Source organism: Fistularia commersonii, chromosome 25 (assembly GCF_037954325.1).
Source record: "Fistularia commersonii isolate RoL2024-O1a breed Wild chromosome 25, RoL_Fcom_v1.0, whole genome shotgun sequence".
NCBI lineage: Eukaryota > Metazoa > Chordata > Actinopteri > Syngnathiformes > Fistulariidae > Fistularia > Fistularia commersonii.
This window is the reverse complement of record NC_141308.1, coordinates 12,680,280-12,749,062: the sequence shown is the minus strand read 5'-3', so window position 1 is coordinate 12,749,062 and position 68,783 is coordinate 12,680,280. Positions and strand designations below refer to the sequence as shown.

Below are 68,783 nucleotides of genomic sequence, written 5' to 3'. Positions count from 1 at the left end.
TGCCATGCAGCACCTTGGTGTGTCCAAACTTGTACTGGTTGTGATCGATGTCCAGAGACCCGAGGAGTTTCTCAGCTCCCTTCCTGCTGTCAATGAACTGTCCCTCTGGGATGGCAGAGGGATTCAAGATGCGATACCTGCAGCATCAACCATCGTATCAAGTCAAGGCAAATCAATTTCCTCGTTCACAATAACACAATGTCTTTCTTGGGGAGGCAGTGTCGGCAGAAAGCTTTTTGGGCAGTCTTCAAAACTTGTTCAAGTCATATGACCAAACTAGTTTCTAGTTACACGGCGCTTCGGTTGTACCTCTGTTTGAAATCTCCGTAGAGGATCCTGTTGGGGAAGCCCTTCCTGCAGATCCTGATGCCCTCCAGCACACCGTTACAGCGCAGCTGGTGCATCACCAGAGGGTTCTCCATGGCCCCGGGAGTCTTGGTCTCGTTGGGGATGATGCAGCGTACGAAGTGAGGGTGAGTAGACCTCAAGTTGGTCATCAGCTTGTTGAGATTCTCCTTCAGTGTGGAAAAAGTAATCATGAATAGATGCTACTGGTTCCTGTAGTTCTATTTGAAATATCACATTTGAGGACAAAAAGGATGAGGTACCCTGTGAAGGGCAGACACAGTTTGAAAGGATGATCCCTTCCTCTTCTTCTCTTTTTTGCCTTCAGCAGCTTCAGCCATGGCTGTTCAAGACAAATTATGTCATCGCCTCGTTTTAGAAGTAGACTATAGCATCCACCTGAGTCAGTGTCACGGCAGTACCTGAGTCAGCTCCAGCGTAGTTTGCGAATAAAAGAGCCAACAGCTTGAGATTGGACTTCTGGTAGAGCGCGACAACCGTCTCATTCAGAGGGTCCTTGTTCTTCACCAGCCAGTTGACGATATTGTAATCGACAATGCCGGCGTAATGAGCCAGGGCGAAGTGGGCCTCTGGTTTCCCTTTCACGATTCTTGGCTTCTGGAAGTTGGCCGACTTTCCCAGGTGGTTGTCATAGAGCTTAGCTTTAAAAGTGGAGTCGCTGGCTTTGGGGAACATGCACTCCTCTTCAAGGATGGACATGATACCCATGGGCTGCAAGGACAAAGGCAACTTAGCCCTGGTGTACAGATCCCATATAGGACAGAGAAATTGCTCACCTTTTCAATGAGGTCAATGCAGGCCTGCAGGTCCATGCCGAAATCGATGAAAGTCCATTCGATGCCCTCCTTCTTGTACTCTTCCTGCTCCAGCACAAACATGTGGTGGTTGAAGAACTGTTGCAGTTTTTCGTTGGTGAAGTTGATGCACAGCTGCTCGAAGGTGTTGAACTGCAACGAAGGATATAGATGTCAGATGTGTTTTTAGCATCATCCAGCACTTTGTTTTTTTTTATTTTTAAAGCATTACTCACGTCAAAGATCTCAAATCCGGCGATGTCCAAGACACCAATGAAGTACTGACGAGGCTGCTTGGTCTCCAGCGAGTGGTTGATTCTCACCACCATCCACAGGAACATCTTTTCGTAAACGGCCTTGGACAGAGCTCCGACAGCGTAGTTCACCTACAAGACCACCGAGGCGTTTGACTCCTCGCCTTCTGCTTTTCGTTGAATAATTTTTCTTCTAGTTTCTCACCTGAGCGACATTCTGTCCCTTGGTGACCCACTCGTTCCCCACTTTGACCCTGGGGTGGCAGAGACCCTTGATGAGGTCGGCTGAGTTCAGGCCCATCAGATAAGCTGCTTTGTCAGCGTCTGGAAAAGAAACACCACTTGGACTTTACCGGTACCTTTATTTGTAAACTTTTAGAAAATGTCAAGCTTGTAGATCGGCAAAGCAGAAACCAGAAAGCCCCGGACCAGCAGCCGAAATCAGACTGCTTGGTTTGAAATCAGCAGGTAACTGACGATCTGCTTGAGCATTTGTTCTAGGAGGTACCGTTGGAAAAACAGTCAAACAAAAGTAAATAAGAGCATTCCAGTAACGTAAACAAAGACTCTGCAGCAAAGGTAGTCAACTGAGGAATGTATGAGGAACGTAATAAACCCAGAATCATAGTAATACAGAAATATAAGCTAAGATAATACTTTAATTAGAGTTTTGCTTGTCAAAGCAGTGCAAAAAATAACAATAAATATTAATATAAATATAGATAGAGGAGAGAATTAAAATGACAAAGACAACAGCAAGGATAAAAATAGACAACCGAATGACAACAACAATATCAGCAAATGTCTGACTAAGTTATTCAGAAGATGTCTGCATTTATTTGTTTGTTCTGTTTTTTTAATATATTGGGATGCATGATTTATGTGATTTATTTCTTTTAAATTCGGCAGCCCGTTGAAATCAGCGGCGTGGCTGCTTGGAATGTGACGTCATGCGTTTGGCACTCAGGGAATGAGCGTCGCTGTTTCCCAGAAGAGAAACAAAGCGGGAAATATGTCATAATGACATTACAGACAGAGAAGATTGGCCCGTGAAGTATTTATACAGTCATTATAAATAATATTTAAAAGAATAAAAATAAATAAATAAATAAATGTAATAATAATAATAATTGCTATATTTATATTATTATTTTTATATTATAATATATCTAAATAAAAAATAAATAAAAAATAAAAAAAGAACCCGAGGTGACAACAAAAAGAGTTGCTGCCAAAAAGTCAACAACAGTGACCCTTAAAACGCAAACTGACGGTGATGATGTTTGTGTTTTTTACCCTCGGTGCCGTCAGCCTCCGCCTGCTCCTCTCGCGGCCTCTGCTTGAACTTCATGTTGCCGTAGTGCATGATGGCGCCGGTCAGCTTGTACGCGGAATTCTTTTCCTCTTGGGTAAAACCCAACACGTCAAACGCGCTCTGTTAAGACAAGGTCGGATATTCTTATCGCGCCACGATCTGGACGGATTAGCTCATACGCTAAATCATAGCTTTGTCAAACAAGGAACTCGGCGAGATCCTGACATCTGTCGCCATCAGCTCGTCGGCATCGTCGATGGAGGCCACTTGGGTTTCCCCCTGAGAGATGAAGCAGTAGTCGTAGGGATTATTGGTGATCAACAGCATCTCTGGAGGGGAGAGCGAGGACACCGGGTCAAACGCATCAGACAGGCGGCAGGGTTTTTAATCCTCCTGTTTGGGCTTCTTATCCGGCGGACTTATTGGGAGTCCGAGCGAACGGCGCTCACCCAGGATCTCAGGCTTCTTGTTGGACAGAATCTGGTAGAAGATGTGATAATCTCTCTCAGCCTTGAGCTGGAAGGTCACACGCGACTTCTCCAGAAGGTCTGGTAGCGTCCAAGAGGAGACGGGTGGCGTGTTACCACCGTGTTGTTTCGACTATCATGCTTGTTTAGATCGGTGGGTTTTTCGGACTTACATGTTTCGATGTCGGCGGAGGCCAGTTTTCCTCTGGTGTCGAAGTGAATTCGGATGAATTTACCCTGGAAGGGTTGAAGTGCGAACAGAGAGGTTAGCATCAGGTAGCCTAGCGTGGACTCTCCGTTCAGTAACTTCAAAAAGACGCTCACAAATCTGGAGGAGTTGTCGTTCCTGATGGTCTTGGCGTTGCCGAAGGCCTCCAGAGCCGGGTTGGCCTGGATGATCTGATCCTCCAGGGTGCCCTGAGACGGAAACCCAGATTTTTAGCGCCTCCCGATGGCGTCTCACCGTATTCTCAGCGAATTGTTAGAAAAGATAAGATGAGCTTTATCGATTCTCCCATAGGGGGAGTTATGGTTTCAATAAATATGAATATTAATAGAGATGATAGCAAAAGACATCCAACAAAAACAACATCAAGGATAAGGATGGGAAAAAAAAAAAGAAGAAAAACGGCAAGGGTGAAAATAGACAACCAAAACGACAGCAACGAGGATAGGATACCGGAAACAGAGGAGCAACAGCAATGACGAAAAGAAATAAAAATAAGTAGAGTGGGCTGAGACTAACAAGGATAAAAATAGATATCGGAGTCTTTTATTTCTTATTTAATTTTTATGCGCGGGCCAACCAGGTATCATGTAAATTGAACAAAATGCAGAATTTCAATTTGAATATTTAACATTTTCGGGCATTTTATTTCAGCTTTAAAATCATATGAATGTACTGACATTATTTTGTATGTAATTAAAATTAAAGAAAAGGAAAAAGATAAGGAGTTTCTCAATTCAATATGGATTGAAAATATGTAAATATTCAAAATATTCCAAGAAATTGAACAAAATGAAAAATTTCAATTTAAATATTTAAAATTTTGGGGCATTTTATTTCATCTCTAAAATCATTCATGATCATGTAAATGCACTGACATTATTTTGTATGTAATCATCCATACAAAATTAAACAAAAGGAAAAAAGGAGTTTTTCAATTAAATATTGATGGAAAATATTTAAATATTTAAAATATTTTTAAAAAAAAATGAGCAAATGAAAGATTTCAATTTAAATATTTAACATTTTGGGCCATTTTATTTCAACTTTAAAATCGTTCATGATCATATAAATGTGCTGACATTATTTTGTATGTAATTAAAATTAAACAAAAGGAAAAAATAAGGAGTTTCTCAATTCAATATTAATTAAAAATATTTAAATATTTAAAATATTCAAAGAAAATAATTTGACAGGACAGATAAAAAGCAAAACGTGCCGGTTGTGGTTGTAAAATGCCACCAAGGAGCTCCACTGAACGCCACAGGAGGTCTTTCCCACCCGAGGCTATCAGACTTTTTAATTCCTCCTCCTTCACCCGCAGGGAATCTTAAAAGCTTAAAAGCTTAAAAACAAAAATCTCACCCACTTACTGTAAATTGTAATAATTTACCTGTATATATGTTCAAAACGGTGCAATATTTCATAATAGCTACATGTACAATATTTTTTTCATACTCTTGTGCACTCCTTATCTTTCACTTGTTACTTAAGACACTTTAGGGTTATTTGTATTTCTTATTCTCCCTTTTTTTTTTTTTATATAAAATTTTCTACTATTGTTATATTTTTCTTGTAACTCTGGCACAACAATTTCCTTCGGTATAAATAAAGTTATTATTCTTATTCTTAACCGGCCCTTTTATGGCATTTAAGTTACCTTATCTTTGGCGCCGGCGTCTTTTTTAATACCTCCAGCCGCAATACTTGCAAAGTACTGAATGACCCTCTTGGTGTTGACCGTCTTTCCTGCACCAGATTCTCCGCTGTGGTTGTAAATAATGGCCAGATGTCAGATGTTTGTTCAGCGACCTTCATGCTTTGGAAGTATTCTACGTACGTGATCAGGATGGACTGGTTCTCACGATCTAAATTTAAAAAAAAAAAAAAAAAACAGTTTCGTTAGCTTCGCTTCAATTAGCATGTAGTAAAAGAGCATCCGATACGGCGCCGCTCACCCGACAGCATGTACTGGTAAGCGTTGTCAGAGATGGAGAAGATGTGAGGAGGAGCTTCACTCCTCTTCTTCCCTCTGTAGGCGACAACCACCTCCTGGTTGTAGACGGGAAGCCACTTGTAGGGGTTGACCGTCACACAGAACAGCCCGGAGTAGGTCTGAGGGACACGTAAATACAACGTTACGGTCTAACTTCATCATATTTGTCCTTCCTCTGACCTTGGAATGAGGCCGTAAATTCGAAAAGTCGGATTGATATCAAAGTTTCACGTCAAAACGGAGAAAACGATCCGATAAATCGACAATTTTGCTTCCGCGTCGATTTAAACGACTTTGTCCGAATGCCGATCGACGACAAGCATGTAAACGCGTCGAGTTTCTTGTAATATTTTATCTGGTGTGTGTGTGTGTGTGTGTGTGTGTGTCCACTCACATAGATCATCCAAGCTGCGTAACGCTCTTTGAGGTTAAACAGCACGGCGGGCTCGTGGAGGAAGGTCAGCATGGCCATGTCCTCGATCTTGTCGAATTTGGGCGGATTCTGTTGCAGAATCTGGGAGTCTTTGACGGTCACGGTCTGCGGCGGGAAAAAGCCACGTCGGAACGGTCACGCGTTTCAAGTCGCTCTCTGAACGTTAATCTCGTAACATAATAACGCATCGGCGCTGCCAGATGGCGGCGATGCCTCGCTCAGCCCGGAGACGCGGCAGCGGGACTCTCGTTTGGACTTGAATTCACACTCACTTAAGGACAGATACATGGAGATCAGCCGGATTAACGCCTGCGGCCCGACAAGGTCTCAAACTCTGTCGCAATGTGCACATCGCTAAATGGATTTAATTGTTTTTCTGGGTGGGAATGACTCCGTCCGGTAAGACGTAGAAGGTATTCTGCCTCGCGGGTTCTGGTTAAGGGAATATTTTAATGTAGCTCAAGTGATAAGTGTTTTAATGACCGAAATTCAACCTTCTTTGTAAAACAGATAAGAAAAAAAAAAAATAACAGTATTACGCTGAAAATGAAAAAAAAGGCAAAATCTACCCGTTAGTAAGACTTTTTCACTGTTTTTTTTTTCATATTTAGCTAAATATTACATGCAATATGGAATAACAATTACAGTGATCCCTCGCTAGAACGCGATTTATTTTTCGCAGTTTCGCGACTTGACGGATTTTCATGGTGCATTGTGTTCTGCATTCTGATTGGCTAAAAAGTCACTCCGCTTCTTCTCTACCTGTGCGTCAATAACGTTGCAGTTTAATATGTACACGTATGTAAAACAGCTTGCCGAATTTACATTACATACGTGCAAATTCTCTTGCAATTTCCAGTTTCTCTAAGTATTTAATTGTATAGTAATTGTAAAAAAAAAAAAGGTTTCTAGGTTTCTGCCTATCACGGGTTCTTTTTGTGAAAAACAAGGGAATGCTGTACTTGTTTTTTTTTATTCTTCCAAATCCTACTCATGTTGTATTTGAAAGGGGTTATTTTAATAAATATTAATTCAACTTTAAAAAGGACACCTACTGCTTTTTTCTGCCTTATCTATAGAGATCCAAAAGTTTTATCCTTAATTCCTGCGGCTCCTTCCTCGTTCGTCCACTGACCTTCCCGTTCTTTGTATCCACAGTGACCTTATCTCCATCCCTGCTCGTGATGACTCCCTTCACAAACTCCTCCACGGGGTCGGGGACGAAGCACTCCTTCTTGATGTCGAACGGACGGGTCGAGGCCTCCATGCGCTCCTTGTCCGACTTCCTCAGGTACGGGGCAGCCACCCCGAACACCGCCATTTCTGCGTCCCCCATAGCGGCACCGCTTCTGTGCAGAGACAACGGTCTCTAGTCTTTGCTTTGAATTATCATTATTAATATTATTATCAATTATAATTATTATATAATTATTAAATAATATAATTATTTTGTATGATTATATATTTTATGTATTTATATAGAATATATTGTATATATGTAATTATTATTTCATATTATTATTATGAATTATAGGTATATTATAGTATAATTATTTTATATTTTATATGATTATATATTCTATGTATTTATATAGAATATATTGTATATATGTAATTATTATTTCATATTATTATCATTATTATTATTATGAATTATAATTATATTATAGCATAATTATTTTATATTTTATATGATTATACATATTTAATTATTATTTGATATTATTATTATTACCATCATAATTATGAATCATAAGTATATTATATTATCATTATTATATATTCAATGTATTATATAACGAATATATTATAAATGTATATTTAATTATTATTTGATATTATTATTATTATTATTATTATTATTATTATTCAACGGTCATTTCCCTGATCAACAACAGGTTGGACTCCCCTTGCTAGCTACGTTACCGGCAGGTTCAGGTCAGGAGTCTTGGACGCTGGAGTAGCAATCAGTGATTCCACCTGAAAATAAGGAAGAAAAGGGTTAATGAGGTGAAATTTTGCCGAGGAAAAAGATATTTGGAGAAAATTAGCAGTTGTGCCGACTCACAAATGCCAGGTGAGGAGGAAGCAGCGGGTAGACCTGCAGGGATCAAATATATAACCCTAGATAACCCTGCCTTACAAGGCCACCACCCCGACATGCACACACACACACACACACACACACACACACACACACACATCCCTTATGACAGGGCTCTCATGATGTCTGGCTGCCCTCTCTCCTGTTGGTCTCTACCTTTCACGTCCAAATAATGTGATTTTTCGGGAGCAGTGCCAGGAAGCTTCTACTGCATAACTCCTCTGTGACTCACCGGAGCCCCGGACGCTCTATCTCTGCTTTGGCCACACTTTTTAGTTTTTTTCCTGTCTTTTCTCGCGCCGAATTATCTCACCAGCCTACAGACAACACACACCGGAATGACTTTCGTTCCCGGGAATGAGCCTAAATAGTAAAATCTCATTTATGTTTCTGCCAACTTGTGTATAATCAATTCGATTCCTTGTTTTCTAACTTAGAGGAAATATTTCAGATTTCTCAAAAAATCTGCCTTTCATTTGTCATTCTTTCTTAAAACCGCCTGACCCGGCGGCTGCCGCTCGCCGAAGTCTGGAGTTATTATCGCCGACTTGTTATCGTCAAAGTACTTGAACGTCTCGCCGGCGGCCAGATGGCTTGTAGAATAAGGAAGGAGAGCCTGAGTGGGATCTCAGAAGAAAATCCATCCTGGTCACACTGTCCGTTACAATTAGCATCATCCAGATCGGATACTTAATGAGTTCCGTCAAGAAAATTAAAAAACAGATCATTTTTGTGGCAACCTTTTAGAAAATTAGCATTTACAGTCAAAGTGTCCTTTTCTCAACTGGAGAAAGTAGCTTAAGTGTTATGGTCATGATTTTGTGGGGAAGCATATTCACATTTATATTATTTGTTGTCTGAGTGTGCGGTGTTTCAGGGAAGAAATACTCATACATATGCAATCATGGAAAAAGTGCACAATGCAATGGCCAAACATTAATTCCTGTCAAAATCCTCTTGGACTTGACTTTCTTCGCTTGAAGAGTGAAGCCCCAAGTTGCGCTGGGTGGCTTGTTAGCATCCTGCATGGCAGCTCCTACGGCGTCCCTGGCTGCATGAAACTGTAAGCAGTAGAACCTGGGCTTACCAACGGCCCTAATCACCGACAATTCGGCCTACGAACAGTTTTCAATCAAATTTTGAATCGAGCCGCCAACAAGCCTCGACGTACGAACACGCAAACAAACGAACTTGCAGGCTTCCTGCCTTTAGCATTGTAGCGTAGCAGCAGCCGTGCGTGCTACTCCACGTTGTTTACATCGTTCATTGTTGTGTTCTGCCGTTGTGATGCTTTTTGTGCTTTTTCAGTAAGCTAGCCCTCAGTTTGGCTCCCAGAAAGTTTAGTGCCGGTGATAGCGGTGAATGACAGTGGATCCGAAGAAGGAAATAATAGCTAAATGTGAGAGCGGCGTTGGTGTTACGGATCTCGCCAAGCACTGTGACACGGCTGAGTCAACCATCTGTACCGTCCTGAGAAAGATGGGCTAAAGACAGCTAATGTGGCTAAAGAGGCGGCTACGTTAACGAAGGAAAGTGATTGTTAGTTCGGATGAATGAAAGACAGCTAGCAGGTGATAGCGTTAGCGATAGCAGGGGTCTCATCTGCGATAAGCTGATTCGGTGAAGGAAATGCCGAGTACAAATGTTGGCAAGAAGAGAAAGAACACCGAAAACACAGCGGTAATTCCGGTTATCTTTAATTCCTTTCTGTATTTTTGCCACAAATAAATCAATAACAAGGTTTTAAAAGATTCCAGGAGGTTTTGGGATCACTTGGGTTTCCATCGATTTAAATCGGGAAACATTGATTTGGTTTTTGGACAGACTCACATTCATGGTTCACATCAGCACTGGAGAGCTTAGGTGACACCCAATGACCCAAAAATAGTCAAACCTGGATTCGTGTTCCGATCGTATTTTAGAGAAAAGGTTGCACAAATCTGCGGGAATCCAGACGCAACTAGAACACAAAATTTGTGACCAACAAGACGTGAATCTGTCACCAAGTGGGTCGCAGACAAAGGGCTACTGTTCCCTTCTGTGGAAAGTCTATGCCAATTATCTGGCATGGTGGCGCTCAACTCCCCCGGCTGTTTGAGGTGGAACAACAGGACGCTAATCCTGGAAATGGACATGGCATTAAAAGTTTTTTCCATGTTGTGATGCATTTGGACTTTGAGGTGCGCCGACCATCGATACCAACGCCCGGGCAGAGGTTTTTCACGTGCAATCATTTTGTCGGTCGCCCCGATCGCCAACGAGCCTGGCCGTCCGCCGCTGTGTTTTCCACCTGTGGTTTTGACACCAGCCTTGGATGCTAACTTCTGCCTTCTCAACATGGTGTCCTAAGCAGGGCTGGCTCTCCGCCACGCATGAAGCAGCCCACGCTATGACTTCACCCGCCTACACTGGGCGAGGCCCAACATTGTGTGGCATCTTTCCACACCAAACAAGTGTCGACCCTTCCACCTTCATCACACGTGACACGGCAGATGGGGAGTCAAATGGTTCAAATCGCCGAAGAAGCTAACAATACAGAAGCCGAAGGATTTTTTCATCGATAGATTCGGTGCTTCAAGTTCAGTGAAATTGTTATTTTGAAGTGAAGCCGGACGCGTAGCGAACCTTAAACAGTGAACAGTGCAAGGAAATGTAAACTGTATTAACAGGATGTGCAAATGTAAACAGCTAAGGTGCAAGAAAGTGGACAGCTTACAACACACGTGTCCAACTCAAGGACATCTTAAAAGGTCTGATTGTCTTAAAATAAATAAGTCAAACACGTACATTGGACATAAACAACTTCATACCGATCATGTTACCTACGAAGTGACGGCATCTCGCCTTAAGGTCGTAGTGTATCCACATCAGTCCCATTTTCAACAAGTGGAATTGAGAAATACCAATAATCCCTTCATTTATTTTACATTACATTTGGTTTCCTTTATTTTGTTACCGTTCCATGTGGCCCTTTGAGGGCGACCATAGTGAGGATGTGGCCCTCTGTGAACATGAGTTCGACACCCCTGTCTTAAAAGTTGTGCAAGGTTGTATGCTGACAGATAGATGACCTGCGAAGGTCAATGAACCACTGAGTTCACCATTGGCCGGTTCAGTGATTCACAATGCCAAGGTTGGCCACAAAAATGGTTTTCCAACCTTGTGGAACTCGGTTGTTACTGACTGGGGACGAGACCGTCTCACCCTGCAGTTTTGTTCTGCTGCGTTAAAATCTTCTTGTCGTAGCGACCGGACTTGAATTTCTTCACTTGAAGGTGTTTCAGCCCTCGTCCAAGAGGCTTGTTCTTTTCTAATGGCCTGTGGGGAGGAAGGAAGGAACTGAAAGAGCGTCTCGGCCGAGGGTGAAATGTCTTCAAGTGAATACAATTTAGACAAGAATTAACCTATGGGGAGTTTCCCAATATGCCATAATTTCCGGACTATTGATCGCACCTCAATATAAGCCGCACCGGCTAGCCAATCGCTATCTCGGGCTTCCTCCTGCGCACTAAAACCATCAAAATCGTCTTCTTCGGTTGAACGGACTCAGAATTTAACAGTCATTTCATCGGTCCGATGTGAAGAGGATAAATGTTTTAGCGGCGTGAAGCTCTTTAGCCTCCCCCCCCAAAAAAGTCCATTTATTAGCCACATCGTTGTTTATGTGAAAAAAGTCGCGGTAACTTCCAGGGTTTTGGGCGGGTCCAGGTTACAATGGCTTGTTATGTAAGTGGGAGAGTTGATGGGCAGAAACTAGGGGTTGCTATGCTAACGGGGGATGTCGTTCATTCGGGACAAAAGAACAACTTTTGGGGATTCCATCTCTGTGGAAGTTCTTGGTCACTCAGGTCATGTGGAAAGCTTCTTGTCTCGGCAACTGGACTTGAATTTCTTCACTTTTCACCCCTCAGGCCTGAAGAAGCCTCTCGGCTGAGCGGTGAAACGCCTTCAACTGAAGAAATTCAAGTCCAGTTGCCAAGACAAGAATTCACCGTGACCTGGATTGGAATGTGAAAAGGCAAAGCTAAACAAAGGAGTGCAACCAGTTGGACCACATGATCCGAGACTGATGTGGAAGTTCTCGGGGGCTGCTTCTGGTGGTGGATCCTTCCTGGTTGTTTGGAGGCTGCAGAAGAGCCTGGTCCATGTGTGCAAATCCATCCTGGAACGTTGTCTTACATTAACAGGAATCCATTCCCAGCTTTTATCCATTGACACCTACTCTGATATATTAAATTTAAAAATCTCCTGTTATGATGTCCTGACTGCAGATGAGGGAAGAAGCGGCGTGGAGGTCCGTCTTCCCCATGATAGCGCAGTTAAGTGTCACTGTTATAGTTGTGAGATAACGCGCCTCTTTATTGCAAGCCAGGCTTTGTGTACATTGGTTGGTGGAGTGCGGGCCTCTCCTGGCACTCCGGTGGCAGCTCTGTCAGCGGCGCCACGGCCCTTCTGACCGATGATATACACATGATGTTCAGAGAAAGCGATACTGACTGATAGACATTTTAATTTGGCCGCCGACAGATTCTATGACATACGCCTCAGCTGTTCAAGAGCGCTTGTTTAAAACATTAACACTCGAGCGTAACGCCTGTCGGACAGCCTACAGAAGGGTGATGTTTTATTGCCTGTGGACAAAGCTGGACGTATCTCTTGTTTATAACATCTAGTCAACGGTCAAGAAAACAGCACGAAACCCTGAATACCGTATTTTCCGTACCATCGAACGCACCTGAATAGAAGCCACACCAGCTAAAAATAAAGAAATAGACATATGTGTACATATACAGACCACAAATGTCCTATATGTCAGTGGTCCCCAACCCCCGGGCCAGTTGGTACCGGGCCGCACAATCAAAAAATCAATTCTTTCTGTTGGATTTATGATCTGAGTCTGAACAATCTTTATTTTGAAAAATCTTTTATTTTGAAAAATGACCAGAACCTTTGGAATTCAAAAGGGTAAAGGTGGATCCTCACAGTGGATTCACATGTATTATTATAGTCGCAATATAAATAATCTACTGTACATGTACCGCACATACCCCCAAAAACCTGTATGTTGACTGCCACCGAAAACAAGAAGTGGATATCAGTAAACACTCCCTGGCACTTTTTTGGTGTTGTTTGCACCTGTGACATGCGGTGAGGTTCGTGGCTGGTGAGGCAGGAGACCTGCGTGCCTCACTTAGTGGCTCCTGGCAGACAATCGCTCAGCACAAAAAACTAGTAACACACATACAGCAGTTGACAAAAAAAACACTGTACAATGTACCCTCACTTTTCGTGGGAGTTACGTTGCAAGTGAATTTCCACTGAGTTGAGACGTGACCATTTTGATAGTATTTCCAAATATATTAGAGTTTTACAACTCTTTTGATGGCGGCTCTGGCGCCGGTTCATCGGATGGTACAGTATCTTGGAATAATGGTGGATCTTCTGCTGAAGGCACAGGTGTATGCTTTACTGGTGTTTTATTTTCTTCAGACATATCGTTATTGGCAGAAGCTGCCTCCTTTTTTTCTGGTTGAAAATGGTTTTATAAACTGCCACGGCCCCGTCCATCAATTTAAAAAGTGGTCCGACCCGACCGTATCGTCGTCCCAAACTTGTGACATATTTTGTAGGGCTTTTGCGGCGTTTATCACAGCTGCAAGTTCATCTTCTTCTAGCTTAATTTTACTATTTTTTTCTGATTAGGCTAGAATATGTTTTTTTCATCCTGAAATTATTAAAAAAAAAAAAACACTAAAGAACAATAAATTGTGAGGAACCAAATTACAAAAAAAATTAGCAAAGAAGCGAGGGCTCGAAAGCTGAACCGCGAAGTAGCGAGGGTCCACTGTACATTGCAAATGTAGTTCATCTAGCAAAAGTGTTTAAATATTTTAATAGTGACATACAGAGAGACAGCTATCTGGTCTTTGTGCAGAGCATGCCAGCAGTCAGCTCTCATTGCGCAATCTACGTTGAGGCGCAACAGTCTGTAGCCTCACCGCACGTCTCTTCGCAGTATTTGAACCCTAAATGTGAAAAACCAGCCTTTATAAACAATCTAAAACTGGGGATATTACATGAAAAGTACCTTTATAGTGCAAATCACTGATAAATATAACCATTTAATTCTTTTTTTCATTTTAGATTTCTTTTCTTTCCAAGATTGGCATGGGAGGCACGGTTTCTCGTGCCTCACCTGGCTGCACCTCACTGGTTTGTACACATATTTAGTCAACTCTACTTATCTACTTCAAATTGCAAAAGGGATATCAGCCAATTTATTAACATTTACTCCCAAATACCCGAGTCCGTGCCAGACATCCCCTAATGGTTGAGATTTATTTCCAGCCGGTGTTATCCACTGTTTCCGATTCCAATATGCCCCAAGAAAATAAAAATAAACCCCTCAACAGAGAGTCCTCTATTAGGCCGCAGTTCTCTCATCGTGTTGGTATTGACCATTTGTGCTGTTTATTAATACAGTGGGTGTGATGGGTATTTATAAACCTTTTGTTTGATATCTCGCCTGACCCGGCCTCCTTCCGCTGCACCTCGCAAACCACACAAACCATGTTTGAGCCTGTTTACCGGCTACGCTATCAGCGGCATTTTGCAGCACCAGGGCTGCCAGGGAGATAAGGCTTCACTTTTAACTAGAACCCAGTAGAACCATGAAGTCATGGGACACACTAAAACCAGGAACCTTCACTGAGTACAGTTATTTTGGTTCCCTCTACCCCTCCCTGATCATTGGATGAGCTATATTTAGATGTGAGGTTCAACAAGTCAGAAGTTCCCGCACACTAAGCGGTAACTAGCAATGAAAAGGTTTATCATGTACCCTAATTAACGCTAATATTTTCACGTGGCTTAAACAATGTTACGGCTAATTTAGCCTCGTCACATCGGACAAGAAACGAGAGGCTAAGAAGTCAAAGAGACGTTAGGTGGGTGCAGGACATGTATGCCATCTGTGAGACAGTGGTGAGGTGAGCTGTGAGACAAAGGAATTCTGAGACTGTTTAATTCCGACACTGAAGATGACGACTTCAGTGGTTTTAGTTCACAGGATAAAGATAAAGATAACCATCAATGATTTTTTCCCGTCAGGCTACTGTTTTTTTTTTTTTTTAACCAGACGTGTTGTGGGCACTGATAGGAAAAAAGGATGTACGGTACGTATTTAATTAAAAGTAAAGACATATCATGTTAAAAAAAGGACAAATGGGCAGCTTTTCTTTTAAAATTCAGCTTGTGCTGCTTATATTCAGGTGCGCTCAATAGTCCGCAAATGACGGCAGTCATTGTGATCGTGAATATTTGCACCCGTAGTTTGTGGTGCAGGCAGAAATCATCAGGCATTAAAACCACAGACGGCAGGAAAGGTGGAGTCGTGCCCTTCTGAGGAAGCGTTGCCGTTCACAGTTCGACTGTTTTCGGATCTGTTGAGTTTTTCCTAATCAGGGGGTGTTTCGGTGCGTGTAATGAGAGTCTCCACAAGTTTGCACCGCTGCTCAATGGCCTTTGCTGCATTAGACCCACCGCAGCGTGGGTAATTAACATTTCTCAGGGGCGCCAAGAGAATCTGTCCGGGTACTGTTTGTACACCAACCTTCAGCACCCTGTTACAGAGGTTCCGTTCACAGAAAGATGGGTCTCTAAATTGGTTTCAAGTGAGGGCTCAGCAGATATGAAACTGTTTACAAAGATGTTGAGGGGGCCTTGTTGCGTAAAACCGGACAAGTAATGGAAAATGTGTCTCAACAGAGTCAACTCTTCAGTGGACGGTGTCAGGAGATGGGCTTTTAATCTGAAAAATAAAAAGATGCCGGACCGTTTTGTCTTGTTTTTGCGTCTTTCTCTTCGATTTCTTACTTGACATAGTTTTTCAGCACGGATTTACAAATTCACTTGCGGAGTCTTCATGTTCTCCTCGCGTGTGCGTGGAGTTCCTCCGGGCTCTCCGGGTTCCTCCCACAGTCCAAAAACATGCAGGAGGTTCACAGGACACCCTACGCTGTCCAGAGGTAAATGAGAGGGTGAATGGTTGTTTGTCTCTATATGTGAATCAGGGAACGAACGTTGTATGCCCTTATATGTGGCGTAAATGAGAGGGTGAGCGGTTGTTTGACTCTAAATGTGAATCAGGGAGCGAATGTTGTATGCCCGTATGTGACATGTAAAGGAGACAGTGAGCGGTCGTTTGTCTCTACATGTGAATCAGGGAGCGAATGTTGTATGCCCTTATATGTTGCGTAAATGAGAGGGTGAACGGTTGTTTGACTATATGTGAATCAGGGAGCGAATGTTGTATGCCCGTATGTGACATGTAAAGGAGACAGTGAACGGTCGTTTGTCTCTACATGTGAATCAGGGAGCGAATGTTGTATGCCCTTATATGTGGCGTAAATGAGAGGGTGAGCGGTTGTTTGACTCTATATGTGAATCAGGGAGCGAATGTTGTATGCCCGTATGTGACATGTAAAGGAGACAGTGAGCGGTCGTTTGTCTCTACATGTGAATCAGGGAGCGAATGTTGTATGCCCATATATGTTGCGTAAATGAGAGGGTGAACGGTCGTTTGTCTCTACATGTGATCAGGGAGCGAATGTTGTATGCCCTTATATGTTGCGTAAATGAGAGGGTGAACGGTTGTTTGTCTCTACTTGTGAATTAGGGAGCGAATGTTGTATGCCCATATATGACACGTAAATGAGAGCGGTTTCTGTCTCTATGTGGCCCTGTGATTGGTCCAGGGGGAAGCCTGCCTCTCGCCCAATGACAACAGAAATAGACTCCAGCACCCCGGATTAGCGGTATAGAGAATGATTGATTGAATTGTGTTATTACTTAATGATCTGAAAGACAAGAGCTTACACAAGCAGCATCTGTGAAATCCCAGGACACTTCCTGGGGTTTGTTTGAGGACGTAAACCAGTGTTTCCCTGTGCCGGCCCTCTGCTCCGCTTTTACCTCTGCTTGGTTTATTTAATTTTTATTACAAGGGGATCTGAGAGTCAGCTGGACATGAATGAACGGAATTCAGACTTTGAAAACGACCGGCTTGTGGAAAATCAGCGTGAATGAGTCCCGTTCATCTTTTAAGTCTCCCGGGTTTTAACTTGTGGCCGACTCATTTGACGTCTTCATTTCAGTTGCTGTACACTTCTTTTATTGGATGTTTCTGAAAGCCGTTTTTTATCACGTTCTTGGCTCCCTTGCGAGTCCGACTTTGTCTCCGAAGTGGAAGGTTTCCAGCCGCGGAGGGCGGGAGGGCGGGAGGGCGGGAGGGCCGGTCCGACCAGCAGCTGTTTGTGCCGTCAGTCAGTGCCGGGCAGAGGATTAGCGCCGGGATCCGGCAGCTGACAGGTCGTCACCACACAGGCCCCGGCTTTATTTGATTAGATGACAGTATACGCGCCAAAACAGCAACAGGACAGGGAACACAGCGGACAAAGGGCAGGTTTACTTTGTGGACCAAATTTAGATCGGTAACCAACGAAATTGCGCGACGAAATGTTTTAAAATATCCAGACTGAGTTGGATGTAGAGTGACAACGGCCAGGATGGCCGAGCCAAGAACTTGTTGTCATCGGTCAGCTGACCCTCCTGGCCTCTCGTAGATATCAGAACTTTACGTTTTTTCTGTCGTGCCTTTGCGAGGCGTTGAACCAAATTGCTCGTTTGAAGGTTCGAAGGACCTCCAGTATAGCGACAGATAAATGCTGCTTTGGATTTGAACCACAGCAGGGACACGTAGGGACAGACTTTATCAGTCGGTGAATTCCACATGAAGCATTTGCCAAAGGTGCCGTCAGCAACTCGGAATGACTCCTGGTGATACGCAGACGTGAAGGCCGCTTTCTAGGAACAGACTTTCAGCTCATCCCTGCAGGATAACTGATAGCTGGTGGTACTAACATGTCACCAGAGTGGTCTTGGGTCTCTTGGGTCGGGTTGGTTCCTCCTGAAACTCCAGGTGTTTGACTCGACCTGTATATCAGGCGATCCCTTGTATGTCCGATGTCACTCCACCTCATACCGACTCGACGCGTTCAGCTGAGCATCTGCCTTGAGACGAGCCTCGCTGTCAGTCCCATGTGTGAGTCCGGTCTTGTGAAAAATATATGGAGAAGAAAGCAACTAATGAGTTTCTTCAGGGAATCAGCCTCCTTCCATCTGACCCGATTCTCTGTAACTTCTTCCCTCACACAGCCAACTACATGTCTTCTTTCACTACCTCCAAATCCTCTCTTTGGTCTTCCTCTAGACCTCCTGCCTGCCAGTTCCAACCCCAGCATCCTTCCACCAATGTATTCACCATCCCTCCTCTGTACATGACCCAACCATCTCAGTCTGGCCTCTCTGACCTGATCTTGAAAAAACCTTACATCTGCTGTCCGTCTGATGGACTCATCCCTGATGCCTTCCACCCCGGTCACTCCCAAAGAGAACCTCAGCATCTTCACCTCTGGTATTGAGGACAAGACAGGAAGCAGAGATGGAGGTACCACTGCCTCGAAACCAAACACCATCTGGTCTCACCACTGTCTCATCCGCCTTTCCTTTTCCTGTCTTTTCCTGACGAACCTTCATTCCTCTCCTTTCCAGAGCATACTTCCCCCTCTCTAGATGTTCCTCAACCTGTTCCCTGCTCTCACTACAGATCACAGTGTCATCTGCAAACATGGAGATTCCTGTCAGCCTGTCCATCGCCATTGCTCAGAGCTTCTCCCCGATGCAGTCCCACCTCCAACTTGAACTTCTCTGTCACACATACAGCACACCTCGCCAGTGTATCGCATATTGCATACATGTCCTGCACCCACCTAACGTACTTCTCTGCCACTCCAGACTTCCTCATACAATATCAAACTAATGAGACTTTCCACCTGTCGGGTGTGATTCTCAGTCGCAGTTCACGAACAGAACATGGACAAAAGTGAGATAACCTCGAAAAAATAACCATCAGGACTCCATGTGGCGATGGAAAGGTCCTGTGCTGTTCTTCGAAAGGTGAAGGTAGCTGAAGGTGGAGGACGCCCACACGTAATCCATATGAAAGGAACTAAGGAGACTGGGGATTCAGGCGAGCTAGCGTTAGCTTCTGGAGAATGAACATTTTGCTAACCATGTCACGTGACCACGTGGGGAAACAGCCGAAACACCAACGAACAGTCGGCTTAAGTCACACAAGTTTCTCAAGAGACATCTGCGATGAAAAGGCTAAACTTATCCGTGTACCAATCCGTTGTAAATTAAGGACCTCCTACACAGTTGCCAGCTTTTGTATATATATATATTTTTTTTATATATTTATATATATACATTTTTCTATTATATCTGTTTTTGATATTTTGGGGGTTGGTCTTTGAATTTTTGATGTTTCAGCGTTTTTGATTGTAATTTTAAGTTTTTAACATTTGTACTTTCAATATCATTACATTTTTATGTACTTTTGTGTTTTTTTATATATTTGTATTTTTGATACGTTTCATGTTTGAATTCTTGATTCATGTTTTTATATATTAGTATTTTTCATTTTGTGCTGTAATTTCTTGAATTTTTGTTGCTTGATTTTTTTTATATTATTCACATATTTGTATTTTATTACTTTTTTATAATTGGATATTTTTGAATTTCAATTTCATTTGTTTTTTTTGTTTTGTTTTTTTTTTTTAGAATTTTCATATGTTTGATTTTGTTATATGTTTTCAAGGCCGTTCTGGATGAAGAAATGAACGTTATTAAAGAAAGGTTTGGAACCGGAATGATACCAAATAACACAATAACAAAAAAAAAAAAAAATCACATAAATCAATTTATTTGTAGCTCCGATGGGGAAAATATAATTCTATCAGCAGGTAAATGAATCCACATGATCCTTCCAGCTCATCACAAACTACACAAACGTGCAATATTTTAACAAAATACTCATATCTTAGAGGCAGCAGCTACTTATTGATGGCATTTTGATGATTAATTTCTCTCATCTGCCCACGCAGGCGTCTGTTCCGAGTGATTTAGTGAGTCCTTCCAACTCTCCACCAGTTCAGAAGGTGGTTCAGAGGGGAAATGCTTTCCGGAAATAGGACCGAGTTCCTCCTAAACCAGCAGGTTGGGATCTTCGGGCGTTTGGTGAATTCAGGCTCCCGCTGATCAACCCGACACTCCGGCAGCCGCCGGTCACGACGTCGGGGACATGGTGACCCCACAGAAAGAGTTCTGGAGGTGGTTTCATCCCGAGCGCCTGACTCCAAATAAATAATACCTTCCTGAAAAATTGCTGTGATATAAGTAATATCCAGATACATTTTTTTTTGTATTTTTAGGATTATTGGGTATAATTAATCGTTGATTTTTAGTTGTTTTTTTTCCCACATTTTATTGTTTTTTTTTTTTTTTTGTGGATTTTCAAGTCCGAATAAATTTTACGGCGAGTCGAATTCGAATGATTGTGGATGATTTTTATTTGTTCATTTTAATTCGGCTCATTGCTTGATCGTTTTTTTGTGAAATTGCTAAAATTATATTTAGATTCTTTTTCTGTTTTTATATCCTTTTTTTTTTCCTTTTTTTCAAGATTATTGAGATATTATTTCTCGATTTCTAATTGATTATCAAAAACAAGGAAAGAATAAAATAGAGTAAATCATTTCTTTGAATAAAAATGAATACAATTTCTTAAAATAAAATAGAATTCTTAAAATGTTGGGGTTCCTCCTGGACTGGTCGCCAGTCAATCATACAGACAGAAAACCATTCAATCACTCATTCATCTTCTGCCTTTTTTCAGCCGCCAGGCGGAAACCCAACATGCAAGCTGTCCACATTTCAAACGAGTTATAAAAAACTCTTGAGCTTTTTGACACTTTATATATATATATATATATTTATTTATGCTTGGATTTTTGATTATGCCTATATTTTTACGTTTGTTTTTTTATTTTTTTTTGACTTGGATTTTCTTTTTTTGGGTTGTAATAAATTTGTATTTTGTATTTTTCATATTTTCCCATTTATGTTTCTATTTTTGATCCTTTTATTTTTTTGTATTCCTGTTTTTGATATTTTCACATTTTTGAAGTGTTTTTTTTTAATGTTTCCATATTTCTTGTTTGAATTTGGATATTTTATATATTTACTTTTTATTTTTCCTTTTTGATACTTTGTATATGTATGTATTCATATATTTGTGGTCAATTTTTGAACATTTTAGGTTTTTTATGTTTTATTTTAAAGTTTATTTTTTCCATTTTTTTATTTAAACATTTATATTTTTTTATATTTTCTATTGTAAAATTTCCTTTTTTTTATTTTTTTATTTTTTATAGGTTCATACTTTCACATTTTTTATTTCTGATATATTTGTATTTTTATATGTTTGTATTTTGGTATTGGTATAATGTTTTGCTTCTATTTTGGATTTTCTTATACTTTTATTTTATATTTTTTTATTTCTAAGGAAAAGATTTTTAATTTTTTATTTTGTACATTTTTTCTTTTAGTATTTTTAAATAAATTTTGGATATCTTTCTATTTTTGATTCTTTTATATTTTAAGCTTTCATTTTTTTATTTTCTCATTTTTATTGATCTGTTCTTGATTATTTTTTTTCACATTTCATGTTTGTTTTTTGAATAATTTTACATGTTTATGTTTCTACTTTTATTTTCTACATTTTTTTGGTTGTGTCTATTTTTGATATTTTCATGTTGTTTCTGTTTGAATTTTTTCACATTTTGTATGTTGGTATTTTTGATATTTTATTGTTTAGACATTTCTATTTGTCTTTTTAAACACATTTTTTATGTTTATTTTTCATATATTTGTGGTAAATTTCCAATTTTTTAAGTTTCATGTATTGTTTGTATTTTGGATATTTCTATATTATTGAGTTTGTATTTTTCACTGTTTATTATTTAAAGTTTTATGTTTTGAATTTCTATATTTTCGGATTTTTGTGCTTTAGATTTTTAAATGTTTATTTTTGTACATTTTTAAATTGTCATAATTTTTACAATTGTATTTTGATATTTGTATCATTTTTATATTTGATTCATTTTTGATTTTCTTACATTTATGCTTAAAATTTTAAATTTTTTCATTTCTATTTATTTTTGATTATATTCATGTTAAATGTATGTTGGTATATTCTTATGTTTGTATTTTAAATTTTTGAATTGTTCATATGTTTGTATTTTTTATATTTTCATGTTGTTTATATTTCTGTTTTTGATATTTTTATGTTTGTATTTGTTGTATTCCTATTATTGATCTTTCTGTTATTAGGTGTTTTCATGTTTGTTTATTTTTCATGTATGGGTGATATATGTTTGAATATTTGATATTTCATACTGTTTCATAGTGTTTTTAAGTTTCCATTTTTCATTTTTTATCTTATTTGAAAGTTTATATCGGTTTGTTTTTTGTAGTTTTGTTAATGTTTTATACTTTCATTGTAAGGTACATATTTTTTTATTTTTTAGGTTGGATTTCTTGATTTTTGAATTTTTGATTTTTTTATGTAAGTATTTTTTAATACATTTTGGATATGTTTGTATTTTCAAAGTTTGAGGTGTACTTTGGATTCTTTTAAATGTTTTTTATTTTTATATTTTTGATTCTTTTATAGTTTAATGTTCCCATTTTTTATATTTCTATGTATCTTCTATGTATATTTTTTCTGTGCATGTATAGTTCATTTTTTTTTTACTTTCATTTTTTTATGTTTCTATATCTTATTTGTTCATATTTTCTTTTTTTTGCAATTTTTTTATGTTTGTATTTTGGATTTTTTAAACCTTAGGTTGTATTTTCGATTTTAAACGTATTTTTACATATTTCATTTTTCTTTTTTTTTTTTCATTTTTTTCTTTTTTTTCCTAGTTCCTACGTTTGTATTTTTGACACTTTTGAAGTTAAGATGGGTTATGTGTTTATATTTTTGAAAATTTTATATTTTCTAATTTCTATTTTAATATTTTGTATTGCTCAAATGTCATTGTTTCATTTTCACGTTTGTTAATTTTTCGTTTTTTGATGTGTTCATCTTTCTTAAATGTTTGATTTTTCACATACAGTACATTGAATATTTGATGTGTTTTTTTATATGTTTTATATGTATTTTGGAAATTTTCCTTGTTTTCTTAATTTCATTTTCTTTTTTGATATATTGTATATGTTTGTATTCTTCATATATTTGTGGTACATTTGAAAAGAAATGTTTCTTTTTTTATATTTTCATATTTTATTACTCTTAAAATGTTTTTCTTGATTTGAATTTTGATATATTTTCACCTTTCAATTTTTGAGTTTTATTAAACATTTTGTAATGTTTGTATATTTGATGTTTTCATAAATTTTAATGTTCCAATTTTGTTCAGCATATTTACATACTTTTGTTTTCTATTTATGTATTTTTGACCTTTTAGTCGATTTATTTGTTCCTTTTTCATATATTTTGGATACATTCTTATATCCTTATCATATTTTTTGATGTTTGTATTAATGTTTTTATATTTCTAAATATTTTAAAAGATTGAGGTAAATATATTGTATATTTTCACATTATAATATCCTTGTGTTTGTGGTATTTAAATATAGGGAACTTCTAGCTTTTGATGTTTCACTCAACTTATGCTTGTATTTTTGACCTTTTATTTTATTGTTATTTTTCTATGCTTGTATAATTGATATTTTAAAATTTGGTTGTATTTTTGAATGTTTCTTTTATTTTCTATATGTTTGTATTTTTGATATTGTCACATTTTTCATGATATTTTTAGATTTTTACGTTTGTATTCTTTAGTTTTATAGTTTACATTTTTTCATAAAGTGAATTTTTGATGTTTGTATTTAGATATTTTAATCAGTTAAATATTTTTAAATTTATGTTTTTGACATTTTTATAAAATGTATATATGTGGATTTTGGATCAATGTTTTTGATGTTTTTCATAATTTTTTTATATTTTCTAATTATAGTTAGAATAAGTCATTTTTAATATTTTCAGATTTTATGTTATACTTTTGATTTATTAACACATTTACATATATTTATATTTTATGTTTTTTGTTTGTATTCTCAATTATATTTTTTAAATGTTTTATGTTTGTATTTTTCATCAATTGCGCTAAATTCAAATTTTTGAACTGACATCTTCAATTTTGGTGTTTAATATTTTTGTATACATTTTTAGTACTTTTTGTGTTTTTTTTACATTATTGTTGTGTTTAAATTTCATTTTTTTTAAATTGTTTTCATATTTTTTGATTCCCTAGTATTTTTAGATGAACTCTTATATTTTGTACTCATATTTTTTATTTTTGTGTTTCTGATACTTTTCTGTTTGTATTATTGATTTCTCCATATTTTTTTGATTTCTGCTTCTTTTTTTATTTGACATATTTTCATATTTATGTTTATATTTTTTTCCATATTTTTAATTTGTATTTATTTTTTGTGTTTTAATATAGATTGTGTTTCTATGTTTTTTTACATTTACACTTTTATTTTTCAACATTTTTCATTTTACATATTTTTATGTTTGTATTTTTCTTATATATTATTTTGTTTGTTTTTTTGAATATTTTTTGTTTGTCCTTTTTTATATTTCATTATTTGTAACGTTTGCTTATTTTTTTCTATCATTTTAATTCAATTGTATTTTGAATATTTTGGATAAATTCGGGTAAATGCTTGAATTTGTTATTTATTGTGTCCGATTAATTTTTATTAATATTACTATTATTATGTTATTCTTTTATCATTATTATTATTTTCACTTCCACTTGGTCTGCTGAGCATCGGCCTGTCATGTCGCTCTGCAGCCAGCAGGGGGCAGTAAAGTCACAAAAATGTTCCATGGCTACTGAAAGTGGACAGTGTGTGTGTGTGTGTGTGTTTGTGTGTGTGTGTGTGTGTGTGTGTGTGTGTGTCGGTTGTCTAATAAAGCTACACCATTTGTGGCAGATTTATTCATTCATTCATTCTCCATCCCGCTTATCCTGCACTAGCCTATCCCAGCTGTGATTGGAAGGAGGCGGGGTTTGCCCTGGACCAATCACAGGGCTACATATAGAGACATCCAAACATACACTCATTCATTCATTCATTCATACCTCGTGTAGCCATAAAGACGTGGATATATGTCGGATTTTTTTCCAAATTGGGTTTTGGAAACTGGAAAGAGGAAACTGGAAGATGCTGATACGATGATACGGGAACGGTTGGTCTCCAAGCCCTGGAAGAAGCACCTCCTCACCTGCGCCATCTTCATAACCTGATGTCCAGGCTGGAGCAGAAGAACTTGAGATGGGGATTACGTGAACCTACCGCCGTTCCTCCGGCGACCAGAAGGGGGCGCTAGATGTCTCCCCGGAAGACCAACTGCCATCAAGGAGGCCGAAGAGCAGAGTCACAAGTTTGGCGGTTGAAGGCATCTCCGGCGTCCAGCTTTAATCTCGGAATTTCCGCTCCCGCTTTGAGAACGTCGCCTTTCAATTCGCCGTCGCTTCTTTGAAATTAAAGCCGGAATTTAAGATTAAAGAAGCGGAAAGGCAAACCCTTCGAGCGTCACGTCCGCAGGACCTCGCTGGAGAAGGAGGGGATGGTCTGGACCTTGTTTGGTAAGAAGCACTTCACACACACACACACACACACACACACACAAATAAGGCCTTCGACTTGTTTATTCTAAAGTCAGATGTTTGGGGTCGGAGGTCACAGCTAGTCCTCTACAGCGGAGCTGCGCCTGTGTGTGTGTGTGTGTGTGTGTGTGATTGACAGGTGGACCACAGCAACAGCTGACTTTCGGCCTACATACAGCACAAAGGTTGCTGCTAATAATACACACACTGGAACACACACACACACACACACACATGCGTTTTGTCATGTTTTGCGTGATTGTTGGAAGTTTCGGAACGTCGTGAATCGAAGTCAAAATGTCCGGCGACCTGCAGAGAAAGACCTTGGTCTCCTCGCCGACCATCTCAGGAGGAGCGACGTGACCTCGGAAGCCTCGGGCGTGCGGGGAAGATCTCGGCCGAAAGGAATTCGGAAGCAAACGCTTCTTTTTCTTCCCTTTTTCTTCTCGGAGGCCGGGCCGGATCCGCGAGGAGGTCTGCAAGACAAGGTCGGGAACCGGAGGAGCGGCTCAGGAGGACACCATCAGAGGAGACCAGGAGTCGGGGTTCAGCGGGAGCGTCGGACACACCGGGAGTGTGAAATGCCAGACGGCAGCTGTCACTTCATTCTTCCTCCTCGGCCCTCCTTTGCAGGAGAAGCAGCTCGCGGCGTCGGAGTCCACGGACCTTCAGTAAACAGGGAGACGTCTCCTTCCGAAGTCCTCTTCTCGGCGACGGCGTGAAGGACCCGCGTGGTTCCCTATGGAACTGGACTAATCCGGAGGCGCTCGTCGGCATTCTGGGCAGGATTAAGACCTTATCGCATGAAACCGTGGGCCGGCGGCTCACCGAAGGGGCGCACCTTCGCTCAAGCCGTCGCTAGAGTCCTGCAGGCGCTCCTGCTCCGGGTCCAAATGATCTTCAACACGGTGCTGGTGGTCCTGACGGACCTGGCCGCCCGCCTCCTGGGCAGCACCTACTTCCGGCAGCACTTCCACCTGCTGCTGTCGGGCGCGCTGGTGTTCGGCCCCGCCCTCAGCCTCTGGGTCTCCCAGCACAGCGTCTTCGCCAAGAGGAGCCACTTCCTCTACAGGTGAGACCTCCGAGACTCCGGGGATGGATTCGGATGTAGAAAAGGGAACATCTGGTCGTCGTGCGGGGGTTAGCTTGCGGCGCGGTTAGCCACTGCTAGTTACAGAATGGGGACTTTACAGTGGACCCTGAAACGAGTTCCCCAAAGATGAGATGAGAACAACTTTATTTATACCGAAGGGAATTGTTGTTGCTGAGTTTCAAGCAAAAACATGACAATAATAGATAATGGTAGGAAGGAGGGAGAATAACAAATACAATAAAATATAAATTGTCAATGTTAAGGCCATCAAGTGTTCTAAGGTCTTCAGTACAAAGATTTGAAGATTCCCTGCGGCTGAGGGAAGAGGAATTAAAAAGTCTGATAGCCTCAGGTAGGAAAGACCTCCTGTGGCGTTCAGTGGAGCTCCTTGGTGGAGATAAGCTGCTAGCCGCCGCTAATGCTAGCAGGGGCTTCATTAGCAGTAACTACATGTCCAGAGTTGGATCGTATTCTTTATGAGTAAAGCAAAAGGAGTTGGTGCTCCAGAAGAGTGTAACAAGAGGAAGGGTATCAACCTTCTGGGTGAACGTTAGTAAAATAATCAGTTACATCGGGTCTGTTGAGATCTTTATCACTGAATTGTAGGTTTTCAAAGGTCTATGGAGGTTCTCAGTCACGTAGGTCAGGGTGAATTCTTGTCAAAATCTTTTCCTGGCCACTGGAATTGAATGTCTTCCCTTGAAGACTTTTCACCTTTCATCCCAGAGGCTTCTTCGATGCCAGTGGACTGCGGGGAGTTTCCCCTCCAGAGCTGCCAGGGTTGGGAGCTGCTTTAAGTTGCGATGGCTTGTTGTGTTAACGGGAGAGTTGTTTTGCAGACACCAACTTGAATCGGGTTGTTGAGTTCATGGGGATGTTGTTACGGGCAACAAAAGGTACAACTCCTTACCGGAGTAAGATTTACTCCCCAGAAGTTGTACCTTTGCCCTCCTCCTACCTGAATAAGTCTTACTCGGGTAAGGGGGGTAACCCTTTATGAGAGTAATTAAGTCGGAGTACCTGAGCAGGACTTTCTCTGGTAAAAGTTGCACCTTTGTTACCCCCTAGTAAGACCGAGTACCCGAGTAAACTCACTCAGGTAAGTATGTCTCCAGAAGTTGCACTTCTGTGCTCCCTTAGCTGAGTAACACTTAGTCAGCAAAGTCCCCAGAAGTTGTACCTTTGTTACTCCCTTGTAAGTCCAAGTAGGTAAGTATGTCCCCAGAAGTTGTACCTCTGTGCTCCCTTAACCGAGTAACACTCATTAAGCAAAGTCCCCAGAAGTTGTACCTTTGTTACCCCTTAGAAGACTGCTTACCTGAGTCAAGTCACTTGGGTCAGTCTCCAGATGTAGTACCTTTGTTCCCCCTTTCCTGCATAAGACTTACGCAGTTAAGTCCCAAGGAGTTGTGCCATTTTTCTTCCCGTTAATGGTGTTATCATTGGGAGGAACAAAGGTACAACTTCTGGGGTCTGACCTGATTGAAGTCCCCGGAAGTTAAGTAACTGTCAATTGATGTAAGAAACCTGTTAGATACCTCAACATGTTCCACTCCTTTGTTTCACACAACCTGAGTTTTAGACGTATAAGTTCCATTCCATTTGCCAAAACTAAGGTTTTTAAAAATCAAAATTACACGAGCAGATATATGCGGATGTTTACCTTGCCTGAGCTTTGGGGTCGGGGTTCAGACCGCCTACGAACCGCCAGGGTGACTTAAGACAGTTCTGACCGGAGTCCCGCTTTTCTCCTTCGTCCAGGATGTTCCTGCGCTCTGGCTGGGGCTGGACCTGCATCTTCGTGGGCTCGTTCGTCTTCCTCTTGTCCTTCTCCATCCGCCGCTCGGTGACCCTCTCCCTTCGCCACCTCTCCCGGCTGGCGTTCGCCGGCTGCCTTTGGCTGGGCTTCTGCCGGCTCCTGCACGTCCTGGAGAACGCCACGGGGAACTGCTACGAGACCATAGCCGGCGTCTCGGACGTCTCCGGCGGCCAGCCGCTGCTGGTGCTGCGGGAAGGGGAGCTCAAGTCCGACTGCCTGAAAGCCGGGATGCTGTGGAGGGGATACGAGGTTTCCGAGGACGTCTTCCTCCTCTGCCTGTGCTGCCTGCTCCTCGCCGAGGAGATGGCCGTCTTCGGCCCGTATCTCAGCCTGGGCGGCTTTTCGGACGCCCCCCTCCGGATCCTCTTCCTGCTCTGCGTCTTCCTCCTCAGCCTCTGGGTCTTCCTGCTGCTCTGCCTCCTGGCCTACTTCCCTCAGTTCCCCACGCAGCTCATCGGAGGCGCCCTGGGCTGCCTGAGCTGGAGGGGGTTGTACCAAGGCTGGTACCGTATGGGTCCGAGCTGGTACTGCCCCGGGAGGCCCGGCACCGGCCTGCTCAACACCAAGACGGAGGCGGAGGAGGGACTCCTCGCCCACGGATACATGGACGGAAAGAGGAATTAACGGGGTCACACGTCCCCGAGTAACCGCTTTGATTAAATTTGTTCTTCCCGGTGCCAAATCAGCCTTCTGATTGTCTTGGAATTCTCTTCAGATTTGATTGTGATGGGTTTTTTTTCTTTTTAGAATAGCAAAGTGAGACATCATCGTGACGGTTCCAGGGAGATGGTTGCCCCAGCAGCTCAGGTGCTTTTGTTAGTTTGCGGTGAAACGCTAGAATCCCGGGGATTTGCGAAGCCCCTCCTCGCTCTTGGAGCTTCTCCTGGAGCGTCTCGACATTTCAGGCTCGGTGGGGTTGAAGCACCTCGGCGAGGACCAGATCAGACCGGGTGACATTTCCATCTCACGGTGACGATTCCCCGGACTTTCCCTCCAGCGAGCGTTGGGACTCTATTCTGATTCGACGACCGGCACCCTCAGCAGCCGGTTTCTGGATCGCCATCGTCAGGCCCGTCGCCGTCCGCCTCCCGAACTCCTCCGCAACGTTCCAGGCGGAACTGACACCGCCGGTTTCCATAGCAACGGCAAATAAAACACTTCACCACATTGAGGTTAATCCATTTCTGAGGCTTCCTGGAAGCGAATGGCTCTGGTACTTAAAATATTCAAACGTTATCAAGGCAATTGCTTCTTTTTTTGATAGATATTAACACTATATACATAATAATAAATTAACACTGCTGCTTTTTATTTTACTGATTTCCGGCTGAAAATCTTTTTTATGTCATCTTATTTGATGGAAATGTTATTATTGAAATTAAAGCCTCGTAAGAAGAACAGGAATCCTTTAACTTTCTGTTATAAAACTAACAAAACACCAAAGTTCCTCCTAAATTTGATTTATTGATAAAACATCTCCAGAAAGAAGATATATATATACAAAATAGCGATTCTTAAAACAGCAGTAAATAAACGCTGCTTTGACATCAGACACAGCGAACCGACCGCCACCTGGGTGAAACCGCCGTGTCGACGTGACAACCAGATCAACCAATCATCTCGGGAGCATTTAAAAAAAAAAAAAAAAAAAAAGGCAGACATCGTTTGTGTACAAACAAAAAAACTGCATACCGTTTCATCGCCCGACAGGAAGTCGCGCCCTCTTGGCTCCTCCTAGAGGCCGGAGGGGGGAAGCGCCGCTGCAACAGGGCGCCGCGGCCTCGCAACCACAGCGGAGGCTGTTGTCGGCGCCGCCGCCGCCGCCGCGCAGACGAGCAATGCTACTGTTAGCGGCCTGCAGACCTGCAGCTGCTGCTCCTCAACGCACTCAAGTCTTACCAACATGGTAAACGTTAAAATCCTCTTGTGTGTGCGTGTGTGTGTGTGTGTGCGCGGTCGGAAAAAGTCCTTGTTGTTTGCGATGAGGCTTGAAACGATAGACATGAGGTGAGACAGTTTGTGTCGCGGCGACGGGCCATCAGGAGAGGGACGGCACCGGCGAGTCCGGCGAGTCCAGCGGCTCCCAGTGGCTGTTCATCATGGCGTCGTAGAGCTCCTCGCTGCGCTGCATGAAGTCCTTGTTCCACTGGTCCACGTCGCACTCTGGGATGGGCTCTGAAACACACCACACGCTACTTTACTCCAAGTCAACGCCGGCTTTGTTGCCAGTTTCTCACAATTCCACCTTGACATGAAAGTAGCGTACTGTATTTTCACGACTATAAGGCGCACATAACAGTCTTAGATTTTCTTCAAAATGTGCGGCGCGCCCCATAGTGCAGTGCATCATGTGTGTGTGTTGTTGTTGTAAGGCAGACGTAGTAGAGAACACCATGAGAACGTTAAAGGGGAAAGTGCGGGCGTGGATTGTATATAAACCCCGCGCCTTATAATCAGGTGCGCCTTATGTGTGAGTTAAATACAATAGAGGTATCAAGTATACAGACTGATATTTGACGGCATGAGGTTGCTTTTTTTTCGTAGTTTAGTGCAAAGGTCAGTAAAACAAAAGCTAGATTTTTTACATTTTTTACAGGCCGGTTTTAAAGGGTCGGATTCACGACGCAAACAGCCAATGGAAAATGCGGAGGCGGGAAGTCTGACGAGAGATCAGCCATTTATACTTTGGAGTCAGACGTCTCATGAACTTGGAGCGTCAAAAGATGTTTCCTCAGAATCACATGGTCACTATTTTTGAACTGTTTAAAAATACACTGCTAGCTTTTTCATGCTTATTTCAAAGGATTGATTAAATATAAATGTGATTTCCTGCCAAACTTCATTATGTAGAGGCGGTTTTCTGAAGTTTCCTTCTTTTCCCAGAGGTTTAAAAATACGCCGTTAAGTTTTTCATACTGATTTCAAAGTATTTGTATTTTTAAATGTCATTTCTTTCCTATTTAGACGCAGCGCCCTGATAGCAACAAACGGAGTGATGAGCATATGAAAAAAGAAAAGCAAGACATTTGAAGGCCTCACACCTTCTACATTGTCCTCCTCGGCATCTTCAGGCTCCTCCTGACTCTGCAGAGAAGAAAAAAAGAAGAAAAAAAAACGTGACCAAAAGCAAGGAATCTGATCCCTGGTGTGATGCTAAGCTAGGCTAACAGTCCGCTCTTCACCGTCACTGACCTCTACGGCTCCGGTCATGTCGGCCGGCATGGGGGGCATCCCCATGGGGGGCGGCGGCATCATGTGACCCGGCGGCGGGTAGCCGTACGGCCCGTAGTTGTAGTTGTAGCCGCTGTTGTAGCCGCTGTTGTAGCCGCCGCCGTAGCCGCTGTTGTTGTAGCCGCCGTACTGGTCATAGCCGCCCCACTGGGAGTAGTAGCCGTGGCCGCCGCCGCCTTGGTTGCCGTAGTAACTGGACTGAGAGGGATTGTAGCTGCTGTAGTTCTGGCCCTGGCTGCCGTGGTAGCTGCTCATCTTCTGGCTGGGAAAGAGGCGAGAGAGAAAAAGGCGGACGCTTGACTTCCCGGTTTTCGCCCGATGACGATCGGGCGCTTTCCGTCCGGTCGCCGCGGTTACCTCTTGGCCACGGCGATGCTGAGTCTCAGCGGCTTCCCCCCGAGCATCGTCCCCTGACACTCCTCGATGGCCTTCTTCTGCTCGCTCTCCTCGCCGAACTTGACGAAGCCGTAGCCTCTGCAAGCCAAAGCAGAGTCAGAGCTCCGGCCCCCCGGCGGCACACACACCATACTGGGCATTTAATGGCCACTTATAAATGAGAAACAGAATATAATGGGTATTATTATGGTAGAACTGAAACTTGTTGTTTTACTTTTAACATGAGGTAGCATCACTTGAATTGTGAGTTGCTCTTGCTTAGCCTATATGGGGAAAACAATAGTTTTAGCAAAAAGACGGCAAGAAAACATTCCTTCAGCCTTCTGTCGAAGACAGATGATTTACTGGAGGTCAAAGGTCAAACCAGCTTTTTAAACATTAACACTTTTTATTGTAAACTTTTAAACATATAATGCAGTAATATTCAAAGTGACAGCACATTCAAAAAAAATATGAAATAGGAAAACATTAATATATCTTGTTAAAGACAGGCGGTGGGTCCGCCTGCGGCCCGGCGTACCTGGAGTATCCGTACTGGTCCGTCACCACTTTGGCTCCCTTGCAAGAGGGGAACTTCTTGAAAACCTGGTGCAGCTGGTAGTCGTCCACCTCTGAGGCCAGGTCGCCCACAAACACTGAGAACTCGGGCCTGAGGGAACCACGGACATCGGGTTATCCTTACCGACACCGCACACACACGCACACGCGCTGTCGACGTTCCTCAGCTAATTTGCTAAAAACATTAGCGACCTCTTGAAAACGTAAAAAGAATAGATGGATTTTCGCTCGGATCGCACTCACCCCGCCTCTGGACGTTTCCCGTAGGTGGCATAATTTAGCTTAAACTTGCGTGGCTGCGAGGGGAGAGAGAACACACACACGCTGAGCGGAGGTCGCACAACCGCGCCGTGTAGAAAAACACTTGATATTTGCTGCGAGCAGGGAGTGGAGTCGTTGTGGTTGCTGTTATTGGGTGTTTACATACCTCCTCCACCCAGACCGGCCTTTAGCCCCTTCCTCAGTTAGTTCCCACCAGAGATTCTATTCGCCGCCGTCAAACAAAGTGCATTTATGTACAAACGGCGGCGGCGGCGGGCCGGCGTTAGCAAGACGCTAACGCCCAACCCGACACGGACATGCGTTCACGTGGAAGGGGCCAGCAGGAGCTTTTTTTCGAAGCCACGTTTTTAAACGTGTTTTGGTGACATGGGGGTGGGAAAGCGGCAGCAAAAGCAAGGAAAAGGAACCGGGGTGTTAACTTTAACTCCGGGTGTCACGATTCAACAGCTCCAATTATATCTCAGCACAGACGGCTGCCGGTCGCCGAGGGGCTCCGGTTTCGCCCGAAGGCTCATGCCGGACTGGAAGGTGCGTCACCGCGCTCGAAACTCAGTGAGATCGACAGGCGGCGACTGCTTTTTTAGTTTTAAATTAAATTTTAAAAGTCACCCCGGCCGCCACCTCAGGACAGTCAATGCGAAAACAAACGGCTTGAAAAACTTTTTACCGCGGAGCGGCCATCGCAATAAATTCGGCACAACCCTGAACACTTGAACCTTACATACAGTGCAGTGCAATTAACCCTTTTATTCCATTTTTCACGTTTTCTTACAAAATATTTAGCTATTTATTCTTCTTGATATCTTGAATCCTTAAGTTCTAACAGAAATTCATTTCTTTTCTCACATATTGGTCAACTTCTTATTTTGTGAGTGACAGCGTTTGGAGTGAATCTTGATCAAAAAGTCACAAAAAAAAAAAACAAACAAAACGCTGTTTAGATGGTGTGGAAACATAATAAACATTTGGCTCACAGTCACCAGGAGGGGCAGAGTGAGGCTGGAGGAGTGAATCGATAATCGATCACAGAAATCGTGACACCCCGAGAATTTAACTAGAGAATTAGGTACGTTTTTTCACTCGACAAAAGCATTAATCACACAGTGTTTGTTTGGTAACCCCAGCTAGTTGCGCTCCACTATCACTACCCAACCCCACAATTAATAACTGCGTGATAACAAAGTCTAATAATAAAGGGGAAAAGCAATGAAAGTAAGAAAGAATTAAGTATTCAGACAGTATTTGAATAAAGGGGAGATATTTGGCTGCTACATGGCAGGACTGACCGGGTTGGATCCGGGGACCAGCTTCCCGTTGAGTCTTTGGACGCAGCGGTCGACGCTCGCTTCGTCTGCAAGCTCCACGAAGCAGTAACCTGCCGAACCCCTGGGGGAGGAAGCGGGAAGTGAGGAATTTGTCTCACGAGAACATGTTGGATTTTCTGCAAATGTGCAAATCACAATGTTTGTTATGTTTGCAAAAAAGTATTTTCAGAAATATGGGGAATTCAATAAGTAATTGTATAATTAGTCACCTCAAAACAAAAGGAAGACAGAAATCTGCAAAACACCAGCGGCAAAACATCAAGGAATTATTTAAAGTCAGCCAAAAAAATGTCTAAAATATTTTGCAAGAAATGAATGATAAATAAGATATGATTTAAGAGAAAAACAACATTTAAAATGACGCAATTACCCTGTTATCCTGTGAGTAATGATCTTCACTCCAAATGGGGATTCTCCCATAGCACTGAAGGCCTGTTTGATGAAGTTCTCGTCCATGTACGGGTCCAACTAGAGGCCAGCCAGAAGACGTTTACATGGATCACGTTTAATAAACACCAAAAGCCATTGTTTGTGACAGTGCATGATGAGAATTTACACAGCTCTCTTTGGCTCGGAATGCAATAGAGGACCACCAAACACAGATGCTAAAATAGAAATGCCTACATTGGCGCCTGTAGACTGACTTCCCCTCCTGAGCCACAGTTTTAAGGGTTTAAATAAAATGCTTTGCAGGGAGCAAAGTCAAAAACTCAATGATTCAGCATGTGCATTGGTGTGGTCAGTCTGACACTGATGGCATCAAATGGATCAATATACCTCTGGAGCATTTCTGATAATTTGGTATTCATATGTTACTGTATATGTTGTCATATATGCATATGTTATCTGTGTCTTCTGTCTTTCACTTGTAAAGCGTCTTTGACTACCATGAAAAGTGCAATACAAATCCGATGCATTATTATTATTTATTATTTATTATTGTACTTCAAGATCAGGGTGTGATGTCAGACGATGAATTACCATTTATTGAAAATTGTGATACCTACTTAAATTGTTTACGTAAACATCACTAGCACAGAAGTGCAGGTTTTAATACATCTTTTCATACATATGTGCTAAGTTGCTCAGCTTGAGAATTAAAAATTTCAAATGAATAAGTTGTGACTAAATCAGAAATATGAAAAAATAAAAGCTACTTTAATAAAACCAACTACTTTACTGTTGTGATTTTTCCCTTAAATCCATGAGAAAAGTATCATAATAAAGAAGAAATTCAAATCCAGTTACCACGAAAAACACTTTGACAAGGATCAGAATAAAATACAACAAAAACCCTTAATAAAGTGTTTTGAGTTTCAAGAGCATACGGCTAAATGCTAACTATTTTAAAAGGTTGTTTACAAACCATTTTTCTTGATAACAGTTGGTTTGTTTCTGAAAATCAGGAGTTAAAGAAAACAACATGTACCCTAAACTGGATAGCTATTTTCTGTGTTTACGGACTGTTTATTTTTGTTTTGCACCTCCTGCAGAGGATCATGAAAGGAGCAGTCAACAGGGAGGGTAAACAAACACAAGCTAATTACTGAGGATTAACGTTCAACATCAACATCGGACTAAATTCTATGACACTAAAATCTACTCAAGAGTCGAAAGGATGAAATATTACAAGCCGTTCATTCTCGTCGTGTTTAACCTTTGCTAAGCACATCATGTTACACAGCTACTACACGCGAATTAACTTTTATTGTTAGCTACGGTGGAGCCTTTGGGTTATCCTCCTCTTGACGTTATGTTAAAATGAGAGGGAAGATTCCGGTAAAGATTGAAAATCTGGGTATTTAAAAACACAATGACGTCGGTTAGTGAAAGTGGTCGTATCTGAACAACACATGACAACTCACTAACCTTTTACTACAGGAGGGGTCACGCACGGTCGCTAGCAGCGAGCTAGCTAAGCTAAACGCTAAGCTACCGTAGGCATAGTGACAGAAGGATTTCAAACATACGTCACCCATCCACAAGCTCGTTTGTCGATTGAACATCTTGATGTTGTGTATCTGTGGAGATGGACAAGGGGGCCCGGTGGCGATTTTCGGTGATTCAGAGCCCCAAATTGTTGTAATTGTCAAAGTTTCTCCAACGTCCAAGCGACACAAATCCGACTGCAGGTCCACTTCCGGTCTCAAGCTCGTATGACACTTCCGGTCGATTACCCTGCAAAGGTAATTTTTTCAAAATAAAAGACCAATCAAAACTGCAGTGATTAATGTAGTCGGATTAATGTAGAAATAAATTACACGTCATGAAAGAAGACACCTTATACAGAAATGATAAAATTTCTGTGAAATACCGAACGAGCGTAACGGTATTTGGTGGTTGCAGTCAGAAACCTGCACCTATTAAACGTAACGTCACGTCACTTTCATTAAATCTAATTTCAATATTACCCCATTGGTTTGATCCCCGTTGTTACCGGCTACTATCAGACTTGCCATAAGGAAGGTCCCACCGAGATTTGAACTCGGATCGCTGGATTCAGAGTCCAGAGTGCTAACCATTACACCATGGAACCGCTAAGGATTGTGCTAAGTTTAGCAGAAAGTATTGGCAAAGAACCGCGCTACATACCGCAACGCTTTGTCTCGCGAGATTTACTTGATCTCGCGAGCTCCCACTGTTTAACTGTCAGGTTTATCGTAAAAACAATTGACCTTACATCCCATACTTATCGATTCAGACAATATTTATTATTATTATTATTTATTATTGTAACCGGAGAGTTTTTTTTAACAGAAACAGAATAAACAAATATACAGATGTACGAATAAACATGGCAAGGTTGAATCTAATGTCAATGAAACAACCGGTGATGAGGGAGCAAAAGGACATACGGACATTCGTTCCGTATGTAATCAGAAGATAACAGTGTTAAAGGTTTGTGAGAAATATTTAATGCTAGACTAAAAGAGAAAGTAAAAGAAAATATTTAAATAAATTGATAGATAAATTTTAATTCCTCTTCCTTCAGCTGCAGGGAATCTTCAAATCTTTGCACTTAATACCTTAAAACACTTTATAGCCTTGACTTGACACTTTATAGTTTTATTTGTATTTCTTATTCCCCCTCCCCCTTTATTTTTATTTTTTATTTTTTTTTACTGTTTATACAATTCACTAATATTATTTATTACTGTTATGTTTTACTTGAAACTCTGGCACAACAATTTCCTTTGGGATGAATAAAGTTGTTCTTATTGTTATTGTTATTGTTATCGTTATTCTTATTCTTATTCTTATTCTTATTCTTATTCTTATTTTAGAGATGAGATGAGAACAACTTTATTTATGCCGAAGGAAATTGTTGCAGACATCGAACTGTACATTTTTTGGTTCTTGGATTTTTTCATAAGCTTTAAGGATTTTTTTTTATATAATTCAAAATCGTTAGAAAGAACATAAAATTGGGGGAGCACTTTCGCATTCTGTTTTTGTGAATGAAGAACTTTGCCGTCATTCCACTTCCGGTTAGAAAATCAACATTCCAAAATAAAACACGGTAAACAGTCTTTAAAAGTCGATCAAACGTTTAGTTGAGTGAACTAACAAATTTGTTTAAAATATTATTTATTGTTTTGACGTCCTTCTGTAAAACATTTCCGAATAAAGGAGTTGCTGCCACGTGACGTACTTTCAGCTCGTTCTTAAATAAAGGAAGTACGTCATTCCACTTCCTGTTAGAACATCAACATTCCAAAATAAAACACGGTAAATACACTTTAAAAGTCGATAAAAGTTATAATTGAGTGAACTATATTAATCCTCGGCAAATATGTGTGAGAGATACTCTTTGATACGAAAAAAAAAAGTGATATTACGACTTGCCGACGTGTGGTACGGCTTCCGTCTGTTGACAGTAACCATGGCAACAGTTCCCGGCGCCGCTGCAGCCTGCAGACATGGACGTCGTTAAGTCGCAGTCGGACGTGGACAGCGCCCCGGAGGTGCTGCTGGAGATGGGCGCCTTCGAGAGGAAGGATGAAGTGGGCAGGAACGCACTGCTGACGGCCAGCATGCTGGGCAGGAGCGCCACCGTGCGGGAGATGGTCAACCACGGGGCGCAGGTCAACGACCAGACGGTCAGGGGTGAGGAGGGGCAGGGGGGGGGGTCGGGGTGCATCCAGAGTCCCTTGGAAGCCTCCAGAAAGTAGCATTGTATTTTTGCACGTTGTTTATGTTTTGGATTTTTCCAGTAGGAAATTAGTGGAGATGAAGATGATGAGGTTCTCTTTGGTGACTAGGGTTGATCCATCATATCGTGCTAGATGTTCTGCAGATAAAGTGGTTTGGACGTGTGCAGAGGACGGATGGTGAAGGTCCGGGTATGTTGAGGACCAGAGAGGAGGTTTATGGATGGGAAGTTAGTTGGTAGAGAAGACCATGCAGAGGAGAAGGTTAGGTGGAGATGATGGCTTTGGGTATGATGGAGGCCAAAGGAAGAATATTACATTAAAAAGCTGCACAAATACATAGGCGCTTGTCGGTTTGAACATTGTATTCCTGATTTGAAGGCACATTCCTGCTGTCAGTTCATAAACCTAAATTGTTCATTTAAATATATCACTTTTAATTGTGTAAATTGTTCCGTTGCTCTTATAGGTCTTCATTTTTCATATTTTTTTATTGAAGTTAGACCACTTTGCCTTTAAATGCAATGATAATATGCAAAATATTAAAAAGAAAAAATCCGTTTAACGCAGCACCGGGCGCGTTTTCAAAGTGTCGCACACGATCCTTGCTCAGGTTACTCAGCGCTTCACCTGGCCGCCTGCTGGGGTCACCTGGAGACGGTGAGGACGCTGCTGGAACTGGGCGCCGACACCCACGCCAGGACGTTCAAGGGCGAGAGGCCGGTGAACATCGCCAAGAAGTACTCCAGGACGGCCTGCGTCGACTGCCTCATCCTGGGAGGTGGGAGAGCTCCGTCGCTATTCGCAGAATCGCCGTGGCAACAGAGATAACATCAAGAAAGCGACGCAACGATCTCAAATGAGATCTTGAAATTTGCTTTGGCATTTTTTTTTTTTCCCAATGTCTCCATTCAGAAGCCAAACAGGACCTGAAGTCTTTCATTGCCTACATCAAGGACAAGAGCTCCGACCCGGAGAAGAACCTCACCAGGGAGGAGAAGGTAGCGTCCTCTGCTTCCTTTACTGTCAGTGATTTTCCAATGATTGCAAATCAGAAAACGGGTTTTTCACACTCCCGTCCCAGAACATCTGTGCTCGCGAGTGCAACGCCAAGTCGGATTGGATGCAGACGGTGGCCAACGCCTCGGTGTCGGACTACATCGCCCAGAAGAGGGACATGGAGTACACCCTCCACATCATCATCAGCAAGATGTCCTGTGAGTATCCCCGGTGGAAAGCTGGTGGGGGGGGGGGGAATCCATGCAGGCACGTTTTAAAACCCCGCGCTTTCTCTTTCTGTGCTTATTTTTGTCTCCGCTGCAGCGCCTGAGCCGCCCGATAAACCCTGACGCCACAGGATTGGTCTTGTCGAAAACCATCTTTAATAAATAAACTACAAATATGGAGGAAACTGTAGTTTTCAGGTGTTGGAGGGAGGAAAGGGGAAGGTATGGAAGCTCCCCCTTGCACTGCGAAGGGAAGGCGTGATGTCATAAGGGGAAGCTCGTGTCACACCGAGGGGGAATGTGGTTTCCTTTCTAAAGCGTTTTCTCAGGAGAGCCAGAAGGTTGAAGCAACCGGACGCCAAAGATTCCCCTCAGGAGGAGGAGCAGTGAAGGAGTCACACCTTCTCCTGTGTCAGAAGAAAGTATTTAATGGAGCTCTTTCAAACCGTCCCGTTCAAGTTATGCCGCGGTGAGAACCGTGCAGAACGTATATATATGTAAAACCGGTCGGTCCGTTCATTCGTTTGGGCGACAGCAACTGGTTCCCCCGGTTTGAGGCGTCTGGAGTAACGTTTCTTCTACCGGCCGAGCTGGAGGTAAAGACAGAACAAAAGGTCCCGCCTGAACAAAGCAAAGAAACAGGAAAGGCCTCGTACCAAAAACACAACGCGAGCAGTTTTCGAAACTGATTTAAAAAAAACAAAAAAAAAAAACTAAACACATTTCAAGGCAAACTTCACAACCCCACCTCGGACGGATGGGACCTGATGAGGGCGGACGATGGGGGGGTTCCAGGGTGGACGAGAAGGTACAATCCGCAAACGAGGAACTAAAATCCCCTTTTCCTTGTCATAATAAAGTGAAATGTGGTTCGCACCTGAGGGGGTGATCTGATTCCAAAGGCCGGGGTTTAAGCTTTTAGAATAATTCATGTTTTTAGAAGCCCTTTCTCGCTCATTTGTAAATTCCCTTCAGATTTGGGGGTGAACTGGAACTTTCGGGGGGATTAAACAAATAAATGAATAACACCGGAACCATGGCGGCGGAATCAGGATCCTCCAAAGGACCGATTCTCACGCTTCTAAGGTCTGTTGTCGCGCGCTAGGCTAACTGGCAGCCGCTAGGTGGCTAATCTACAGCAAATTCCTTCACTTTAAACTTTCTAAAGAGCTGAAATCAAAACTTTGGCTCCATCTTGTATCAGGATGCAAGTACGTCATGAACGTCCTCGCAAGCGGAATTAAATAAAATCTTTCTCTGTATTATAGAAATCCACGAGTCCCATCAAGCAGGGGATAAATCCACGCTTTTGAGTCCCTTATTGTTGTCTCTTTAGCTCGGCTGGATTCGACGCCTGACAAACTTCCTGCCCGTGTTTAAGACGGCGCCAACTGAGGATGCAAGAGCGAGCGGCAACGCAGGAGCGTCCAATGAGCTGTCAGGATACGGCCGCTCACCCGGTGCTGCATCCAATAAAGTAACAATGAAAATTCCAACTTGGGGTTTCAAATCAGCAGTGCGTGGCTCCGAAGCGTGGACGTTGGTAAGACGATGGATGGCGGCTCGTCCAGCAGCCCGACGCCGGAATCCGGCTGTGACCGGTTTAACGGTTGCCAGGCAACATAAAACCGTTCCGACATCAGGATCTCCTTTTCTTCCGACGCACCGTTTTTGATTTTCTTTTTTTCTCCCCATCCGCTCGTTCGAACCTTTCACATTAGAGGAAAAACTGGAAGGGGAGGGAGGATGAGGAGTCCAGTGTTTACTGTGACCGTGTGTGTGTGTGTGTGTGTGTGTGTGTGTGTGTGTGTGTGGGCACGCACACCCACGTGAGGAAGATGTACCACAACTATGGTTCCATGTAGCAAAGTGTCAGTTGGAGCCATTGCGGCGTCGGCCATGTTGGTTCCACGGTCCCACTCAGTGTGTCGTCGGCGCCTCGGCGTCGGCGTGGACCCGGTTCTGTTCCGGTGGAGGCCGTCAGATGGCGCCCGACGGCGCCGTAACGACTCCGGGATCTGCACCTCACTGCTTGTTGGGGTCCCAGTTGGGCAGCCTCTCCAAGATGGCCTGGTGGTCCAGGCCCACGGAGGCCACCAGGCCGTCTTTGTTGAGCGGCGTCCCGCTGTAGTCGATGTCCTCTCCTTTCAGCGTCGTCATCTGGCCTCCTATAAAAAGAAGATGCAGCACATTTATTTATAATTTAAAAAAAAAAACAAAAAAAAAAAACCCCACGGCTCTGATGCGGCTTCCTGTGTCTTGAATTGAGAATTTCATTAAAATGTATTTTAATTATTTTAGCAAGTGGATGGATGGACGTTTTTTTTTTTAATTTTATTTGTTCATTTTTAAAATAAAGAATTACAAACGGCGTGATATGAAGAGCGGGTTACTGTATAAGACATCTGTATATTGCCATGTGTTAATCATACTAATTACGGCCTATTTGTACACAATCTGCTCATAACAATAGTCCACCTTTAATTGCACTAGCTGTAAAAAAAAAAAAAAAAAAAATTAATTCTGCAAATACTGCATTTTTCTGACTTTTTAATTCCTCTTCCCTCAGCCGCAGGGAATCTTCAATCTTTGTAGTTACTGCTAACAGTTAAGACAATTCATATTTCATTGTATTTCTTATTCTTCCTCCTTTCTACTATTATCTATTATTGTTATGTTTTTTACTTGAAACTCTGACACAACAATTTCCTTCGGGATTAATAAAGTTGTTATCTCATCTCTCATTTATCTGTACATTCTGCTTTTAGCACTTTGGATGCTAACTGCATTTCGTTTCTCTATATCCTTACATGTGTAATGACAATAAAATTAAATCTAATCCAATCTAATGTCAAAGTATGCGCTCAGAATCCAAATATGTACGTCAACAGGTGTTCTTCCCACATGAATTATTAAAAACAAACATTGCAAACGGCTCACAGACGACACCTTGCAATCCTGTGTGAAGATGAAGGTGACGGCATACGGCCCTGGTGTTTTTTATATTATTTTATTTTGTTATCGTTCAATGAAATAGACCTTTTATTATTCAGGTTGACAGTAAGTGGATGACAGCACACACACACACACCGAGAGGAAGGCATTTTTGGTTTGTTGCGGGTGAATAATTTAAGTTCGCCCTTTTTTCATGAATAAAAGAGGGACTTAAATCGACATTTTTGCTTAAAAGTGACCTTCGACCTTTTCTTGACGGTGGACAAACGGCTCCAAATGGCTCTTTGAGCCGCTAAAGGTTGCCGACAAGCGGTCTGGGTGGACGGAGGACGGGGAGTTCTTACCCAGAGCGCCGAGCAGGGCGGCGCCCGCACAGATGTCCCACTTCTTGATGTAGGTGACGTGGACGTAGACGTCCGCCTGGTCCATGGAGTCCGAGTCCTTGGAGGGCATCTCCAGGAGAGACAGGACCTTGTATCCTGACGGAGGGACGACATGTTCCATACGCCGGTTTTTAGGGCTCAAATGCTGCCATCAATGCATTCATTCATTTTTTAACTATTATCTGGTGAAAGTTTTACTCACGCATACAACTTTTCTTTGTTAAGCGAAACGCCGTTTCTACCGTGCAGTATTTGCATACATAACGGCCATTTGTACCATACTGGCTCACCTTTATTTACCTTAAATGCTTAAATTTGCATGAATATAGCCCAATTATAAGTGCGGGTAAGCATACTCACTCGCAACTCCGCTGCCAGACAGTATTTTAATATTATCGCAAAGCCCGTCGTAACTCTGAGTCGTCGTTAATCGAGGACCAACTCTATAATTAACATTTTAATGCATTTTCTTTGTGCTACATCCAAACATAGGTATCACTTTCATAAACCGTAGTTTTCGTACTATTAGGCGCACTTGAAATCCTTCCATTTTCGCAAAAATCAGCCCTATGCATGAATTCTTGTTGACCTCCAAGCAATTTTATGAGGTAAATTTTCCCGATCGTGTACAAAACATTTGGGTTAATATCCTGACAAAAAAAATAATAATAACGCTAATAATAAGAAGATGATGCTTCACTCACCTGCTCCCCCTGCAGGTATGATCGTTGTACTGTTTCCAAAAGTGTCCTGGATGTAGCTTTTGACTTTCCCCGAGTGAGAGCGCGACACGATGACCTTCGGAGGGCTGACGGTGTAGGAGGAGCGAGGACGCATGTTCGAACCCTGGCCCACAAACCCCCAGGCTGGAGGAGGACGAGGAGAAGATCAACGCATGATTGCGTCTTCCACTATCTTTGACTTTTTTTTGGTCTGACGGCGGCATTTCTCTGATTGATCGGCGGACGGCGTGTTCCTCGGTCAATAGTTCAAAGGTCACGGATCCGATCGGGTTTTTGGATTGAGATTCCCAGCAGGACCAACACTGACTGAACGCAGATGTGTGGTTGGAGTGTGATGCCGCCTTTCCAGGGCACCAGAGACACCATGAGAACGTTAAAGGGGGAAGTGTGGGCGTTGATTGTATATAAAGAACAGGTATGTGCGTTATGCAGAACATCGTTGTTGTAACAACCCTGAAAACATCGCCGACAAACACATCCAGCCCTGCAAAATCGCTAACATGGACGAGGTGCCGCTCACTTTCCACATCCCGGTGAGTCACACTGTGGAGAAGAGGGGGACCAGCACGGTAGCGAGACGCACAACGGGGTACGAAAAGTCTTCTTGGAGACCATGGTTTCACTAAGAGTGGAAGGCAGCGCCGGGCGAGTTACGCCACAATTTGCGAATGGATTGTAGACGCTCGGGCTAACGTGTCTGCTGACACTGTTGTTGGAGCGTTTGCAAAAGCCGGCATCATTTCCGAGGAGCCGCGCGGTACGGAAAGCGACTCTGACAGTGAAGAAAGTAAACCTGGGATGTTTGACGGAGATTTGGCGCAAATGTTCAAATCAGAAACACAGGATGAGGACTTCCATGGGTTCGATTGATGACGATTACCGGTAAAAAAAATGTGAATACCAAACTCAGTTTAGCTCCTGCTCTATTTTTAAAACCGCACACTTGTATGTTTGTGTGTGTTGTTGTAAGGCGGACGTAGTAGAGGACACCATGAGAACATTAAAGGGGGAAGTGTGGACGTGGATCGTATATAAAACCCGCGCCTTAATATCAGGTGCGCCTTATAATCAGGTGCGCCTTATAATCAGGTGCGCCTTATGTGTGTGTTAAATACAGTAATGACACATATAACTGAGACTGCGCCTTTTGGTGCAATGCGCCTTATGGTCGTGAAAATACGGTACGTCCTCATGTAGCGCTTTAAAAAAAAAATATGGCGGGTTTGATTCTCGTGTCCAGTGACAACATTCTCTGGCCAGTCGGTGGCCGGCGGTCTGACGACGTCACGGTTTACTATCGGATTTTGTTGCGTGGGACCTGGTCTGGAACTGTGTTGCGGAAAAGCGCCATCATTTTTCCCCGCGAGCAGCCTCACCGTTCACACTCATACCTCACATGCGATGATATTGACCGACTTCAAACCTTGGATAGCATTAAGGCCGTCACGCCTGCTGAACCAGTTTACCAGCCAGCCCCGGATCATGGGAGGGATCCGCTAAGCCGGGGTCTGGAATGTGGACGCATCCTGTTTCCGAGGCGTGGGGTTAAAACACACTCACCGGTGAAGCCGCTGAACGGCAGGTGGATGACGCCGATGACTGGTTTGCCGTCCACGGCCACACACACCATGGTGGTAACGTACTTCAGCAGGTTCTCTGGAGGGCGGGATGCAGAAAAAAAAAAAAAAATGTCGTTAAAATGAGATGAAAATGTGACATTCTAAACCAGGGGTCGGGAACATATGGCTCTTCTGGTGATGCCGTATGGCTCCCGGACAATTTTGATTTGAAAAAGAAAAAATCAGTTTGGAACTGATTTTAAAATACTTGTGATATTTCTTCATAAGATGGAGAAAGTTGATTGGCTGGGGCGACCCCTGAAGGGAAAAGCCGAAAGAAGATTTCTTCATAATACTGTGTCATTTTAAAGTAAACAGAAATTAGTTTTGAAGATAAATTTCACGGGTCGCCCGTCGGTCGGGTCGGGAACCGTTGGCTTCCGAGCAAGTCCGGGTCATCGTAAAGGTGAAGACATTAATTTTAGCAAATCGCCAACTACTTTATCCGCATCAAACCTTGTAACAGAAAAGATGGCGACAAAGAAAAAAAAAGACGCTATTACCGTGCGTTCCAGGCTGCGTGGACGGAGGAATTTGCATTTGGATTTTTCGGTATGTCTAATATGCTATGATAAAATTGCATAGATGAAACAGTCAAATATCAAGCAAATCCATGCAGCACCAGAGGTCGCATTAAAAGTAAGACATATTTCTTTTTTTGTGCGTTAAAAATACTATATGGCTCTCGATGAAACATATCAAGAAATATTCGACTTTTATGGCTCTGATATGAAATGTATTAAAAGTATATTTGAACTTTCGACTCGTCCCCAAGCTGCTTGGAAAGTGCGCGTGGGTTAAAACGCCGACCGGTGTATTCCTGGGTGGCGTCCAAAGGGTCGATCCACACGGTGATGCTCTCGGCGGGAACCTCCTTCCCTCCTTGGATCTTGGCCAGGATGTCGGCCGGGATGTCGCGGCTCCACGCCGCCTCGTTGTCCACCACGCTGTCGTGCTCCTCGCTGTGCACCTGCAGAGGGGAAGAGGAGAACCATCTAAGAGGGACGACGCGAGGCTAAAAAAGCTGGTTTCGCGATATCTGGCTCGCTTCCTGCTCACCGTGATGTCGGGGAAAGTGTTCCGGATCAGGTAATACATCTTCCTATGCGACTGCAGGTCCCCCATGGTCAGAGGCTCGGAGGCCCCTTCCCTCGTCTTCCCCTTCGACTTCTCCTTCAGGTTGTTCTCCTCACGAACCGTCTTCACCTGAGAGGCGAAAGAGCGGCGCGTCATCGGCGGCGGGGATTCGCGGCGTGACAAGCTGCTCGCCGGTCGAGAGGGCTCAGTTACCTCTTTGCCGCCGAGGACCGCGGCCTCCACCGACACGGCCAGCAGGTCCCTCAGGTCCACGCTTCTTCTCTGTCTGAGGACCGACAGAGAAAAATAGCCGGTGCCTGTAAAACCACTGCCGAAACAAATATTCCGCGTCCCCTGCAGGGCACGCAAATGCTGTATGGATCCAGACCTGGGTGGGAAAACTTTTTGAGTTCTAAAATTTGCCAGAGGGGCCGGAAACAGACGGATGGAGTGGATTTGACCTGTAACGTGTAACAAAAGTATGAATATGCAAGGCTCGTTGGACAAAATGGTTTCCAAATTTTATTAAATTAATGATTAATTTAATTACATTTCATTTGACTGAATGAATGAAAAAGGCGCCGATCTCTTCTTTCGGGTCCAACACACGTTGAAACGTTTTGCTGAAACTTAACCGGCGGACACGAGAGTGGTAAAGTAAGTCCTGATGATCCACATCAGTTTCTTCCAGGAACGCGATAAACTGACGATACTGGAGCTTCCTTGCGCTTATAAACTACACAAGTTTTATAACTGGATTGACAACATGGTTAAGCTGCAATACAGACTTACACAGTGATTCCTGATGAATGACTCAATGAAGGAAAATAACGTCCTGCTCAGGGTTTTTGCTCTTTTACTTTATCCTGGATTCTTTTTAGCAGCCCAACATTTTTTGGAAGACCTTAAAACACTTTATAACCTTGACTTTGACACTTTATAGTATTTCTTATTCTCCCCCCCTTTTTTTTACTGTTTATACAATTCCCTACTATTATTTATTATTGTTATGTTTTATTTGAAACTCTGGTAGAACAATTTCCTTGAGGATAAATAAAGTTGTTCTTAATCTTAAATTTGGTGTTCCATTCGTCATGACATTGGCAAGTTTACTCCAAGGTAGTTTACATTTCTCAATGGCAGCAGACACATTATCGTATAAATCCTTCCCTTCAGGGATTCCATGCTCAAAAACTCTTCTGTTATCTCAAAACTGTCAATGCTAACATTTTGCTTATTTAGCAAAAGTGACAGCGGATATTGTACTCCTTAAAAACCGCAACAGTCTCTTGGCATATCGAGCATACAGCCTGTGATCAACATCTTTGAAAAAATATTTTGTCGTCCGTATTGAACAGTCGGCACTCACTGTCCACTTTCCTTTTCTTTGATGCACTGTTATTTAATTACTTTTATATTTATTTGGGAAAAGCTCAACTGTGAAGAAGAGGGCACCAAAAAGTCGCGCCATCTGATGGGGAAATGTGGGCATTACAGGGGAAAAGTAAACTCACGAGGTTTGCGGGTATCGGTAATATAAATTTCATGTTTAAATAAAACTGGGATATGTTTGGCGGGCCGGATTAAAAAGCCCAACGGGCCGGATGTGGCCCGCGGGCCGCAGTTTACCCATGTGCGATCTAGACCTTAAAGCTAAAACCACAGGCAGCTTTGAGTAACAATAGAAAAAGCTGGCGATGATTGACAACACAAATTATATTTTCATAACTTTCAGAAATGCCTGACATATAATCGCTGTGTGAGTTAAGATAAGGGCTTCATTTGTTGCATAAACAACCAGAAACAAGTGTCTCCCCCGTACAGCCAGAAGTGATTCTATCCCAAAAATTCACAACTAATTTTCTTTTTTAGGTGAACTTTTAAGTCAATTAAAATAATTTTGTCAGATGACTCATGATGACATTTCAGTTTTTTTAATTTCCCTCATTTTACAGTGCTTTTTTTAAATCAATCACATTTTCAAGCTAATTTTTAAGCTAATTTTTAGCTCGATTATTCAGATGGAGCATGGAGCTAGTCCCACAAATAAGTTCAATAAATAGCAGATAGTGCCAAAAGTAAAACATTATAAAGCACTAAGCGGTCAGGGTACGAACGACACTTGAAAATAATAGTAAAAAAATTTAAACCACAATAATACACATTTTGGGCATATTTAACAGACACGAATCGCCGAGGTTCCCGAGGGGGGAACACCCCGCCGGGGTCTCACCTGAAGGCGGCCAGGCGGCTGGAGGTAACCCCGGCGTACAGGTGGTAGATGACGCCGACGCCGAGCAGGCAGAACACCGCCACGCCGAGGGGGGACAAGCGGAAACCCATCGGAGCCATGGCTCTCTGGCTGCTTGTCGAGTTATAAAATCGAAGATGAAGAAGAAGCTCAACGCAAGACGTCTGATAAACGGGGTGGACGCCAGCTACGTGACGTGGCTGTCACTGGGGGACGTTACCTAGCCTACCGGCTACCGTGTAACAAACTTTCCCCGTACCGACGTCCGCTTCTCCGGTCGGTAACATTACCGTTCAACCGACCGCGTTTGATGTGTGTGTGTGTGTGTTGTTCGAGGGTGTCACGGCTCGACGGCTGTCGACGGCGGTGCAGAACAATCCGCTCTCTGTTCGAACATCTTTTCCTACGTACACAAAAGGTGACCAGTCGGCTGGTCGCTCCACTTCCGGGTCAACATTGATGTCGTCATCACGCCGGGACGTAATAAGCCGGAAGCGTTGACGCAACATATGTAATTTTTATTAAAAAAAAACTGTATTAAATAAAGAATTAAGATGATTTGTAACGTTCGACTTAAAAATATAACTTAAAATGATCATAGCGATGGTTTCAGTGGAAAATAAATTAAAAAATAGAAAAGCACTTCGTTCTCTGATGTAACGGCACATTAGGCTACAATTCAATGTCACATGCCATTAACAAGAAATCTTTTGGGAAATTAGACATGTATTTATTTATATATAAATATAAATCATTCTGACTATTTCGTTTCACATGGCTGGGCATTTTCGTATTTTTACTAACACATTTTAAAAAAATCAAAAAGATCAAATGTTAAAATAGCTTTCAGTTTATAATAGAAACACAACAGTACTCCCATTGCATTTCCGTGGAAGATATATACCCTTGGGGAACTTATGAAATTTCACAAAATGAGATACATTGAAATAAAGATTCAAAAGAAAGATGCATACAATATATTTTATTGAGAACCAAAAACCAAACATTATGAAAATAAACTTTCCAACCACACAGCTAATCTTGGCCTGAATCCATAATAAATAAATGTTTTGTTTGAGATCCTTGGTTTTGAAACACTTTGTATTACAGTCAAATTCATTGACAGTTAGGCTCTTTTTGACAAATGAATTTATTTTTCACATTTTTTTGGACCCGAGGACCAGAGACTATCAGCCTGCTTCTGTTTCCTTTAAGTCGCTGTCATGGTGGAAAAACAATCTTTGAAAAACAAAACCAACCAAAAGCTCATGATTCAAATTCTTCAATAAATACAACATTTTGTTCTTGGCACCGGAAAAATCAGCTCAATGCGGTGTTTAATTTTATTTTTATCTTATGATATGCTACTTGTCATTTTCTTCCTAACTTGTTGGATTTTTAGATTTCAAATTTGCACATCATTTGTAATGTAATTTTCTGATTACTTTTTTTTAAAGGTAATGCACTTAGATTGCACACATTTTTAAATTGTCTATTAGCCTTGAGGGAGGCTTCAGAGAACAATAACGTCCAGTTTCCCAAAGGAAGTGATTTGAAACTTGGCCAAAGAAATTAAAAAAAGACAAACTCGGTAAAGCAATTTTGACAGTAGAATTACATATCAGTTTTAATTTGATTTAGACGTTATTCAATATATATCAACATATGTTCCAGCTGTGACCTCAAGCATCCAGCGGAGTGCTTCTTTGTTCCCGGACCAGGCTTGCATCTTCTCAGAGCTCCAAGCTGTGAGTTCCTGCTGCTCCCCCTCGTCGTGCCTTTGTCTCCTCTTATTTCGGAGCAACAGAACCGAAGGGCGTCACGACGTCACCTCGACCTCTCCGTCACCTCGTCTTCCCGCGGTTCCAGAGACGTCCGAGAGGAGATCACCAATCGCGGCGATGTCGCCTCACCTCCCTCCTCTTCCCTCTGCGGGCCACTGGACAGCGATGTGGTACGACTTCAGCTCCTCCTCCGACACCAAGTCCGGTGCTCGGCTCATGAGGTCGTGACCCCGGAAGGATTTGGGGAAGGCGATGACGTCTCGTATGCTGGGGGCGCCGACCATGATGGACACCAGCCGGTCCAGACCTGCGGGAGGACAAAGGCGTCGAGGAGGACATTTGTACCCAAATTTGCACCCAAGAGCAGGAAGTTCGCTTGGAGTGCACATCGCGGCCAACCTCACCCAGAGCGATGCCTCCATGGGGTGGCGCTCCTGAATCCAGAGCCTCCAGCAGATGTGAGAGAACTTCGGGGTCCTCCTGAGCAGCCGAAACCAGATACATCGGTCAGAATAACGACAGCCACGGTGGAAATAAGTCCATTCTCAATCACAGCGACTGACCTTCAGGATGGTCTCCAGCACGTGCAGCTGCTCCGAAGCCTTGTGGATGCGGACGGACCCTCCTCCGATCTCGCAGCCGTTCAGCACCAGGTCGTAGTGCTGCCCGCGCACCTGAGAGGGACGGCAGGCGTCACCGTGGCCGATCGGTTGTTTTCGTGCGCGTTAACAACACAAACCTGTTGCGGATGCGTGTAGAGCAGGTGCGCGTCCTCGGGAACGGGAGCGGTGAACGGGTGATGGGCCGACTCCAGCCGCTCTGGATCGTCCTCTTTGGGCACGAAGAGGGGGAAGTCTACCACCCACAGGAAGCGGAAGGCTGAAGGGTCGCGGAAGGAGACGCCCCGAGACTCCATGAGCTCGGCGCACCGCAGACGGAGGTGACCCAGCAGAGGGCGCTGGAATGCAGAGGTGTTTTGTTTTGGGCATGTTTGCGCTTTCCACGTCACGACAAGCGAGCGGCGTCCTCACCACGGCCCGCAGGGAGCCGGCAGACATCAGCAGCAGGTCCCCGGGTTCGGCGCCAGTCCTCCGCAGCAGGTCTTCGGCGGCGGCGGCAGACAGAAGCTTCTTCAGGGGGGACTTCAGCGTCCCGTCAGCTCGGAGCAGCACCGGGCTGAGCTCCTGGGTGACAAATAGGTCCACTGGATCTCAAGCGTCGGTGATGTTTGACAGGAAACCTCACTCATTTGCACGTGTCGAGCCAAAACTCCATTGTCTAGTTTTGTTTTTTAATCCTTGTTGGTGTCACTCCACTCACATCATGTTTACTGTTGTCTACTCTTCTCCTTGTTGTTGTTCAATCTGCTGTCTATTTATTAATGGATGTCTTTTGCTATCTTTTAGTTGTCTCTTTTATCTATACTCATATTTATTGATAAAACAATTTAAGAATAAGAACAACTTTATTGTTGTGCCAGAGTTTCAAGCAAAACATAACAATAATAAATAATAGTAGGAAAATTGTATAAACTGTAAAAAAAAGGGGGGAGCATAAGAAATACAAATAAAACTATAAAGTGTCAAAGTCAAGGCTATAAAGTGTTTTAAGGTCTTAAGTGCAAAGATTTGAAGATTCCCTGCAGCTGAAGGAAGAGGAATTAAAAAATTAACAAAAGAATTTCACCTATGGGGATCAATACAGTATATCTTAACACATTTCTATAGCTCATAATGGTTGATTGTAGCGATTAGCATTAGCTGAAGGTCAAATGACTATTACTGATCAAGTACCGTATTTTTCGCACTATAAGGCGCATTGGATTATAAGGCGCACCTTCAATGAAGGGCCTATTTCAAATTCATTGATGTTCATGATGCTAGCTAGCGCTGTTGCCTTCATTCGAATAGTGACTGTAGAGACACTCCTACCTGCCGCTCTCTGAAAAACGAACCACTGTTTGAGTTTGTCCTCCAACTGTAGCCATCTCGCTTTGTGTCCTCGGAAACTCTGTTCTTTACTTGGAGCAGGTCATCTTGTCGCTTCCTCCACTTCAGTGCCATTGATTCATTAATGTTGAATTCTCTAAAAGCTGCTCTATTCCCGTGTTCTACTGCGTGACTGATCGCCTTGGGTTTGAACTCAGTGCCATTTTGGGGTCTTTATACTCACACAAGTGGTGTAGGACTGGAATTGCCCTTTACCGTTTTTACGCTGCTACTTCGGCAACGCCCCCTGACAACGATATTGATCCGTATATAAGGCGCATTGGATTATAAGGCGCACTGTTGGTTTTTGAGAAAATAAAGGCTTTTAGGCGCGCCTTAAAGTGCGGAAAATACGGTATGTTTTAGCAGCATTTACTTGTCAGAGGCTGAGGGGATCGACTGATCCGTCGACTTATGATAAAACCCACCTGGTCAAACTGCGTCCTCGCCGTGTGCTTCAGCGCTTCTAGATCTTTCCCGGTGAGGAGGTTCTGCAGGCCGACAAACATTTTCGTTCAGCTCGCTGTGCTCTCCTGAGGGTATCCATCATCCTACAGACGGCGGTTCGGCTCTCACCGCTCCATCGGGGACCCGGACGGCCACGACGGACGCTCCCGGTCGGCCGACGGCGGATCGGAAGAACTCGATTTCCGTGGACAGGAAGAGCTCCCCGACGTCCACCAGCTAAAAGAGAAGATATAATATAAGTATGTAATCAGGTCAGACGAGCCCAGGGTGACTCCTCTCGCCACGCTTGAACCTCGAGTCTCCGGTCACAGCGAGCGCACCTTCATGTCGAACCTGGTGTCGGGCTTGTCCACGCCGTAGTCCCTCATGGCCTCCTCATAGGTCATTGTTTGGAAGGGAACCTCGAGGGTGCCTTTCTCTGCAGGCCAGGAGTCCTTCAACAACCCCTCCACCAGGGACATGATGGCCGCCTGGTCCACAAAAGACATCTCTATGTCCACCTGGTGAGGAGTGCAAGAGGGGGTTAAATGTAAATAAAGCATATATGCTAAAGGTAAGCGAAAAAGTTTCCCCGCCGTCCTCCTACCTGGGTGAACTCGGGCTGCCGGTCTGGTTTGGAGCCCTCGTCTCGGTAGCAGCGAGCGACCTGGAAGTACCTGCGGATGGTGAACGACGTCCACGTCATTCATTGTGAATGTTTAGACTTTTAGGCCTGTTTTTTTTCTTTTCTTGTCGTCTCCACCTACCTGTCGACACCGGCCACCATGAGCAGCTGCTTGAACTGCTGCGGGCTCTGGGGTAAAGAATAAAACCGGCCCGGCTCTCTGGACGGAACCACGAACTCCTTGGCTCCCTGAACGTGATCAGGAGGAACGTAAAACACGGTTTACATTTTGGTGCTATTTTCTAATTGTCTCTCTATTTACATTTATATTCATATTTATCGACACACTGCTGTGAAAGAATTTCCCCAATGGGGATCAATGTTAGCATGTAGCTGTTAGCGCTACTGTTATTAATGAGATAATCTGTTTTCTCATATATGTTAATCTCGCTCACCGCCGCTGCCAAAGGTTTGCTCATGGGGGAATATTGATTGTTTTAAAGAGAGGTGGCCCAGACCTGCTCAGTGTGGAAAGAGTCCTCAAGATAACTGATATCTGAAGTTTCATTTAGTACCAAAGAGTGCCAGCAGAGGCCGCTGCGTCACTCGCAACGCTCCAGCCTGAGCAGAGAAGATTGATGAGTCTTACCCCCGGAGTTCTTTTGAATAAAGTTGGAGTCTCCACGTCTACGAAACCTGTCAAAGTAGAGAAGGAGATCTGAGAAAGAAGTGAGCAGCATTTGTCCGTGAAGTTACATTTAAAAACAATGCAATGCCACTAGGTAGCCCAGAGAAAATCATCGAAAACGCATTGAGGTGTGCGTGGTGTGGACTCGTCCGCGAAGAGACGGAGAAGTTGTTGTCAGTGAGATATGGTGGCGATGAGCATCGTCTGTGGGAAGGTAGGAGACGTTTATGGGGATCTGGTGCAGCGGACGGCGGGAACGTCAACGGACGATTGTTTAAAGCCGGTTTGATGGTTTTAAAAAGAGGACTGGCGTTCACTCTGAAGTTTAGACAGAAAGTGTATCAACATTACATTTAGCAACACAATAAGTGAGCGGCCAGAAAGTTAATAATAAACCTCCTCTACCACCATCTCCATCCGATCAAGAAAAATACACTTAATAAAATCACTTTATTTTGTTACATTTGCTTTTATAATGTATTGCATTTTTATATACATTATTTGTTAGGTTTAAAGTGATTTCTCTTGTTTAAAAGCATGGAACCAAAAAACGTCAGGGCTGGAAAGGATTAATAGCGTTTAATTAATTAGCATTTAAATTTGTTTCCATGAGGAAATATGATTCAATATACGAGCAAAGTAAATTATGAGCTCGTCGAATTAAACTCGTAAGTCGAGGTATTACTGGATGTTATTAGAATATTGTTCACGTCGTAATAACGCTCTACATGTGGCAACCGCCGTCTGCGAGCACCAACTTCTTGCAATGAGTAGATGAACGTCCAAAGTCCTACCATGTTTGTTGCAGAGGTATTCCCTCATCTTCATCACCAGCTGGGACCTCAGCCGGAGGTTGGTCTGCATGGCAGCGGATCTCAGGTCCAAGTAGCGATACTGCATGCGCAAAGACTCCGATTTCTTAAAAAATCAAAAGGTTATTGATCACTTACGGTTATGAGAATGAACTGAATCGACAACATCGGCTACTTACTTTCACAAAGTCCTTGATTTCAAAGGGCAGCTTCCGGCACACGTTGAACACTTGGACGTCCTCGGCCTGGACTTCGATTTCTCCTGTCGGCATCATCTGACGTGGACAGGGCGGATTTATTCGGATTAGAGGACGGAGCCGAGCAGCGCTTCGGAATTTTCACGACACGGTCTGCGGAAAGTGACCAAATCAACGGCGATGAAAACTTTCCTCTGGAGTTCCACAGTGTCGCTCCACCGAAATCCCGTTGAAACCCACCTTGTTCTCCTGCCCCGCCGGCCGCCGTTTGACTGTTCCCGTAACCATGACGACAGACTCGGGTGTGAGGTCGCACACCAGTTTTTTCAAGTGCTGCTTGGACTTCAAAATAAATACATAAATAATCGCGTTGAACGTGCGTAAAACTGCAAGATAACAAATGACAGTGCATTCTTACTTGGTCCTGAGGAATCAGAACCTGCGTCAGGCCCCTGAAGTCTCGCAGGACCACAAACAGGTCGTGTCTGTCGGGGGTAGAGAAGAGCGCTAAGGGTGTGTGTGTGAGTGTGTGTGTGATGTGGTTAAATCTACAGGTGTGTTTTGGGGGGATACCTGAGGTACTGGACCCAGCCGCAGAGGGTCACCTGCTCCCCGACGTGCTGGGGCCGCAGCTCCCCACAGGTGTGGCTCCTGAAGGAGAGGCTGCTGGGACCTGGACAAGAGGACAAGGAGACCAGGTGGATCGGTGGACACCTCCAGATCTTCTGGATCTCCATCGAGATCTGACATGGTAGAAACTTGTGCAATAATAATGATGAAAATATTGAAGGCGCTTTGCATGACTCTCAATGACAAAGTACAGACATATACTCAAAATGCTGATTTGAAAGAAACATTAAACACAAAAACAATAAAAGTGAAAACGTGGTCTGAAAAATGGAAGGTGATATCATATGATAATAATATGGTGGAAGTAGAATGGAGTTATTTCTCATTATCTACTTAAATGAGGATGAGGTTTTGCACGGTTGTTTTTTAACCCTCATATTATGTTAAGGGTCAATTTCACCCATTGGGTCAATGGGTGAAATGGGTCAAATTGACCCTAAACATAAAGTGAGGGTTAAACTCGAAGTTCATTGATAAGGAAAACATTTATAATCAGGGGAATTTATGAGAAGGGGATCGAGTGTCATCAAGCCCGGTTCGGGACACCGACGGCCGGCTACCTGTGAGCGGGGCGCCCGGGGCGCGGAGAGCCGGGCTGCGGCTCGCATGTCTCGGGTCGAGGCTCCAGGGGAGGCGTCCTTGACACGGGGTCGGCTTGGGGCTCAGGCGGCGGACGGCGTCCACACCCCGGAGGCACCTCAGCGCCGAGAAGCCGCTCCTCGCTGCCATGTTCCTGCGCCGCGGAGGTCGAGCGGGGAGAACCGGCTCATCGCCTTCCGAAGCACCGGGGTTCGTCGGAGCCGCACGCCGGGTTAGGACGCCTGGGGCTGGGCTTCGAACCTCCGTCACCACCCGCGGTTCCGTGTTTGCTAACTCTTCTTCTCTTGCTAGGTGCTTTGCTAGCAAACAGCGCTAACAGCGAAGCGGCGGACGTTTACAGCCACCGGCACTTTAAATCAATTTCTTCGCTTTGTTTTTTTTATAAGGCGATACATTAAAAAAACAACAATAAAATTCAAACTTCACGGCCAGTATCAGTTATTATTTTTAAACGGCAAATTTAAGGAGGGAAATAAGCCAAGATGCAAAATCATTCTTATGAAACTAGCTCACGGGCGCCCCCTAGCGGCCTGGAGGTCGCAGCTGCAAACAATCAAAATGAGGGGAGTCAAAACATCAATAAAGGATAATAGTTAATAAAGCACATCTCCAACAGTTACATCAAATAACAATTTTTAATCGGATCTTTACATGTAAAAGCTATTTCAGGGACTTCTTCCTGTCTCAAATGTCTTATCGTTCCTTCATCCTTCCCTCGTCGGCGGGCTCATGTTGACAGCAGGGCCTCCATCTTCTCGATAATTTCCATCATGGCCTTCATGTTCTTGTTCAGCTGCATCTCCCTCATCATGGCCTTCTGCTGCACGTCCAGCAGGGCGTTGGTCTGCTCCTTCCGCAGCTCGTTGCGTTGCTTCTCCACCTTCTCGATGCCCTGCAGGAGCAGCTCGTGCATCACCGACAACTCCCTCAGCTCCTGCTTGAGGTCCTTCACGTGAGCGGCGCTCTCCTCGCGCATGCTTTTGGCCTTCTTGTCCTCCTCCACGTCTCTGTGGAGCTCGGGCAGCTTCTGCTCCACCTCCTCCAGGGATTTGCGCAGATGTTTGTTCTCCTCCTTCAGCGACGAGAGCTCCTTGTCTCCTCGGACGTGCTGCTCTCTGAGCTTGGTGAGCTCCTTGTCCAGACCTCGCTTTTCGATGACGTGCGCCTCGTGAAAGGCCACGTAGTCCTTCATCACCCGCTTCATCACCACATTGTGGTCGGTGATGAAGGTCTCCAGGTGCTTCTGGATCTGCGCCTCGATCTGGTTGATCTTGTCCTCCGTCCGGTCCTGCATGGTGTGGATCATCTCCTGCCTCTCCTCCTCGTGTTTGAACTCCATCTGCGTGATCCTGTGGTCGTTCCTGAGGTTGTGCAGCTCCACCTCGTTGTCCAGGCTGATCTGGTTCAGCAGGATGTGTTTGTTGAGCTCGCTCTGGCGGAACTCCAGCAGCAGGTTGTGGATCTCCTCCCGGAGCTTCACCTCCGACTCGGTGAGCCGGTCCTGGATCAGCGACGACAGGATGGAGTTGTCGATCTTCCCCTCGAAGACGCCGGCGTGGTTCTCCAGCTGCACGTGCTTCAGCTTCTGCTTGTACATGTGGCTCTCGGCCTGCCAGCGCTCCTGGGCCTTCTCCCTCTCCACGTGGCTCTCGCGCAGGGTGGCCCTCATGTCCTCCAGCTTCATCTTGGAGGTCTCCCAGCAGGCCTTGATCCGGTCCCTCACCAGCGGGATTCGGTTGCACTCCTCGCGCAACATGGCCAGCTGCATCTGCATCCGCACCATCTTCTCCCTCTGCTCCTCGGCCGGGGTCTTCACCTTCTTGCCCTTGGCGCCTTTGCCCTTGGCTCCTTTCTTGGGCGGCATCGTGGAACGCGTCCGGCCCGACCTCTGGAGATATCAAACACCTTGACACCTGGAATATGAAATAGATAAGACCGGACAGGCGTCATCTTCGCGCTGTGAGGTTCCTTCACAGTCGCGATCCGTCCCGATCATCTTCCCCTTTGTGATGTCGCCTCCGGCGCCATGTGACATCACAATCCCCCCACTGGAAATGACCAGAAATGGGTCTCCATGGCCGAGCAGCCACATGTCGCTGATCGTGGGACACAGTGGTGTAAAGCACGCCGACACCGGACTCTAGAACGGTGGAGACGCCTTTTTCCCCGGAGTGACGATCTGGCAATCTGATGGACGAGGCTGTCACCAGGGGAGCGATACTTGTATGACTGCCAAGTGGGAAGTTTGGTGAAGGGGGGGATTATGATTTGGGGTTGTTTTTTGGCCAAAAATTGCCACAAACACACTCCTGAAGCTTGTGGACAGCCTTCACAGAAGAGTTGAAGCTGTTGTCGCTGCAAAGGGTGGACCCACGTCATATTGAACCCTACAGATTAGGAACGGGATCTCACATATGCAAGTCAAAGCAGGTGAGACAATACTTTTGGCCATATAGTGTATTTTGCACTTCCCTGTGTCACCATGACGACCAAATGTATTTCCAAATTCCTAACTCCTTTCCCTGATTGTTGGTGATTTTTAGGTAATATTTTGGTTATTGTTTTCTTTTACTTTTCCTATACCGTTGGATTATTTATTTTATTCATTTATTATTTTTTTGCTGTTGAGTGACTGATTGTATACATGCAGATGTGTGCAATATGTTTGATCCGTTTATTGTGTATTATGAGTATGCTGCTTGATACCTTAATTTCCTTTAGGATCAATAAAGTATCTCTACTCAACCCCCGTGTTTTTTAATCGTGTTTTTCTTCAACCGTGTCAAAGAGCTAGAGAAAAAAAAATGCTTAGTGCCCAGTTCGGGATCAAAATATTGACTGAATAAATGTTTAAAAAAAAAATCTGTACACAGAGTGCTCCAAAAATATACATTATTTATTTTGAATCTGATGAAGCGCTTGTTTGCCCGAAACGTCATGCTGGAATAAATTTTCCGTACTTTATGTGAAATAAATTATCTTTATTTTTGAAGCTCTCTTGGTGTGCGGAATTTTTTTTTCAAACTTTTCTTCAACCTTGTAACATTAATTTATTCTTTTTTTTTTTGTCTTTTTCAATGCACATCCTGCACTCAGGATTGTGGGGCTGCTGTACGTTTAATTAATTCCATGTCTTTGCTTTTGTTTTTTTTAAAAAGGAGATGAAGTGGGGAAAAAAAAAACAATAAAATCCAAACTTAATTTAAGCTCCAGTTCATATTTTTAAATGGTAGATTTAAGGAGAGAAATTAACCAAGATGCACAATCATACACATGAATCCAGCTCACTGGCGCCCTCTAGTGGTCCGGAGGTCGAAGACGCAATCAGGAGTTATCCCCTTTTACGCTTCTTTACTGTTGAGGCAAAATATACAAAAAGAGGTACTTTAAGAAAACAAAAAACATGAGGGGAATCAAAATATGAATAAAACTCCCCGTACACGCTTTACTGGTTTACTTTTTTTACTGGTTTATTTTTATTTATGTCATAAAATTGATTTTAGTTTAATTTTACTTTAGTGGTCCGGAGGTGTCTAGACTCTGTTGTCTATTTATTCGTGGATTTTTTTTTCATATTCATATTTATTTCCCTCTTTTTTTTGACAGAACTGTAACACTGGTGTGACAAAGAAATTTCCCCTATGGGGATCGATAAAGTTTATCTTATATTTTTGACATTTTTTTTCTTCTTAGGCTGGAACAGTGGGCAGCAACCCGCGGCTCCGAGTGACTTGGGAAAATAAATTTTAAGAATTTTATTTGTGTTAGTTCCTTTTTTTAATTTTAGTTCTAAATTGGAAGACTATTGTGATCTTGAAATATTAAAATAAAATTATTATTTTTCGACGCTCAAAATGAACGTCACACTCATGGAAGCCAGTATGCCGTCGATTTGTCGAGACTTTCAACTCCAGGTAGGCAAAATATATTTGTTTACACAAAGTGTAAAGGTAAGAAAAAACAATAAATACAGTGGTACCTTTATTTTAGATGTTAAAAAGTAATTGCGGCTCACAGTGTTTTCATTTCCGTGGAAACCGGGTCCAAATGGCTCTTCGGGTGTTAAAGGTTGCCGACCCCTGCAGTAGAATAATAGCTATTTCATCCCGAAAAGCGCTAAAGAACGAAAAATCGCAAAAACCTAATTCCCCCCCAAAAATCAGCGAAATAGCCATGGCGCACTATAATGTATTTTCACGTGGATCTTGCATGATGTATCAGCCGGGTTTATTTAAACCCTAAAACCAGACGCGGCTTATCAGCGTCAAGAATCGGGTCTAAAACAGAACCCTCCCCCCCAGATGTCGGCGGTTCCTTCCCGCCGCCGACTCTTCGACTCTGGGCTTCTGTCGTCGACCCATTCATGGCGGTTTCCCTTCCCCGGCCGTGTTTGTGTGAATAAGCCTCCTAGCCGTACGTTGTCCGAGCTCCGCTTTCAGCTCTTTACGCCGCCGCGTGCAAGCGGAGAGCCAACGCTACCCAAAGGAGATCTAACACACACATGCTAAATGTAAAATTTCCTGCTGAACGGGAGTGTGTGAGCCATTGTCTGAGTGACGGCATTAGCATCGGCTTCAAAGCGCCCCGAGCACGTAGACACGGGAAATGCTTTCGTTTTCCCGCGTATGCTACGCTTGATAACGAGAAACTCTCGGCTAGCAACAAAACAAACACGCGCTAAATGCACGGCGAGGGTCGATTTAATGCGTGGTCGCCACCAAAGTTAATTTGTGAAAATAAAGCTGTTGTTTGCGTTGCATGGCGGTGTATGAAAGACACAAGGAACCCCAACTCGGCACTAGCTTAGCATGCAGGGGGAGTTGGGTTGAAGCTCCACGATCTTGGTGCTTCACGTTTTCTTTTGAGGACAGCAATGAACGTTTTCTAGCCAGAGAACGGACGGAGTGACTTCGAGGTAAATGCGGTGAGCGGCGCCGGCGGCAAGAAGCGTATTTGAGTTGAAGGAGCTGGTTTGGCAAATTAAGAATTTTGATTTTTTTCGCTCTCGTATTCTTATAGTGAAATCTTTTTTTGTATTTCAAGGATAAAATTAGCTTGTATCGTGCTTCGTATCTTAGAACAAGTGATTCGAATCCCAAGGGGCCACTCCACCCAATTTTGCAGAGAATAGGGCACATGATAAAACAGACGGTTTTAAAAGCGAGACAAAACAGTTGCGGGAGCTGGTTTGGCGTGTACCGTGCAAATTTTGAATTTTGATTTTCTTGCACTTTGTATTAAGGATAAAATTCGCTTTGTATCTTGAAAAAGATATGTAAAGTGATTTGCTTGTTAAGGGACCGCTGTACCAGATTTTGCGGACCATAAGGCGCACTGCATTATAAGGCACATGATAAAACATACGGTTTATAAAGCGAAATAAACAGTTGCGGGAGCTGGTTTGGCGCGCACCGTGCAAATTTTGAATTTTGAATTTTGATTTTCTTGCACTTTGTATTAAGGATAAAATTCGCTTCGTATCTTGAAAAAGATATGTAAAGTGATTTGCTTGTTAAGGGACCGCTCTACCGGATTTTGCGGACCATAAGGCGCACTGCATTATAAGGCGCATGTTAAAAAATATGGTTTATAAAGCGAAACAAAACAGTTGCGGGAGCTGGTTCGGTGCATACCGTGCAAATTTCGAATTTTGATATTGTTTCACTTTATATAACGTGGATAAAATTTGCTTTGTATCTTAAAAAAATCGTATGTCAAGTGATTTGCATGTTAAGGATCCACTGTACCGGATTTTGCGGACCATAAGGCGCACCACATTATAAGGCGCATGTTCAAAAATACAGTTTATAAAGCCAAACGTAATAGTCAGGTTAATCGAACTTTATTCACTGTTTAATTTTGTCCTCTAACTGTGGCCATCTGTCTGGACATCTGTCAAAAACATTTTGAATAATATTGTTTGGAGGTCAGTAAACACAATAAGAATTCACGCATGGGGACACTTTTTGAGAAAATGTATGGATTTTAAATGCGCCTTATAGTCCGAAAAATATGGTAACACTCGACTTTGCTTTGATGTGTAGAAAAATATTTTCATGGTTTGATCGCATGGTTTGCATATGATTGCTGAAGCATTTGTGGGGGAAAATCTGCAGAAAATAAAATAAAAAACAAACAATAGATTGGGAAAATACATTTCATTATGACATACTATATTATATAATACATCCAATAACACTGCAGACGCAGGCTAATACCGCCCAATACCTTCGTTCCCGACAAGGAGGAAGGTAAATAAACTACTTTCTCAGATATCGGAAACAATCCGTTGGTGTGGATACCGAGAGGAAAATAGAGCCTGTGTCTTTCACTTTCATGCTTTTCATCCCTCTGTTTTTCAATTTTTCATTCATCCGGAGTCTCTTCTATGGGGTTGTGATCTATGGAGAGATATGAAACACACACATGCACACACACGCACACACACACACACACACACACACACACTCACTGCAACTACAACTACAGAGGTTTGAAGTGATGTCATCATGTAGCAGGATATCCTACCTCTGCTACACAAACACTCCTGGAGGCCTGTCAGGTTTGGTCCACACACACACACACACACACACACACACACACACACACACACACACACACACACACACACACCTTCGCAACCTCCACTCCAGAACTTTCGGCTTCCCCTCGCAGCTTGATGTTAAATCAGGATTATTGCGCAAATTGACAAAATAAAAGCACATTTTAAAAGTGAAAAATGGGTTTGTCTATTTATTGTTTGTATTAAGTGTGACTTCTTTTTCTGGGCTTTTCCCTCCAGGGGTCGCCACAGCAAATCCACCTTCTCCATCTAACCCTATTCTCTGGATCCTCCTCTCTCACACCAACTAACTTCAGTCGAGAGAGGAACTCTGGTTTGTATGAGGAAGTCTAGAGTGGCAGAAAAGTATGTTAGACTGGCGCAGGACATGTATGCTCTCTGTGAGACAGTCACACCAACTAACTTCATATCCTTTCTCACAATGTCCATAAATCTTCTCTTTGGTCTTCCTCTAGACCTCCAATTCAAGCATCCATCTGCCAGTATATTCGCTATCCCTCCTCTGTCCATGACCCAACCATCTCTGACCTTCTCTCCAAAACATCTAATATGTGCTGTTCCTCTGATAGACTCATTCCTGATCCTGTCCATCCTGGTCACTCCCAAAGAGAACCTCAACATCTTCATCTCTGTGACCTCCAGCTCTGCATCCTGTCTTTTGGTCACTGTAACAGTTTCTAGTCCATACATCATCACTGATCTCACCACTCTCTCCTCCACCTTTCCTTTCCTTCTGACTGATAGTCTTCTATTTCTTCCTACCCCTGACACTTTTCTCCACCCACTCCAACCTGGTTGAACCCGTCTCTTCACCTCTTTTCCACACTCTCCGACGTTCTGGACTGTTGACCCCAAGTACCTGAAATCCTCGAACTTCTTGATCTGCGCTCCCTGTATGCTAACGTTCCACCCGATTTCCTCTCATTCATTCTGTCTTGCTGCGACTGACCTCCATTCCTCACCTTTCCAGAGCATACCTCCACCTCTCTAGATGTTCCTCTACCTGTTCCCTGCTATCACTACAGATAACAATGTCCTCTGCAAACATCATGGTCCATGGAGATTCCTGTCTAACCTCATCTGTCAGCCTGTCCATCACCACTGCAAACAAGAAGGGCCTCAGAGCTGATCCCTGATGAATCCCACCTCCACCTTGAACTCCGTTAATTTGTGTTAAGTGTGACAGTCTCACTGAAATAACATTGCAAGTGTATCACAGTGTGTTTGTGTGTGAAGGACCGCCCTGAAAGTTCCCCCAAACACCTGCGGAGGAACTGAGGTGCCGTCCATCTCAGCTGGTGGTGGTGGTGGTGATGGTGGTCCTCAAAATTTACAAATTTTAATATCTTTACCATTCTACCATTTTAAATGATATAAACAAATGTATATAGAAATAGATAATATATATAGAAATAATGTATATGCATATAATGTATATAGAAATATGTATATAATGTATAATGTATATAATGTATATAGAAATAGAAATATAGAAATGTATATACAAATGTGTATAGATATGTATATATATTTGTGTGTGTGTATATATATATATACATACATACATATGTACATTTATCTACGTGTGTGTATATATTTATATACATATACAATATGTATATATATACATATATATAATATATATACTGTAATATATATTCATATATATATTGTAATATAATATACATATACAAACAGGGCCTCACACACATATATGTGTATATATATATAGACACACGCAGATAAATGTGCATATGTATACATATATATACATATACATATATATATGTATACATATATATGTATATATATTTTATATTTTATATATACATATCTACACATAAATATAATATTCCCTTCTTCTTTTTTTTAATTTAATTTCTTTTTAATTTTAATATATTTTTTTCTTTTTTTTTTTTTTTTTTTTTTTTTTAACATTTTTTCATTATAAAAATTTTATTCTTATTGATGTTCACAGTTCTGATGCCGCTACCCCATGTGCCCCCCAAATCGACCCTCTTGGACAAATAAAGTTTTTCCGATTCTGATTCTGCAGCGCAAACTGCGGAGCAGCGACCCGGAGGAACCGTTGTTCTCGCAGAAGACGGGGGGGGTGAAGATGTGGTTCTGAAGGAACTTCCTTCAGCTGCCACGTGTTTAGAACTCTGGCGAACGCAGACAACACAACATATTCCCATATTTGGGCCGCGGTCACAACCGGTCGTTTTAATATCTTCAAAGCGGTAACGCAGATGTGTGTGTGTGGTGGTAGTTTGAGAACCGGTTTGTACTGGCAGCCCGACTGAATACATTACAGAGGTTTTTATTCCTTCCAGAGAATCGCCTTCCACTCCGGCCAGACAAACAGGGCCTCACACACTTCCTCTGTGCACGTCGACGCGAGTGTGTGTTCCACTTGGCCTAACACCTCCGGGCAGCCGCAGGATATTGTTGTCAGTTTCGTTTTGAAGGGGGGATAGACTGACGCCGCCCGGTGTGTTGTGTCTGTCGGTGAACCGGGGAGACGCCGGGGGTCGTCGCTTCGGAGGGGGGGGGGGGGGGGGGGGGGGTCGGGTGAAATCCGAGGTGACGGGGAAGGAGGTGGGAAGAAACGGGTCGGGGGATCAGTGTGTCAGCGAAAAATAAAAAGTCCTCGCGTCCAGATGTTCCTACGGTGCGGACCGGTCGGCCTGAAAAGGAGGTGGCGTTGGCTAGCTCCACTTCCTTAGCGTGCTAGCATAAAAAGCGGGCATTGTTTTTGCAGGCGTAGACTCGTATGTGGACAATAAGTTCATTTTTTTGTATTTGTCGCACTTGAAATGCTTCAATTTTCTCAGAAAATGTATGAATTTTTGCTGCGCATCATGCTAATGCTAACAATAACAGATGGGTATTTCCCCATCAGATGTTACCCTTCTGGGTAACTTGCGTTTTACTTATTTTACTGCCTGTTTATATATTGTAGTTATTTTATTGCCTATTTGTATATTTTATATATATTTTATTGGCTATTTGTATATTTTATATATATTGTCTATTTGTACAGTTTTATATTTGTATTGTCTTCCCAGGACTACGGATGGAAATTAGCTATGAGCTACAATCTGGTACAAACATCTCTGCCTCTGTGCTTAATGTAATTGTACACTGTCCTAATAAACTTTTTAAACTAATTTAAATGATGTTATTTTAATTTTAAAAAGGTTTATATTGTCGGATGCATTATATAATATAGTATATCACAATGAAATATTATATTTTTTCTTTTATTTTCTGCAGATTTTCACACGCATGTTTTGGGAATGATACGCAAACCATTCCTGCGATCACAAACTCAAAAATACAATGAAAATGACTTTTTCCGCATGTTAAAATGAAGTTGAGTGATTTTTCCGCACTATAAGGCGCACTTAAAATCCTTACATTTCCTCAAAAATCGCCCGTATACCTAATTTATGACCTCCAAGTCCAGTTGTCAAGTTCCACAAGATTTTCAGTTCAACGACTAGTTTAACTCTTAACAAATTAACATCTTTTTATGTATGTTGTGGTTGTATGTCTGACCGATCATCTTCTTTAGCTATGCACCGCGGATTCTGTTTGGTAGCGATTAGCTCAAGAGCTAATTCGCGCTGACCTCATCCAGGTCATGGTGGATTCTTCTCAGAATCTTCTTGTCTTGGCAAGCGGACTTGAATTTCTTCACTTGAAGACATTTCGGCCCTCAAGAATCGAAGAGGGGTGAAACGTCTTCAAGGGAAGAAATACAAGTCCAGTTGCCGAAACAAGAAGATTTCGACAAGCTGCATCCATAGGAGCATATTTCTGCACAACATCGCCATGGTTGTTGAGCAATACATCCACTAGAGGGCGGTGCAGAGTTCAGAGGTCACGTCTAAGGTGGCGATAACGTACTTTCTGATAAAGAGGCGGCATGTGGACCATGTGTTAGCATGTGTTAGCTTCTTTCTTTCTGTTCCTTTCACCGGTTGAGCAGGACTTCTGCTGGTACTGCACCATTTGGCTACGTATCTGCGAGCCCCGTGAGACCAAAACTGCGACCACATGCAGATTAGCGTCGTTCCCATCACATCTTTACCTTGTAATGACTGATAAAAACATGTCGCGAGATCACAATACGACAGATGGACGTTCGAGGGGTGCCGAGAACCTCTTTCCAAGCGCTCCAAAATGCACCGTTGTCATTTCCAGGACTACTGTGGCCATTGTTTGTGCACCACCCATCCATCTGACCGGACGTTTACCTCCATTACCCTGCTATGTTTACCTCCATTCTCTGCCCAGAATAGCCTGTCACTCAGCAGCCACTGTTCGGCCGTTTCCTCCAATAGCGTGACTCTGCGATGGCGGCGGGGGTCGGCGGGTGGGCGGGGAAGGAAAACAAGATATGACACAGCGGGCCGGAAACGCAAGGACATGTTCAGAAAGAACGTGGAATGAAATGGAAGGAGAGGTATGGCGATGGCGGGCGATGCAAGAGAGGAGGAAGGAAGTAAGAAGGACAGAACATCAACAAAAGGAAGAAAAGTTACGACCACAAAGGGGTAAAGGAGAATTTGAAATGATAGAAAAACGCCGAGGTCAGCTTTGAAGTCCACTAATAGGCCGCCGGGCGACTGTTGTGGTTCTGATATGACTGGATAAACAGCGGAGGCCTTTCGTTTGGGTCCTGATGGACGGACTGACGAAAGTACCTCCCCGAAAACAAAAAGTGATTCAGAGCGTTTTTGGGTCTCGTTTCTGGCGTGAGTCATCGCACTTGACAGACACCGCATTTGAAGTTCGCCGTCGGACTGAGGTCGTAAGTTTAAGTCTAGAGCTTAAGATATGGGGTCCAAAGAACACTTGTAAAAATGTCCAATGACTCAAATTCTTATACCCCATATAAGGGCATCGGTGGGACACTGGGTGAGAGTTTATATGACCTCCGTGATGAAGAAGACATCCAATTACATTCTTTTTACCCTTGTTGCTTTACAAATTACAAATAATCCCGAAAAGTCAGAAATACAATAAGAAGTACCCTGGGGGACGTATTTGCTATTGTCATTTGTGACAATACTGTTCCCTGCTCTCCCTACAGATCACAATGTCATCTGCAAACATCATGGTCCATGGAGATTACGGTCAGCTCGTCTGTCAGCCTCTGCAAACAAGAAGGTGCTCAGAGCTGATCCCTGATGAAGTCCAACCTCCACCTTGAACTTCTCTGTTGCACATACAGCACAACGCACCGCTGTCTCACGCCAAGCATACATGTCCTGCTCGAGTCTACCATACTTCTCTGCCACTCCAGACTTCCTCATACAATACCAGAGTTCCTCTCACGACTGAAGTTACTTGGTGTGAGAAGGGAAGCTGCAGAGAGTAGGCTCAGATGCAGAAGGTTGATTTGCCGTGGCGACCCCTGAAGGGAAAAGCCCAAAGGAAAAGAAGATTTGTAGCAATATAAATTGGGCATGGCTTTACATTTCAATCAATGTGACCTTTTCCATTTAGTTATTAGTATCAACTAGTTTTAATATAATCATATTGAAGGTGATTTTTTTTTCCCCAATTTTCTTGCGCCTCCTGGAGTCCACCGTACTCATAGCACTTGCCTATATTGCCTAATGGGCCAGCCAGCTCTGCGGGTAATACTACGTTTTGTTACTTGTATGCTTGTGGTTGTTTAACCGATCAGTCCCTGTTCC

The 68,783-nt window shown here is 43.1% G+C and overlaps 7 protein-coding genes, 1 long non-coding RNA gene and 1 other non-coding gene across 10 annotated transcripts in view; 2 read left to right on the top strand and 7 right to left on the bottom strand.

Moving 5' to 3' along the window:
• The window catches only part of LOC147219355 (myosin-7-like), a 13,970-nt gene extending 5,983 nt beyond the window's left edge, over positions 1–7,987 (bottom strand). Inside the window, exons 1-19 of the mRNA XM_086172635.1 lie at positions 7,920–7,987; positions 7,778–7,831; positions 6,987–7,200; positions 5,813–5,956; positions 5,381–5,537; positions 5,263–5,290; positions 5,083–5,188; positions 3,521–3,613; positions 3,370–3,433; positions 3,179–3,277; positions 2,955–3,058; positions 2,711–2,849; positions 1,620–1,738; positions 1,397–1,546; positions 1,143–1,313; positions 768–1,077; positions 609–688; positions 310–515; positions 14–137 (exon numbers count right to left, since the gene is read on the bottom strand). Coding sequence (XP_086028761.1) covers positions 14–137; positions 310–515; positions 609–688; positions 768–1,077; positions 1,143–1,313; positions 1,397–1,546; positions 1,620–1,738; positions 2,711–2,849; positions 2,955–3,058; positions 3,179–3,277; positions 3,370–3,433; positions 3,521–3,613; positions 5,083–5,188; positions 5,263–5,290; positions 5,381–5,537; positions 5,813–5,956; positions 6,987–7,187 — 2,295 coding nt within the window. The 5' untranslated portion in view covers positions 7,188–7,200; positions 7,778–7,831; positions 7,920–7,987. The remainder of the gene's footprint in view (positions 1–13; positions 138–309; positions 516–608; positions 689–767; positions 1,078–1,142; positions 1,314–1,396; positions 1,547–1,619; positions 1,739–2,710; positions 2,850–2,954; positions 3,059–3,178; positions 3,278–3,369; positions 3,434–3,520; positions 3,614–5,082; positions 5,189–5,262; positions 5,291–5,380; positions 5,538–5,812; positions 5,957–6,986; positions 7,201–7,777; positions 7,832–7,919) is intronic.
• A 17,646-nt stretch (positions 7,988–25,633) lies between these two features.
• On the bottom strand, positions 25,634–26,307 carry LOC147219354 (uncharacterized). Its single transcript, XR_015108681.1, has 2 exons — positions 26,176–26,307; positions 25,634–26,082 (listed from the first exon to the last, which is right to left on the bottom strand). It is a non-coding gene; the product is annotated as an uncharacterized LOC147219354 (long non-coding RNA).
• Positions 26,308–26,409: 102 nt separating this feature from the next.
• On the top strand, positions 26,410–29,910 carry fitm1l (fat storage inducing transmembrane protein 1, like). The gene is made up of 2 exons (XM_086172132.1): positions 26,410–26,678; positions 28,461–29,910. Exons 1-2 carry the CDS (start codon positions 26,410–26,412, stop codon positions 29,140–29,142), a joined length of 951 nt encoding a protein of 316 aa, XP_086028258.1. The 3' UTR covers positions 29,143–29,910.
• Positions 29,911–29,962: 52 nt separating this feature from the next.
• Positions 29,963–36,857, bottom strand: trnau1apb (tRNA selenocysteine 1 associated protein 1b). Of its 2 annotated transcripts, none has more exons than XM_086172130.1 (10): positions 36,722–36,857; positions 36,281–36,488; positions 34,681–34,778; positions 34,272–34,371; positions 32,947–32,999; positions 32,666–32,794; positions 32,107–32,223; positions 31,711–32,011; positions 31,560–31,602; positions 29,963–30,693 (listed from the first exon to the last, which is right to left on the bottom strand). In XM_086172130.1, exons 1-10 carry the CDS (start codon positions 36,724–36,726, stop codon positions 30,557–30,559), a joined length of 1,191 nt encoding a protein of 396 aa, XP_086028256.1. In that variant the 5' UTR covers positions 36,727–36,857; the 3' UTR covers positions 29,963–30,556. The 2 variants fall into 2 exon arrangements, with proteins under 2 accessions (XP_086028256.1, XP_086028257.1); XM_086172131.1 differs by having other exon boundaries at positions 36,767–36,846.
• Positions 36,775–36,846, bottom strand: trnaq-cug (transfer RNA glutamine (anticodon CUG)). Its single transcript has one exon. It is a non-coding gene; the product is annotated as a tRNA-Gln (tRNA).
• A 1,419-nt stretch (positions 36,858–38,276) lies between the features above and the next one.
• Positions 38,277–39,870, top strand: ankrd45 (ankyrin repeat domain 45). Its single transcript, XM_086172544.1, has 5 exons — positions 38,277–38,417; positions 39,075–39,242; positions 39,377–39,462; positions 39,546–39,678; positions 39,785–39,870. The coding sequence occupies exons 1-5, from the start codon at positions 38,288–38,290 to the stop codon at positions 39,808–39,810; spliced, it is 543 nt and encodes a 180-aa protein (XP_086028670.1). The 5' UTR covers positions 38,277–38,287; the 3' UTR covers positions 39,811–39,870.
• A 1,567-nt stretch (positions 39,871–41,437) lies between these two features.
• bpnt2 (3'(2'), 5'-bisphosphate nucleotidase 2) lies at positions 41,438–49,167 on the bottom strand. The gene is made up of 8 exons (XM_086172543.1): positions 48,698–49,167; positions 46,678–46,750; positions 46,447–46,593; positions 46,198–46,357; positions 45,329–45,424; positions 43,730–43,891; positions 42,987–43,121; positions 41,438–41,855 (listed from the first exon to the last, which is right to left on the bottom strand). The coding sequence occupies exons 1-8, from the start codon at positions 48,814–48,816 to the stop codon at positions 41,713–41,715; spliced, it is 1,035 nt and encodes a 344-aa protein (XP_086028669.1). The 5' UTR covers positions 48,817–49,167; the 3' UTR covers positions 41,438–41,712.
• A 1,148-nt stretch (positions 49,168–50,315) lies between these two features.
• dars2 (aspartyl-tRNA synthetase 2, mitochondrial) lies at positions 50,316–56,756 on the bottom strand. Its single transcript, XM_086172165.1, has 17 exons — positions 56,447–56,756; positions 55,830–55,929; positions 55,675–55,741; positions 55,497–55,598; positions 55,239–55,334; positions 55,042–55,165; positions 54,209–54,255; positions 53,702–53,808; positions 53,542–53,611; positions 53,276–53,455; positions 53,064–53,171; positions 52,916–52,978; positions 51,531–51,683; positions 51,239–51,457; positions 51,063–51,173; positions 50,904–50,979; positions 50,316–50,806 (listed from the first exon to the last, which is right to left on the bottom strand). The coding sequence occupies exons 1-17, from the start codon at positions 56,613–56,615 to the stop codon at positions 50,625–50,627; spliced, it is 1,974 nt and encodes a 657-aa protein (XP_086028291.1). The 5' UTR covers positions 56,616–56,756; the 3' UTR covers positions 50,316–50,624.
• A 457-nt stretch (positions 56,757–57,213) lies between these two features.
• Positions 57,214–58,350, bottom strand: LOC147219347 (dynein regulatory complex subunit 4-like). Its single transcript, XM_086173139.1, has one exon. It carries the CDS (start codon positions 58,348–58,350, stop codon positions 57,214–57,216), a length of 1,137 nt encoding a protein of 378 aa, XP_086029265.1.
• Between the last annotated feature and the right edge of the window lie 10,433 nt (positions 58,351–68,783).

Excerpts from the sequence above, each read along its gene's own strand:
- fitm1l (XM_086172132.1), top strand. The coding sequence starts at position 26,410 with ATGAAACCGTGGGCCGGCGGCTCACCGAAGGGGCGCACCTTCGCTCAA. Across the intron at positions 26,679-28,460 it reads AGGAGCCACTTCCTCTACAG|GATGTTCCTGCGCTCTGGCT; the intron begins GTGAGACCTCCG and ends TCCTTCGTCCAG.
- trnau1apb (XM_086172130.1), bottom strand. Across the intron at positions 34,779-36,280 it reads CGAGCTTGTGGATGGGTGAC|TTGGACCCGTACATGGACGA; the intron begins GTATGTTTGAAA and ends GCTGGCCTCTAG. Across the intron at positions 32,224-32,665 it reads GACCAGTACGGATACTCCAG|AGGCTACGGCTTCGTCAAGT; the intron begins GTACGCCGGGCC and ends TTTGGCTTGCAG.
- ankrd45 (XM_086172544.1), top strand. The coding sequence starts at position 38,288 with ATGGGCGCCTTCGAGAGGAAGGATGAAGTGGGCAGGAACGCACTGCTG. Across the intron at positions 38,418-39,074 it reads CAACGACCAGACGGTCAGGG|GTTACTCAGCGCTTCACCTG; the intron begins GTGAGGAGGGGC and ends ATCCTTGCTCAG. Across the intron at positions 39,679-39,784 it reads CATCATCAGCAAGATGTCCT|CGCCTGAGCCGCCCGATAAA; the intron begins GTGAGTATCCCC and ends TCTCCGCTGCAG.
- bpnt2 (XM_086172543.1), bottom strand. The coding sequence starts at position 48,816 with ATGGCTCCGATGGGTTTCCGCTTGTCCCCCCTCGGCGTGGCGGTGTTC. Across the intron at positions 46,594-46,677 it reads CGGTCCTCGGCGGCAAAGAG|GTGAAGACGGTTCGTGAGGA; the intron begins GTAACTGAGCCC and ends TTCGCCTCTCAG. Across the intron at positions 43,122-43,729 it reads CATACCTGCAGGGGGAGCAG|GATACAAGGTCCTGTCTCTC; the intron begins GTGAGTGAAGCA and ends TCCCTCCGTCAG.
- dars2 (XM_086172165.1), bottom strand. The coding sequence starts at position 56,615 with ATGGCAGCGAGGAGCGGCTTCTCGGCGCTGAGGTGCCTCCGGGGTGTG. Across the intron at positions 53,809-54,208 it reads TATTCAAAAGAACTCCGGGG|GGAGCCAAGGAGTTCGTGGT; the intron begins GTAAGACTCATC and ends GATCACGTTCAG. Across the intron at positions 50,980-51,062 it reads TGCTGGAGACCATCCTGAAG|GAGGACCCCGAAGTTCTCTC; the intron begins GTCAGTCGCTGT and ends TCGGCTGCTCAG.
- LOC147219347 (XM_086173139.1), bottom strand. The coding sequence starts at position 58,350 with ATGCCGCCCAAGAAAGGAGCCAAGGGCAAAGGCGCCAAGGGCAAGAAG.